This window comes from Nicotiana sylvestris, chromosome 4, assembly GCF_000393655.2.
Source record: "Nicotiana sylvestris chromosome 4, ASM39365v2, whole genome shotgun sequence".
Lineage (NCBI taxonomy): Eukaryota > Viridiplantae > Streptophyta > Magnoliopsida > Solanales > Solanaceae > Nicotiana > Nicotiana sylvestris.
The window spans coordinates 29,996,802-30,068,890 of record NC_091060.1 but is presented as its reverse complement, the minus strand read 5'-3'; the positions used below and the strand labels follow the sequence as shown (position 1 = coordinate 30,068,890).

Genomic DNA, 72,089 nt, shown 5'->3' with positions numbered 1-72,089 from the left:
TCCTTCTGATCAATCGACAAAGCGGTTCAAAATGGGAGGATGGAATTATTTGGGTCTGATACAACAAAATGAGAGGAATGAAATGAGAGAGCCTTATTGGTGAAAACCCACACGGGCACCGTAAGGCGACGGTAAGCAAAGGAAATCAAATGAGAGTCTTTTTAGTGAAAACCCACACAGGCACTATAAGGAGATGGTAAGAAATGAAATGAAAAATGCCCGCTCGTGAAAACCCACAAAGGGCGCCCATGATCGAAAATAAGATCCTCACAGCCATCGGCATCAACAGAGTCCTAGCAAGGTTCCTCGGTATTCAAGGCAAAGTTGTGATGAATTTTTGAGAGTCAGACGGTTTACACAGATCAGTCATCCAGTCCAAAAGGCATGTCATGTTAATTGAAGTCTGCATGTACTCCGGATAAGTCCTTCTCTCCTTTCCCCAAAAGGGACACTTCTAGTTTTAAACTCATTCTCTATTCAATTATTTGTTTCTCTTTGAACCCCTTTTAGTCTAACACTGTTCCAAAACCAAGATAAAGAAAGGATGGCAAGACTGATTTACAGGGCTTTCATTTGATACACACTAATGTGCAAAAGGCACCCAGCCTCAGCAGGGGCATCAAGACGACCTCGACTGGCCATGGCAGCCTATAAAGGCAATTGAAGTTGAAAGGGTTGAGTTTCACATGGTTAATCGCCTCAGCGAAGTTGAAGAAACCAAGGTACCCCCAAATTCTCTAAAATTGAAGTTGGAAGAAAGAAGACAGAAAAGAAAGGCCCACAAAGGTAAAATAAAGTTGGAAAGATTAAGTCCCACGCGATTAGCCACTGCAGTATAGGTTTGAGGATCAAAAAATCCCTGACACACACAAAAAAAAAAACCGACAAATCCTCACAGGGTCTCCCTTTGTACAGATCCCCACAGGGTCTCCCTTTGTAAAAATCCCCACAGAGTCTCCCCTTGTACAATCCCCCAAAGAGTCTGCCCCAGCAAATCCCCAACGAGTCTGCCTTGTACAAATCCCCATAGAGTCTCCCCAATAAAAATCCCCACTGAGTTGGCCTCGTAAAGAATCCCCAAGCAGAATGGGATGAAAGAACCAAAGCCTTACACGAACAAATCATCACAAATCCGGAAATGCGAGTCTGATCAGTTTAAAACGGGTCGCCTGTAAATCCAATCAATGACAAAGTTTCTCAACAGGAATTAGTCCAAGACCAAGCAATTGGAACGATCAAGGCCACCGAATCAACCACCGTTTTCAAACTGACAATTTTTCTTTGCTTAGGAAAATTGAGACAGGTGCAATCCAAAGCAACCATGCAAGAAGCAGGTTAGCCCAAAAGAAATGAAGCGCGTGAGTGTCGAAACAGCTTTGCAGCAGGAAAACGACCAAAAGTAAGTTTCCCCAGAATTCTTTCATGCATTTTTTTTAAAAATAAAAAAATAAAATAAAAAAATAAAAATAAAAATAAATATATATATATATATATATAAAGGAAAACCAAAGAAAAGAAAGAAGACAAGAAAGAAAAATGAAAATCCCCAGAAGAAAAACAAATCATGGTAACATAGGACCTCATTCCTCAACTATCCCGGTATAAACCACGGATCTCCCTGGCATCACCCAAGGAGCTTTTTCTATCCAAATCCCCGGCATAACCCGAGGACTCTTACCTTTTCCCGGCATAACCCGATGAATCTTTCCGGTATAACCCGTGAACCTTTTCCAGCATAACCCGATGAATCTTTCCGGCATAACCCGATGACTTCCCCGGCATAACCCGATGAATCTTCCCGGCATGACCCGATGAATCTTCCCGGCATAACCCGTGGACCTTTTCCGGCATAACCCGATGACTTCCCCGGCATAACCCGATGAATCTTCCCGGCATGACCCGATGAATCTTCCCGGCATAACCCGATGAATCTTCCCGGTATAACCTGTGGACCCTTTCCAGCATAACCTGGCAATCCTCCTAATTTAGGGCTCCGATCCCTAAGTTGAGCAAGTTTCTATTTAGCCAGCATTAGGGCTCAAATCCCTGAACTGAGCATTTTTTATTTAGCCAGCATTAGGGCTCCAATCCCTGAACTGAGCATTTTTTCTGTTAGCCGACATTAGGGCTCCAATCCCTGAGTTGAGCAACCTTCCTTTAGCCGACATTAGGGCTCCAATCCCTGAGTTGTGCATTTTTACCTTTTGTGACATTAGGGCTCCAATCCCTGAGTTGCGCTTTGTAGACTAGGGTTTTTTCCAATCACCTCATCAGTGCTGTAAATCTTCATGACAATTAACTCACGAAATTTTCCTAGTGAAACTGGGGCAGAAAATTTCGTTGGTTTTTTTTGTTGTCTCAGCAGGTCTGACCCTGAGGTGCATGGATCGAGACGACCTACGGGATGAGTCTCAATCTAGAATAAAGAAAAGAAAAAAAGAACAAAAGAAAAAAAAAAGATGTTCCCACATATTGGAACAAACAAAGGGGCAGGTCGCTCAAAAATTGGATCAAATTCCCGAGCTCCGCCAATCCCGTTTCATTCAATACTGCAAAAATAAACAAGCGCCTACAACTTGCAAGCATCAAGATTTGGATCGAAGTCTACAAGCAGAATCAGCTAAGACCCAAGATCAAGTTGCAAAAGAATTATAGATACGAATCTTGTAACTAGCGGTTGACATGCATAAGTAGTTAGTTCAGTTTCAATTTCCTTTGGTTGTAATAAGGAGGTCAGTAAAGCGGTAGTGGCCACAGCAACAGCAGTAACAGCAAACATTGCAATCCCATGGTAGTCCCCGCTACCAAAATTTCCCGAACTACATTGACCTGATTCCTGTTTAGCCCAGGATATGTAGGAAACCTTTGAAGCAAAGGTTCGGTTAAATCTTTTTCAAAAAAATGCTTCACACGGAGTACTCGGGTGGGCAAAGATCGCTCGCTTTATCTTTGCACGAAAACCATTCGTGTCTTCGGGCAAAGAGGGGCAGCTGTAAGCACGTGATTTTTGCCCTATATGAGAATTACTCCCAAAAAATTCAAAAATAAAATGATTTTTTCTTTGGTGTGCAATTTGGTGATATTTTGTGATATTTTTGAATACTTATTTGTATTTTGTCTGTGCATGTTTATTTGTTAAATTATTAAAAATACAAAAATATGTCGCATTTTGCATGTAGGATTTAATTATACAATTGTTAGTAATTATGTTTGTTTTACAAAAAATAAAAAAATTACAAAAATAGGCATCGTTTGCATTTTTAGCATTTAATGTCCAAATATACAATTTTATGCTTAATTATTACTTAATTGTGCGTTAATTGTTATTGGGAGTTAATTTGCGCTTTTATAACTTAATTTAGTTCTTAATAATAGTTTAAGTATTTTTATAATTTAGTTTTAGAAAAATAAAAGAAGAAAAGAGAGCAAAAAATAAAGAAAGTCGGAATTGGGCCTCTTCTTCAAATTCAAGCCACAAGCCCAAAAATACCCAATCTTCCAAAACGACCCAGTCCATTTCGAACTGGGTCGACCCAGTCCATAACCCAACATCCTATTATCTTACATTTTACAACAAAAAAAAGAGAAGAAAACCCTAGACACTACCCATCCGCCCCTCCTCTCTTTTCTTCATCTTCCCAAAGCTCCAAACCTTCCAACCATGGCTGCCCAACGTCGACAAAACCAGCAGCTCCAACGAACTCCATCTTCTCCAAACAAAACGCCAAGCAAGCTGCCTTCTTCTACGTCGTCGAGATCTATGTTTGTCGACCACCATGAACGTTCCCTTTGTTTCTACTTCATCCCATCATCGTCCCCATCTAGGCAGCCATGAACGACCCCCTCCAGCTTCATGTTCTTCGCGACGCACCCAGCAGCTCCCAGCCTCTATCATCGTCGTCGTCAAACCCGAACCAGCGGCGACCAAACCTGCCCGCGCCACCACTGCTGTTGCCGCTCCAGCTGCTCCAGCTTCTGCCTCGTCGAGCTGTTGCTGCTCGGCGTCGACCAGCTGTTGCTGCTTCACGCCGCGTCCAGCTCCCCGTCTTCCTCCCTGACGCTGCTGCAACTGATGCTTCATCGTCCAAAAAGACCCTAACTGCTGTTGCTGCTCATCGCGGCATTTTCTTCTGCTTCACGGTGCTTCATTTTCTTCGTCTCGTCAAAGTTCGAAGGTCTTTCGTTGAGTCGAGGCCCGGACAGATTTGTTTACAATCGAGTTCATCATTGATTCATCTCCGAAATTTATCTTGAACTTGGAGGTGCATGATGTCAGAGACAAACGTAAGGCCTTGAAGACGGTCTCTGCTCTTCCAGGAATTGATGAGATCTCAATGGATATGAAAGGTAGGAAATTAACTATCATCGGGATGGTTGATCCAGTAAGTGTAGTGAGCAAATTGAGGAAGTTTTGGCCAGTGCACATAATCTCAGTAGGACCAGCAAAAGAGCCAGAGAAGAAAGAGGAACCAAAGAAAGAAGAAGGGAAGAAAGAAGAGGCTAAGAAGGAGGGCGAGGGCAAGAAAGAAGACGCTCCGGAGGAGGAAGGAAAGAAAGAGGAGGACTTGAACGTAAAAGAGAGAAAAGTAAGACTTGAGAGAGGAACACATTCTGAAAATCTGGAGAGAGTGCGATAGAGTTTAAAAAGAGAAAACAAAAACAAAGTGAGAAACGAGTTTAGTTTCGGGTTTTAATAAACGCGTGGGTTGTTGCTGTTTAGTTGGTTTACAAACTTTGGGTTTGTTCTATTTGAGTTGTTCGGTTTTTCTTCAAAGTTTTCTGGGACTTGAATCTGATTCGAATTGCTGCTGTTGGGTTGATGTTGTTGCTGTGTATTTACACTACTGCTGCTTCTACTGATCTTCATCTTCTTTCCTTGCTTTCCAAATAGCAGGTACACAAACTGATACCCTGGTTCATCTTGTAAGCCACTCGAAGCATGAATGCAAAAATGAGAAAGATTTGAAGTTGTAATTTAATGTAGCCTTTTCTTTCTTTTCTGTCTGTATGTAGAATATTCTATGCGTTGTCATGCAAACCCTTTAAACAACTCACTTTTGGAACTTAACCATAATAACTCGAAAGTATGTAAATAAAGTAGGACCTTATCTTCATTTATTTTAGAAAACAAAAAACAGAAAATGTAGTCGTGCTAAGATTATCCTTTTAAAAATTATGAGACGAGTCTCGCCAAATAAAAATGCAAATTGCGGGGCCCTCAATAATTGATCGTAATAAATACTTAGAATTTGGGATGGACTGTTTAGTGAATTTCACTGCCTTCCCCAAAGATAATAACGCGTTAGACTCTTTAGGCGCGACTTAAAAAATTACATTCTTAAATTCGGGTGCGCATTTATGTGACCCAAATTCAAATCTCAACGGAGTCGAAATGTGTTAACAACTATGGGTGCATTGATTGTGATGTGGTTCGAGATGCATTTTCATGACGTTGCAATTCTATAAAAAATAAATGATAATAATAAAAGCGGTTTTAAACTTAATAAAAGCACATAGGTCATAACATGTATTTAAATCAGATATTTAGCCATAATAACAATTTAAGCGACCGTGCTGGAACCACGGGATTCGAGAGTGCCTAACACCTTCCCTCGGGTCAACAGAATTCCTTACTTAGAATTTCTGGTTCGCAGACTTCATTTGGAAAGTCGAAAATTTCCTCGATTTGGGATTCAAGATAAACCGGTGACTTGGGACACCAAAAGCCAAAACTTTCCCAAGTGGCGACTCTGAATTAAATAAATAATCCCATTTCGAATATTGTCACTTAAATTGGAAAAACTCTCTCGCGTATCTTACCCTTCGGGGCGGGCGCGCAAAAAGGAGGTGTGACACCACGTAAGGTGAATTACATTGGGATGCTATAAAATACGATTATTAAAGTACAATATCGCCCCTAATTGGATCAGGAAAATCAATTCAAATATTCCATGATGGAACGTAAGCCCTAGTGGCAATATATTACGTAAGAAATTTCAAGTTATCAATGGTTGATGATAGATCAACATTGAGGTGAATCAACAATGGATGGGTAAAAGTTGCAAAGTACGAGATGAGATTAGGCCATCAGTCTTAAGATGAACAGTAATCAAGAAGCGTTAAAGGATTTAGATTTATGCATATATGATAAGCAATGAGAGTAACTTGGAGTTTGGTAGCAGACCTCAGTAACGATAAATCGAAGTAAGAATTTTGGTATAGTATGGCCTACTTAGATGTATAAAGCTAATGAAGTCCAGATGGATAGCTTGACATAATTTTGTATATGTTCACAAAGTGAAGCCTAGAGATTGGCTAAAAGCTGGAGGAAAGAGAAGAGAGGAGTCAGGCGCACATACAAAGTTAGAGTCATAAAGGCTGCATGATAGAAGGTAGCAACAATTACAAGATTAGAAGGATTCCGACTACAAGTCGTGGTGTGAGAAAGAGTCTTAAAGGGGGGATGCCCTGGCCTTTGGGATTCATTCACAGAACAGTCACCTAGATGGCAAGAGGAATACTAAAGTATTCGCAAGAGCTATGGGTTGTGAGAATGATAAGTGCATCAGTCAACATTCGAGGATGAATGTTCCAAATGGGGAAATGATGTTACACCCCATGTTTTTGTACGTGAAAGTACGCCACAAGCAAATTGATATCAGATCGTAAGTGAGATATTACGTCCCGCATTTTTGTACATTGAAGTTTCATCGTAAGTTAATCGACGTAAGTTCGGGAATGAGATTTATTTTGGGATTTTAAGTATTACGCTATTTCAAATAAGCGATAAGTTAATTCGTTAAGGTGAGGGGGTAAGCAAATTGAAGAAAATGAATTTCGTCGAAGTTTGTTATTCTGGGATACAATACGGCCCGAGCTAAAATATCCAGTATTTATGGACTAGTGCCATACAAGGTACCACACGACCATGATAGTGAAGTATATGAGGTATGTTACAAGTGAGTAGTATTTTAAGTAATTTGAGATAATTCTTAACTATGTGGACATTTGGTTAATTATTGATTTGAGTAGGAAGTTAACAGATTAATTAAAAGTTTGGGATAATTATCTTGGAAAAATATTAAGGGGCAAGCCACGTGAGATTATGGAATATGGCAGCCAAACATTTCTTGAATTATGACTCATAAACTACACTTTAAGGTGGCAAAGTCTTGGGAATTAATGGCTTAGTCACCTTGCCAAAGTGGGATCCACACCTATAACAAAAATGTCTCCAAAAATCACTTAAGGAGATGGATTAAGAGATTTAGTAAAAGATGGGATTTGGATTCTCAAACGATTCCATATGAAGCTTAGTAATGTGACATGTTCTGATTCAACAAGAATTCAATCAAGAATTCAAGAATTCAAGAATTCAAGCTCACAGCAACGTGATATTTTTTTTGCAATTCTAAATAAGCCGGTATAATTTTTCTCAAAAATATCATACGGATTTTTCTCTACTCCGATCTTGTCGTCATGAATTTTGTCACAATTATCGTGTGTTAGAAGGGTTGTCCAGAGAACCGGCTCAGGTATGTTAAGGCTATCCTTTTTTTCCTTTTGGCATGATCTATACGACACAAACAAAACGAGCAAATGCACAACTCCCATAAATGACTCTATTCATAGAAATACTAGAGATTCCTATGTTCTTGATTCCCCATGTGTCATATTATTCTATAATCTGTTCATGGATCTCAGAAAATACGTAAGTTGATAAAGTTTATTTCATGATATTAATCAAAGGCATAATGGTCTTATGACACTCCAAAAGATTGTATTGACATACTTCTCATGCATTGCATTCATTTACATTGACCCATAACCAGATGGCATTATATATATATATATATATATATATATATATATATATATATATATATATATATATATTTATATATGTATATGGGATATGAGAAAAGGTTACGACGTTATATACACACCACCACCTGATCAGTTGGTATTCGTTGATGATTTGCCCATAGTGGCCGAGATGATATGATGGTATGCCCTCAAATACTTGATGATGTTATGAACACATGTACCTATGCACGACATGACATACATACGCATATGCATGACATTATGAGTATTTTATTATTTACAGAGTTATTCAAACTTACATGTCGAGTCTTTTACTCTACGTTTCTCTCATTTCTATTATTTATTGATTTTTATTCCTTACATACTCGACACATTATTTGTACTGGCATCCCTTTTGCCGAGGGACGCTGCATTTCATGCCCGCAGGTCCTGATAGACAGGTCAAGAGTCCTCAAAGTAGGCTATCAGCTCAGCGGAATATGTTGATGCACTCCATTGCTCCGGGATTGCTTATTTGGTCAGTATGATTAGGACATGTATTGATTAGTATGGTTGTGCCCTAACCCGACCTTTATGACATTTATGTACACTTAGAGGCTTGTAGACATATGTCGTGTACGTGATAGATTGTATGACCTTGTCGGCCTATGTTTAGTGTGCAAGTGATCATTTTGGTCTTATAGGCTAGTATGTCGAATATATAAGTTTGTATTCTCTCATGTTTTACTCTGGTTCATTTACCTATGATAGAATGATAAGAAAGATGCGTTATATTGGTACTCAGTTAAGTAAAATATCGGGTGTCCATCGCGGCCGTTCGGTTTGGGTTGTGACAGTTATATCCTTTATTTCATTTTATTTGCTTTATTAGTATTCACTTTTCTAGAGCTGAGGATCTATCGTAAATAACCTATCTTCATTCATAAGGTAGGGGTAAGGTCTGCGTACACATTACCCTCCCCAGACCCCCACTATATGGAATTGCATTGGGTTTTGTTGTTGTTGTTGTTATTGTTGTAGTAATATTCACTTAATAATTCAGATTGCATGTCATACATATTTCTGTTAGAATTGATGTATTATTTTTTCCGTAAAATATTTGAGTAATGTTATGGCATTATATTTATAATTATTAATTATTTTATAAAGCATGAAGTCCATGATGTTCTTATAAAATATATACTTTTAGTTTTTATAATTAAAGTAATATATTATTAATTTAAAAAATATATATCAATGATTTTACAATATTAGTGACAAATGTATGATTAGTAATTAATATATTTTCAAGAAACAATATGTATCTTAAATATCAAATTTAATATTATTTATAAAGGCATATATTTGTTAAATCCTAACTTCTAATTTTTGATAATTATTTTATTTTAAAATTTAATCTAATTGTGCAATCAAACAGTACACTTGTAATTACACTTCAATTACATTATGACAAACAAATAAGTCGTCGTAACTATATTATTGTGTAATTATTAGTTTGTGTAATTATTTTTTTAATAATTACACCAATTCCAATTACATTATATCTTTCCGAACAAACCCTTAAAGTGGACAGGAGGGAGTAGATCATTTCTTTCTCTTTAACCAGTCCTCATCGGCTTGCGCTTCATCATGAGCGTTACGAACAATTTACAATTCAATTTTTATAACAACTTAAAAATTGAAGGAGTTGTTAAGTGTTTCCTATTTCTTTCGATATTTTGAATTAACAAAGTGGAGGAAACAGGTAGAAGGATGAACCCACTAAATCTATATTTTAAATCAATGGTTCATAACAAGCTGAAGAATGTGGTGGAAAAACAGACCATGTTCAGTTGTTACATCATTTCCCATTATTTGAAGTACTTCTGAACCAGACAAGTCTCTTTTTTGTTTTTGTTTTTTTGCTTTATTAAAATACTTAACAGATTCTTTCGGTTGTCTTTTGGCATTTTCTTATAATTAATTCACTTTCTTTTAGTGGAAACATCAGTTTCATCATACTTTTTTTGTGTGGCTAGTAACGTCTGTTTCATCATTGAATCATACCCATATATCCTTTGTCCCAAATACTTCAGACAATAAAAAATAAAAAAATTGTTCATTTCTAGCATTATCTGCCTTTGACAGATAGTTCTATTGTCAAACTGCGAATGAAATTTTTGGATCGAGTTTGAATTATTTTGAACCAGAAAAGCCTTGCTTTTTGTACTACTTTTAGACATGTTTGAACTTTTATTTATATGAAACCTAGAAAAGAAAATGTTAACTTAGTGTGTATTTGTACTAGTAAAACACCTTATTCTAATGTAATATAGTGAACTTACGTACGCTTTTAAGGTTTCTTGCTAGTTTATGGAGAAAGTAGCTTCTTCAAGTCACTCTCTTTCTCTTTTATATGCTACAAGTTATAAAAATATCTCTTTGCCCTATTTTAAGTGAAGAGATTTGGAGTACGAGGGTTAAAGTACCGAAAGTTTAGTGTCGAAGATAGATGCTTCAATTTTTTTTTAGAATAAAATTTATATATATCTAGTAACTACATGATTTTTAGTATAAGCTAGTATAGTTCCTAATTCAAAGTATTGTCTCTTTAATTAATAGTAGTGTAATTATGTGAAGATGAAGTAACTATTACAAAACAAAGCTAGAGAGAAACCTTTTAATATAAGTGCTCGTTAATACTTCAAAAGTCAAAGACATCTTCACATTTTAACCTTATTTGCTCTACAAGGTAGAATTTAGTAGGCGTATGGCCATAAATTCGTGATTTTGTGAAGAAAAAAAAATAGTATTTGAAATTAAGTTGAAAAATGGTGTTTGGAGTTGAAATTATATTTAGATATGCATCTCACTTGAAAAAATATTGTAGATTTGTGAGTGGGGAAGAAAAAACCCGGAAAACTTAAAAAAGTAGTTTTGGTTTTTGAAAAACTTATTTTCGGAAAATCTCTAAAAACTTATAAAGTTTCCAGAACAAACACATTTTAAAAAAAAATCCGGAAAAAGGAAAAAAAAAAATGGACAAACGAGGCCTTTGTTTTTCGTTACAAGAAAAAGTAGAATCTTTCATCTTTGTTTTTAGTTTATGAAATGTTTTCAACTTTTATTTGGTTCAATCTTTTAGCACCAATTTACATCTCAAGTGAAAATAACAAAATGATCCTTTATGTTTGAACGTATGTTTAAAATAGTCTCTTATACTCTTGAGCAGTTTTGATTCCTTTTTTCAGTATTGGTCCTTTAAGTTTGTAAAAGTAAGTTTTTTTGGTGTCCTTCAGATACCCAATAAACTTTGACCGTTAATTTGGCGAAAACTGTAAAAAAATAAATTGAAACACGTGGAATGCCCATCAAATCCCAAAAACTGCAATACGAAAAGCTGCACCAGACTCCCAAAAATATACCAAAAATAAAAAAAATACACCCCAAAAAATTACACCAAACATTATAAATAGACCAAAAAAGCAAAAACTAGAAAAGTTACACCTCTAAATATGAGTTATAGTTAAATATTTTCTTTTTTCACAGTTCTTGATAAATCTAGCAACCAGAATTTATTAAATATTTTGACGGCAAACATAAGTGCTTATTCTTGCCAAATTTAAAGGACTAAAACTGCTCAAAGGTACATTTAAGGTACTATTTATACCCACCCCAAACACAAGGGACCGTTTTCGTCATTTTCTTAATTCTCAACAAATATGTAAATTAGGTTAGCCTGCGTTACCGCAATAGAGTTTGAGGCCCATAAGATTATTTCACTCCCTATTTACACCGCAACTACTCCTATTCAAAGGAGAAAAATTCAAAAATAACCAGATTTACAAATGATGATTGAAAAATAGACACAGTTTTAAAAGTAATCGGAATTTAGGCACTTTAATGTAAAAGATAAATTTGAACAAAAATAATATTCAAAATCCGAAAAATATTCCAGTATAATATGCTGAAGTTCGAATTTTTTATATGTGAATGTCCAGCATAATATGCTCTAATTTTATAATGTGCTGGAGTTCCAACATAATATGCTGGAAGTCCATACACAGATGCTCCAATCTCCAATATATTATGCTGGAACTTTCCATGTGCTAGAGTTCCAACATAATATGCTAGAAGTTCATACACATGTGCTTCAATCTCTAGTATATTTATGTTGGAACTTTTCGTGTGCTGGAGTTCCAACATAATATACTGGAAGTTTATACACACCTGATCCAATCTCCAATATATTATGTTGGAACTTTTCGTATTGAAGCAAAATAGTGGCTATTTTTCAATGACTTTGCAAACACGGGCTATTTTTTAATTACTAGTCTAAAAACTGGCTAGCCCGTGCTATTTTGACATTTAAAAAGAAAGAACTATTTCTTCTCAATGACACACCCTATTTTTTCAAACTTACTAACCCTCTTAAATTAATAAAAAGATTTGTAAAGCTTGAAAAGGGTTTTCCAATTAGAACGTGACAAAAATTATGTTCAAAAGGAAATAACTCACACCTGACATTAGTTTCGGTGTGTCAGGTCACCGTTTTTAAAAATAATTTTTCTTTTAAAACATTTCGGACTCCAAATTAAGTCTGCACCAAAGATTTGGGTAAGGGGTTCATTTGACTAGGGGAGAAGGTGTTAGACACTTCCCAAATTCCGTAACTAGTACGGTTGCATACTTGATCTAGTCGGCTTTTAAAATATTCGAATTGAGGTAATAATAACACAGAAAAGCAAAATAAACACGCACGAGGTTCGAGGTCGTCCCCACCTAATAAGAAAAATAAAAATAAAATAAAAATACTACGAGTTCTATTATCGACCTCCAACTTTGGGGCATACCCCGGAATAAATATATACAAATCCTTCGAGGCATTCCCCGGATAAATTTAACTAAAGAAACGACATATCGCCTCGAGACCAACAAAAATCCTAAGGCTTCGCTACCCAAATGTGGTCGGCCTAAACATGCTCCTAACGAACAATATCATCAATAAAGAAAATAAAAGGACCTAAATAATAGAACTAAGTAAAAGAACAATTCAATTCATGCTTATGTTTTGTTTTTAACTTTTTATTTTTATTAGGCCGAGCCCGATACCTAAATCATGGAATGTGCTTTGGCCTTTCTACCACTCCCCACGATCCAATAATCCAAATAAATGCAGCAAAACCAGACAAAATAGGCAATCAAACATACTACGAGACAATAAGTTAAGGGGGGGAAAGAAAAATCAAGTGACACTAACAACTTTGTTTCAATTGAACACTCAAGCCAAACCTATTGAACTAAATCACACCAGAAGGTTGCAGAATATTGATTCCTTTGGTTTGCTCTCACCTAATTTAGCCTCTATGCTCATGAATCTCAATCAGAAAGAAAATAAATACCTACTGATTCCATATCCATTTCCTACTCTGCAATTTTACAATTTATACTAAGTTTGATTAAGGATTCCCTAGAATCAAGTTGACAGATGCACACCTATTCAAATTAGCAGCTGTAAGCTAGCATGCTTGAAAATTTGACATTGCAGGTTACAGCTAATGGAATATAAAGCTAGAATGCTTCTAATGAAAAATTAAACTAAGCATGATGATGAGAAAGCTCACTGATCAACAGAATGCTTCAACATGTTTTAGATTACTTGCAAAGAAAACAGAATATCAGATGAATATGAGCCTTACGCAAAATCACAAGAAGCAAATGTCAAGAATGCAAGGTCGGCATCTATATATCAAGATTTCGACTCATAAAACACACATTCATTGTTGTCACACTTCTCATCACTAACAAGGTTCATCAAGTTCTACACATCCCAATATCTCTAATGCAGAAGATCAACTAAGTGTCGAGCGTCAGTTTAAACATAAAAGTCAGAGAACATGACAATGAACATAATTTCGAACTACAAACTCAAACCGGTGGAACCTTTATGTTTATCTTTTGAAATCCTTAAAGATGAAAGCCACAACCAACTCAAACCATATCAAAGAGGCACAAATAGATCTTTATCGACAAGTTAATTAGGAAAGTCAGTCAGAATTCAAGCAAGATAATTAAGGGATACACTGCATATTCATGTGAAACTCGACGCAATTCGACATTAATTCACTGATCACAAAAGTAAATCATATAGCAATCCAATATGTCCAAACAGAACAGACTTGAAACCACAGACATTTAAGCACAAAAATAAAATAGAACACTAGTAACGGAGGGAGATCAAATCTAACTCAAATCAAACGCGACAGGGGAGACAGAAATGAACCTCGATGTTCAGAATTTTAATTAATTCCAGAAGTGAGAACAAGAAATTCCAGCGACGAGGAACTGAAGTGAATCGCAAATAAGAACAAGAACAAGAACAGGAACCCGAACGGCAAATGAACTTCAACTCCGACGAACTTAAACCAACCTCAATCAAAGTCCATATTTGAAGCAAAATCCAGAAAAAAATAAATTAAGATCTTTAATATGTTTCTGATTTTCTGAGTGGGAAATAAAACTTGAAAGAAACTCAAACTATTTTTTTTTGAATTTTTGAAAGAAGAAAATTGGAAAGTCCAAAAAAAACTCCCAAAGAAAGAACCCTAGTTTTTTTGATCTCTTCTCCAAATCCGAAATTTCTGTCCAAAATCCCCCTAAATTCTTCTGATTTCTCTCTTTTATAGTTCGAAATCGAACAAATGGAGGGTCTAGATTGACAGTAATTCAATCTATAGCCTCTATTTATTTGATTCCAACTTAGAGAGCAAGAAAACGCGTCAACAATGATGAGATTCGTTGGGGTTTTGCTACGTGGAAGATGAAACAAAGGGAAGAGGGGACTATAGGGGACCAGTTATGGCGTGGAAGGGATTTTTTGGTGGGTCTGGAGGTGTTGTAATGGTGGCATAGGCGGGAGATGACGGGTGGCGCCATTTGGGTGGTTTCTTGGTTTATTAGGGTTAGGTTTTAGTGTAAGATTAGGTATATATATATGGGCTGGGGAAGGGATTGTGGCTGTTAGATCAAGTAAGGATAAATGGATGAGATTGAGTGTGGAAAGTGGGGAGGGTCGTGGGTTGAAAGCGGGTCAGGGGTATTGGGTTGGTTTGGGTTGTTTGGGGCGGGTTTGGAGGAGTGGGTTGCTAATTTGGGCTACCACATGGGCTAAAATTGTCTTTAAAAACGGCCATTTGGTTTTACAAGGCTAAAGATGTTGATTTCTTTTCTAAAACAATATACTATAAAATTGTAAAATTATTACTAATTAATCAAAACAAACTATATTATGACATGAAGCTATTTTTGGTATTTTTAAAATTATACTAAAATAAAAATAAATATAAATAGATTAAAATTCTGGTAGAGTTAAAGTAATATATTATAATAATACTAAAATCCTTAAATAAAAATAATTATAATACTGGTAATACTAATAGAAATGTATAACAATACGAATATTAAAAGTACCTATATATATATATATATGTATATATATATATATGTATATGTATATATATATATGTATATGTATATATATATATATATATATATATATATATATATATATATATATATATGTATATGTATGTATATATATGTATATATATATATATATGTATATGTATGTATATATATGTATATGTATGTATAAACTCAAATATATATGTATAAAATATTGGAATATCTTGAACAATCGACGGGTCAAATTTACATGTCTATAGCTGCCCCTCTTTGGCTGGAAACACGAAGAGTTTTTAGACAAAGAACAACAAGACATGTTTTTGACCCGACCCTTATTTAGAGAGACAAAAACTAAAAGAAAAAAAATGTGACCGAGCCCTGGTATCTGAGCCGCCTACATATCCTTGGTTATAAAGGAATCAGGCCACGTGTAGTTCGGAGTGAGAAGAGCGATGGAGTATACTGAGGTGGAGAGCCGAGTGAAGTGTCGTCGAGGTTCCGGTCCACGGTTCCTGCCATTACATCGAAAATAAAAGGAAAAATTACAGCGTAAGTAAAAGAAAAATACAATATCCTATCTACTTCTTGTCTTGAATCTTCCTTGAATCTCTACTTGATCTTCAACATGAAACTGAAAAATGGACCCTATTCTTCAGGCGGGCTCCTGATGCTTCTTGAATTTGCGAATTTAAAGTAACTCTGAAATGAATTCCCTTGTTCTCCAGGTGGGCGCCTGATTGCCAAAACTTGAATTGAATTCCCTTGTTCTCCAGGTGGGCACCTGATTGCCAAAACTTGAATTTTATTCCCTTGTTATCTAGGTTGACGCCTGATTGCCAAAACTTAAAATGTGTTCCCTTGTTCTCCAGGTGGGTGCCTGATTGCCAAAACTTGAATTGTATTCCCTCGTTCTCTAGGTGAGCGCCTGATTTCCAAAACACGAATTGTATTCCCTTGTTATCCAGGTGGGCGCTTGATTTCCAAAACTTGAATTGTATTCCCTTGTTAGCCAAGTGGGCACCTAATTTCCAAAACTTGAAATATATTCCCTTAAACTCCAGGTGGGCGCCTGATTTCCAAAACTTGAATTGTATTCTCTTATTATCCAGGTGGGCGCCTGATTTCCAAAACTTGAACTGTATTCCCTTGTTCTCCAGGTGGGCACCTTCCATTACAACAAAACAGACAAAACAAAAGAAATTTTTCTGTCCCAGTTTGGAATCTGGGCACATCTTTGAGTGTTAATCGAATCATGTTACCTAAAGAGCTCTAAGAATTTAAAATCTAAATCCTATTATCTAGGAGGATCCTGAAAATTTCAAATTAAATCTTATCTTAAGAGTGACTACTTTAAAGCTAAGTTATATTTCCTAAAGGTAGAACTTACGCTAAATCTTGTTATCTATGAAGGTCTTGAAATTTAACTAGGTCCCATTATCTAGGAGGGTCCTGAGAACTTTTAAAATTAAATCCTATTATCCAGGAGGGCCCTGAAAATTTAAAATTAAATCCCATTATCCAGGAGGGTCCTGAAAATTTAAAACTAAATCCCATTATCCAGGAGAGTCCTGAAAACTTAAAGCTAAATCTCATTATCCAAGATGATCCTGAAAACTTAAAACCTAAATCTCATTATCCAGGAGGGTCTTGAAAACTTAAAATTAAATCCCATTATCCAGGAGGGTCCTGAAAACTTAAAATTAAATCTCATTATCTAGGAGGGTCCTGAAAACTTAAAACCTAAGTCTCATTATCCAGGAGGGTCCTAAGAACTTGAAAAATAATCTCATTATCCAAGAGGGTCCTGAAGACTTGAAAACTAAATCCCATTATCCAAACTTGAACACTAAATCTCATTATCTAGGAGGGTCCTGAAAAGACGAGAATGAACTTACTTGAGCCATACTCTCTTCTTAGAGGATTCTGAATAGAATTTCTTGCCCATGAACCATGCCTTCTTCATGGGAGGGTCCCTGTGGATTAAAAAAATTTCTTTCCCCTGTTTCAGACAAATAAAATTTTGTTAGTTTGAAAACATAGTGGTTAGTTTGTGGCATCATTGCTCAGTGTCTTCTTCTGCCACTACCATTGCCATGCTTCATTTTGATTAGCTGCTTCGGGTCAGCAAGGAGTTGTTTGACCTTTTGATTGGAACTGGACCACAAAACCTCTGAATGGCCCGAATCTCTTACATCACTTGTTGCATTGTGTTTTATTTCTGAAAGTTTCTAAATCCTTGTATTTTCTCAAAATTAAAGATTCACTTGATTGCCTGAACCTCAGTTATCACCATACTGCTTATTTTAAATCATGTCAATTGTGATGTGCCTAGCCGAACTCCGCTTTGTACAATTTAGAAGCTGGTAGTAGGCTTGGAATCCTTTCTTGCTTGTTCAACAAGGGCTAACTCGAAAGAGAATCATAAAGATAGACTCAAAGAGCAAAGTGAAATAATTTTTGTCAAAAGGAACAAAGGAAAATTTTGAACACAGATGACTATGTGAAGAAAAATGGGAAAAATAAGACTTATCTGAGTGAAGCAGCTAGCTCCAATGATCATGACATACATTTCGAACTGATCAGCCTAATCCGTCCAACCAATTATATTTTCAGTTCATGTCATATATTCATACTTCAAAAACCAGGCTTTCACTGATCCAATTTCTCTGTAAAGTCATGAGCCTGATTCGACTTGTAGTGCCCCGAAGGGTTTTCACCAACAAGCCTCTCTCATTTGTTCATCTATCAACTAACCATCGCCTTACGATGACCACGAGGGTTTTCACCAATAAGACTCTCTCATTTTAAATTTTCTCTCAGCTCACCATCGCCTTACGGTGCCCGTGAGGGTTTTCACCAATAAGACTCTCTCATCTTAAATTTTCTCTCTTGTGCCCATGAACAAAGTGCTACCCATGATGTAAATCATACTCTATCTCGCTTGACTTGGCATCTTCAAAGATTGATCGGAAGGTCTTTCTTTGGACTGTAATGTAGGCTTTTGGATAGGGTTAGAAAGATAGGGTGGCGTGAAGGCTCAAAATAATTTAAGATAAAAGGGGTTCAAAATTACAACTTTTGAAATTATATCTTTTGCAAAACCAAAACTTTTGCCCCAGTTTCTTTAGTTCTGGGGAATTTTGGATTGTTATTTTGATGGGACGGAACCGTGTAAGGCTGCCTACGTATCCTTAAAAGGAATCAGGTCGAACGTAGTTCAAACAAAAGTTGTTTGTTTTGTTGCTTTTATTTCTTCCTTTTTCCTTTTTCCTTTTTCATTTTCTTCTTCTTCTTCTTCTTCTTCTTCTTCTTTTTCTTCTCTTTTTTTTCTTTCTTTCTTCTTTTTCCTTTCTTTTGTTCCTTTTTTTTCATTTTTTTTCTTTTTCTTTTTCTTTTTTTTTCTTCATCATTTTTTCATCATTTTTTTTTCATTCTCTAATTCTGCTTCTGATTCCAAAAAAGGGGTATGAAAGTAAATAAATAAGGCTCAAATAGGATAACAAACGATAAAAGTATTTGGGTAGCGGAATAAAATACCTTCGTCATTTCAACTTTGAACATGCCAAGTACAAAATGCGACTGAAAATAAGCAAAGAACTCAAACATAGTACCTCTTGACTGCATCAGAATTGATAGACATATCTACACATTTGTCTTCTATGTCTGTTAAATACAAAGCACCATTGGGCAACACTCTTGTCACCATGAACGGCCTCTGCCAGTTTGGGGCGAACTTGCCTTTAGCTTCAGCCTGATGAGGAAGGACGCGTATCAATACCAGTTGGCCCACTTCGAATTTTCGAGGATGCACCTTCTTGTTGTATGCTCTTGCCATTCTCTTCTGATACAATTGACCATGACATACTGCGCCAATCTTTTCTCATCAATCAAACTCAACTGCTCTAGCCGGGTTTTGACCCACTCATCATCATCAATTTCAGCTTCTACAACGATCCAAAGGGATGGAATCTCAACCTCCGCAGGTATAACTGCCTCAATTCCATATACCAGCAAATAAGGAGTTGCACCTACTGAAGTGCGAACAGTAGTGCGATAACCCAGTAAGGCAAAAGGCAACTTTTCATTGCATTGCCTAGAACCTTGCACCATCTTACGAAGTATCTTCTTTATGTTCTTGTTAGCATCCTCAACAGCTCCATTTTCCTTGGGGTGATACGGAGTGGAGTTCCGATGCATGATCTTGAACTATTGGCATACCTCTTTCATCAAATGACTGTTGAGATTAACAACATTGTTTGTGATGATTACCTTGGGAATTCTGAATTGACAAATGATATTTGAATGAACAAAATTCGCCATTGCCTTCTTGGTCACGGACTTGAAAGTTACGGCTTCAACCCACTTGGTAAAGTAATCAATGACCACCAGAATAAACCTATGCCCGTTCGATGCTGCCAGCTCTATTGGTCCAATGACATCCATGCCCCAAGCAACAAAGGGACAAGGTGCTGACATTTTGTGTAACTCAGATGGGAGAGAATGAATCAAATCACCGTGTACTTGGCATTGATGACATTTGCGAACAAAACTGATACAATCTCGTTCCATGGTGAGCCAATAATAACCTACTCAAAGTATCTTTTTTGCCAAGACATACCCATTCATATGCGGCCCGCAAACTCCAGAATGTACTTCGGCCATGATAATTGAAGCTTCTTTAGCATCTATGCACCTCAGCAGTCCCAAATCTGAAGTCCTCTTGTACAAGATTCCCCCACTCAAGAAAAATCCACTAGCCAGACGCCGGATGGTTCTCTTTTGATCACGGGTGGCATGTACTGGATATGCCCCTGACTTTATGTATTCCTTGATATCTTGGAACCACGGTTCGCCATCGATTTCCTCTTCAACCACATTACAATAAGCATGTTGATCACGAACTTGGATATGTACGGGGTCGACATAAGCCTTGTCCGGATGATGTAACATCGATGACAGAGTAGCCAAAGCATCGATAATCTCATTATGAATCCTGGGAATATGTCTAAATTCTACCGACCTGAATCGTTGACAAAGATCATGCAGACATTATCGGTACGGTATGAGCTTCAAGTCCCGAGTCTCCCATTCTCCTTGAATCTGGTGAACCAATAAATTTGAATCTCCAAGAACAAGTATTTGTTGGACTCCCATGTCTATAGCTAACCTCAAACCTAGAATGCATGCTTCGTACTCAGCCATATTGTTGGTGCAATAAAATCGAAGCTAGGTTGTCACAAGGTAGTGTTGCCCTATTTCAGAGATGAGTACAACCCCTATTCCGACACCTTTCATGTTAGCGGCTCTATCAAAGAAGAGTTTCCAACCTAGCTTTTCATCACGGTCAACCTTATCAACATACATGACCTCTTCATCAGGAAAATAAGTCTTCAGTGGCTCATATTCATCATCACCTAATTCTCGTCCAAGTGGTCGGCTAAGGCTTGGGCTTTCATCGCGGTCCGAGTCACATAGATAATGTCAAACTATGTAAGTAAAATCTGCCACTTTGCAAGTCTTCCCGTGGGCATAGGCTTCTGAAAGATATACTTTAGAGGATCCATGCGAGAAATGAGGTAAGTAGTGTCAGACGATAGATAATGCTTCAATTTTTTGTGCCACCCAAGTCAGGGCGCAACATGTCCTCTCAAGCAAAGTGTACTTAACCTTATAGGGAGTGAACTTCTTACTGAGATAATAGATTGCTTGCTCCTTCTTTCTCTTGATGTCATGTTGACCCAATATACAGCCAAAAGAATTATCAGGACTATCAAATAGAGAATTAAAGGTCTCCCAGACTCTGGCGGGACCAACACAGGTGGGTTCGACAGGTACCTCTTAATCTTATCAAATGCTTATTTACACTCGTCAGTCCACTTGACTGTAGCATTCTTCTTCATCATCTTAAAGATGGGCTCACAGGTTGTCGTGAGGTGAGCAATAAACCCGCTAATGTAATTTAACCTTTCAAGCAGGCTCATCACCTCTGTTTTTTTCTTGGTCGGTGGTAGCTCTTGAATGGATTTGATCTTCGATGGATCCAACTCAATACCGCGTCGACTGACCACGAATCCCAGCAGTTTCCCAGATGGGACACCAAATACATATTTTGCTGGATTGAGCTTGAGGTTATACCTGCGGAGCCTTTGGAAAAATTTCCTTAAATCCTCGACATGGTCAGACTGCTTCTTTGACTTTATGATCACATCATCTACATAAACCTCAATCTCTTTGTGTATCATGTCATGAAATATGGTGGTCATCGCCCTCATATAAGTTGTCACAACATTCTTCAGACCAAATGGCATTACCCGGTAGCAACATGTTCCCCATGGCGTGATGAACGCTATCTTTTCTACATCTTCCTCATCCATCAAGATCTGGTGATATCCCGCGTAACAATCCACAAAAGACCCAATCTCGTGCTTGGCACAATTATCGATCAGAATGTGAATGTTCGGCAATAGAAAATTATCCTTTTGGCTTGCTTTGTTAAGATCGCGATAATCAACACATACCCTGGTCTTACCATCCTTCTTTGGTACTGGCACAACATTGACTAACCAAGTGGGATATCGAGTGACCCGAATGACCTTTGCACCAAGCTACTTTGTGATTTCTTCTTTGATCTTCACACTCATGTTAGTCTTGAACTTTCTTAGCTTTTGCTTGACAGGAGGGAATGCTAGATCAATTGGCAATTTATGAACTACTAGATCAGTGCTCAGGCCCGGCATATCGTCATATGACCATGCAAAGACATCTTTGTACTCTAACAATATTTTGATTATTTCCTCATTAACTTGAGGTTCTAGATTCACACTTATCTTGGTTTCCCTAACATTATCCTGGTCCCCTAAATTGATTGCTTCAGTTTCACTCAGACTAGGCTTTGGTTTTTCTTCAAATTATTTTAGCTCTTTACTGATTTTCTCAAATGCTGGTTCTTCATCATATTCTATTTCATCATCATATTCTACTTCTTGGATTATTATTTCAGAACTATATTGGCTTTTAAGACTTGACTGAAAATTCCTCATGCATGTCATGTCATTGCAACCAGCATAAAAAGAACTATACAAAAGAAAAACAAAATGAAACACTATTAGAAATACTGGAAAACGGGAAATTGCATTTCATTGAAAATAGAAGGATAGAAGGGTTTGAACATCAAAATAAGCAAAAACTAAAAATCTATATTACAACCCTAGAATAACCCATATAACAGAAAGAAAAACAAAGCAGACTACCAAAACTCCTTCCTTGTGGGGAGAGGAATAGATTCCCAATTGCTAAGCTTCACGTTTGGCCCAACGAGCTGCACATTGCTTTTCTAGAACCTTCACTAACTTCTACCATATTGACCTCATCGAACAGACTCTGGAACCTCTTGAGCAGCTCTTCATCAACATCGACCACAGGTTTTGGGATTGACGAGGTTGGAGGTTTTTCGGTCCCTAGCTTGATAAAAGACTTAGAGATGTGTGGGATAGGCTTGGGGAGTGACCATACTTTCTATTTCAGGTTTTTAACCCTTTTCACGTCCTTCTTTGTGGGCATGAATCCCAAACCAAACATAGCAGGATTCCCACTGGGGCACACTGGATGCACAATGCCCTGTAGAGATGAGCCCAGACCTTTGCCCGGCACAAAACCATTCTTCAACATTTCATTCACTACCATGATAGACGCGGAGGATAAGTTAGGATCCGGAATGTATTTTCCTTCAAGAATCTTCTCAACAGACACTGTTTTGAAAGTTTGATAGACCCAAGGTCCCTTATCATCTTTAGCTTCGATAAACAGAACAATTGTGTCATTACAAGCTGACAAGTCCTCATCACCGTGCACTGACTATTTCTTGCCTGTCCCATTCGAACTTCACCATTTGGTGGAGAGAAGACGGGACTGCCTTAGCAGCATGTATCCAAAGCCTTCCCAACAACAAATTATAGGAGACATCCACATCTAACACTTGGAATTCCATGGTGAACTCAACTGGCCCTATCGACAATTTGAGCATTATATCTCCAACAGAATCTTTACCTCCCCCATCAAAGCCTCGAACACACACACTGTTCATGTGGATTCATTCGGTGACGATCTTCAATTTTTGCAGAGTAGACAGGCGGCAAATATTCGCACTAGAGCCATTGTCAACAAAAACTCTTGAGATGACAGAATCTTCACATTTCATAGTGAGATAAAGATCTCGGTCGTGTTCTGTACCCTCCATAAGAAGTTCATCATCTGAGAAAGTGATCCTATTTACTTCAAAGATCTTGCTAGCAATATTTTCCAAGTGGTTCACTGTGATTTTGTCAGGAACATGTGCCTCATTCAAAATCTTCATCAAGACCCTGCGATGTTCATCTGAATGTATCAGCAAAGACAAAAGAGAAATCCGAGCTGGTGTTTTCCTTAACTGCTACACAATGGAATAATCCTGCACTTTCATCTTTTTCAGGAACTCCTCAGCATCTTCTTCGGTGACCGATTTCTTTACTGGCATTTGGTTATCCTTGAATGACTTGGCTTTCATTAGTTCTACTGGGGTGAAAGCTCTCCCAGAACGAGCCAATCCTCCAGTTTCATTAACTTCTTCCTCTATTTCTTTTCCTTTGTATGTCACTATCACTTGTTAGTAATTCCACGGAACAGCTTTGGTATCAACCACTGGCAGCTGGGTCACTGGTTTAATAATGATAGGGGTAATAGGAGCCCCCCTTCACAACTATGACAGGCTTACTTGGAATCCCTGGAACTACCACTTTTGAACCTTCCGGACTTGCCCCAATATCTTTCGAAGGCCATTTCACGACTAACACTGGTGGCTTCAAATTGAGCGAGCTCAGCTTTTATGTCGCCCCTTCAACTGTCAAGGGCATTGCTTTGGTAGAGTTTGGAGCTCTAACCAAATTACTTTCATTGGCCCGAATCATCATGACGGACTTAGAAGACTTCTTGGTCTCCCCATCCTTGTGAACTATTTCAACCATATGCGTTTCATCATGGGCCGGTAATGGGTTTTGATTGATGTTGGGTGCTTCTGGAGTTTGGACCACAATCTGATTTGTGTCGATGAGCTCTTGGATAGCATTTTTCAAATGTCAAAACTTTTTCGTATTGTGCCCCGGATCACCAGAACAATATGCACAGCTAAGGTATTAATCTAGATTCTTTAGAGGAGGGTTTAGCAATTTTGACTTGATTGGCCTCAACACATCCATGTGCCTTAATCTCTGGAATAGACTGGTATAAGACTCCCCAAGCGGGGTGAAAGTTTTCTTCTGCTACAGCCTTTCATTTTTGAATACTGGCTTGGGCCAAAAGCCTGAACCGGCAGGGTTTCGGTATGTTTGTGGAGGTGGGTAGGCCTTTTGTGGAGCTGGGTAGGTATTCTGTGGGGTTGGGGTACGTCATTTTGGGTAAGAAGGAGGTTGAGTGTATGACTAGGCATGGTGGACATGTTATTGAGGTGGCTTGACAGAATACTGAGGGTCTGGTGAAGGAAAGCAATGTTGAGGTGGATTATATAGGGTTCGGGTGTAGGTTTAGGGATAGGGTCGAGGCTGGGTGTAATGGTGTGGTGTACCTCTCGGACCATGCCACGATCTGGAGACAACCATTGCAACATCTTCTTTCTTCTTCTTTCCTATTACTCCGTCAGTACCATTCTGAATTGCTTGGGTAGTTGCTTTGATAGATGAGTAGCTCATGATCTTGCTCGATTTAAGCCCTTCTTCTACCATACTTCCCATCTTCACTACCTCGTTGAAAGACTTACCTATGACCAAAGTAAGTAGGCTCCAAAGCCTGAAGAAAGTACTCTACCATTTCACTTTCCTCCATCAGAGGGTTGACTCGTGCTGCCTATTCCCTCCAACGAAAACCATATTCCCTAAAAATCTCACCAGGCTTCTTCTCTATCTTAGTCAAAGACAAACAATCTGGAACAATTTCTATGTTGTATTGGAAATGCCGGGCGAATGCTTGAGCCAAATCATCCCAGGTATACCATCTGCTGTAATCCTGACGAGTGTACTACTCTAGTGTCGCGCCACTCAGACTCTGGCTAAAGTATGCCATTAACAGCTTATCTTTCCCAACGGCTCCTCTCATTTTGCTACAAAATCCCCTTAAGTGGTCCACGGTGTCTCTGTGCCCGTCATACAAGTCAAATTTGGGCATTTTGAACCCAAAAGGTAATTGGACATCAGGGAACAGACACAGATCTTTGTAGGCTACACTCACTTGGCTTCCCAACCCCTGTATATTTCTGAGAGACTATTCCAGGCTTCTCACCTTCCTGAACATCTCCTCATGTTCCGCGTTCTTGGGTGGTTTCTCAGTTTCAACATGAGGCTCAAAGTAAGGAGTATAGGAGTACAGATCTGGAATTTTGAAAGTGGGTTCCGGGGCATAGTATTGGGTATTTGGGGCTTGGAATGCGGGTTCACTAGAGGATCGGTGGAGGGTAGGATGTGGAGGGGGTACAAAAATATGAGCAGATGTCGGAGCAGGGTACGAGGTTGTTTTGGCCGGTGGAGCATGAGCCGAAGTGCCAGGATAGTTGTGGTAAGTGGTAAAGCTCGGTGCGTGTTGTGGGGAAAGGTCAACGGCATTAGGCATCTGGGATTGGGAGAGTAGTGCAACGGAATCAGGGTTTTCTGTGTAGTTGGTAGGGAACAAGGGTGGAGGGTATCCCTTAATCCAGGCTTGATACATTTCCACCATCTAATGCTTCAACCTTCGGACCTCCTCTTGCAGTTCCGATTCCGACTCAACAATCTCCCTTGGTGGGTCTATAACTCCTATGTCTATTTTTTTGCTAGCCATGATTGTTTGGCACTTTGACCTGGTATTGTATGGATGACTTGCCAGGATGCCAACAAACTAAAAACCTTCCTAAAATTAAATAAAAATTACGGAGAAAAACAACACAAACCACCATGTTAGCGTTAGGGCATTTATCATATGATAATATCACGTTACGTGCAATGCACCTGCAACAATTAGCGGTTTTAATGGCTTTGAGGATCGCAGGGTCATACGGCATCATCCCAATTTGCTCATTTCAATCCTTCCTTCACATATCATTTTCTTCCCACTCTTTTCTTTTGGCTTATCACTCCCTTCTTTTTCTTTTCTTTTTTACTAAAAATGATTTGATCGAACCCGATGTAGGTTTCCTACGTATCATGTCCCTCATGAATCAGACCAAGCGTAGTTCTGGAAAAGTGACGAAAAATAAACTAGAAATAAAATCTTTTTGGGATTTTCATTTAAAAAACTTTTCGATATTAAATACAATGGTAAGTACGATAATGAAAGACCTAACAGACTCAACTACACTACGACAGACTTTGACACTACCTAAATGACTCGGCACTCCTAGACAAGACACGAAAGTAAAAGACAACATATGGCAATCTCAAAACACATAAATAGAATGACTCCTCAAGCTGCTCCTGAATGTGATGGTCCTGGCTGAGATTGGTCTGATAAAGATTTAGGTGGCCCCATCAGTCCTGTCGAATCTAAACTCTTTATTATACCCTACAAGGACACCTCAAAACTAGGAATGAGAATCCTAGAATGCAAGCCTGTATCTGGAAGGCTTACTCTAGTAAGGTACTCACAGTGCTGTCCCATGTTCTCTACTAACCCTGCCAACTGTGATCTCAATGAATAAAGTGTAGCTCGAACCCCAACCCTCTCTGCTGCATAGGCCTCTTCTGCCTGGGTAAATCGATCCATCAACTGTCTAAGTAATATCTGTGAGGTGGCCTCCTCATCAAATACTCCTCTAACACGTCGGGGCAATGGCCTACTAACCCCCCGCTGAGTAGACTGTAGCCATATTAAATACTCATGGGTATACCCAGGTGAATGTGGGTCAGCTGCTAAAGTATCTCTACCTATCTTTATTGCATGACGCCAATAGGTCTGTATATCGACCTCCCTGTGAGGCATAATGTCAAACTCCCTAATGAAGTTACGAGATTCAGGAATGTAGGGGACTTCTTGTCGCCTTCCTAACTGATGCATCACTCTAGCAGGGGTATATGGTCTAGTACACCAAAGTCCATTCAGTACCAAGAAGTATTGCACGCGAGATCCTTCTAAGATCACGTCCAAATGAATCCAAAGGTATGACCACAAAATCTTCTCTTCAGTCAAGGATCCTAAGTAATCAATCCAAGCCTGAACTTCGAGTGGTAAGGCAAACTTATCGAATGTCATTCTATGCTTGATGCACTTCACTCGATCTCTTAGACAACGGTGAATCACATCTTTCTCAAACATGGTGGTGGGATGTAAATGTTCCATCATCCACAGCTCCAGCAACAAGTTGTTTCCCTCAAAGAACCTCTCACCTTCTCGAATCCTGGTCAAAGCACGGTAGATTTCTGCCAAAATTGTCGGAACCAAGGTGACCTTGATACTATGTTTATCATGGAAAAGTGCAAAGGCTATTGACCCCAGACGCGTGCTAATATGTCTACCCTCCAAAGGAAATACCAGGAGACCCAACAATGCAATAGCGAAGACCATAGGACGCCTCTTTTTCCAAGAGTCATATGATATGGGAAATTCATCTACGAAGGTCTCATACCTGGTAGGACGAGCAAACCTCTCGAACAAAAAGGCCAAGGGTACCCAAGATTGATCCAAACATCCCATGTGATTTTCTAAATCCATCCCTATGATCTTAAGGAACTTGGTGCTTGAATGGTCCCTTGTGTAAATCAAATCCTTGTTTAGGTATGACAGGCGAGTTAACCCGGCTATCTCAGCTAAGGAGGGTGTCATCTCAAGATCCCCAAACTTGAAGACCATTCCATGTGGGTCCCAAAATGTCAACATTGCTTCTACAATGTCGGGACAGGGGGTGATGTCCACCAAAGAAATAAGAGTCCCTAATTTACCCATCAGAAAACATTGCTCAAGTAATGTGAACATGTTCCACCATTTTACTAGCCTTCTAGGGACTTTGACCACCATTGATACTTTAGCGTTGGTAAGTGGATCCATACCTGAATGGGGAAAACATGGTTAATGACTCAAGATATTATGTGACACCACAACATTTCCTAGGGGACGGTTGGGTTATTTTTTCAAAATGGCCTGAGAGGCCGAAAGTGGCTAAAAGTGGAAACTCAACAACGGTGACCTCAAAGACATGGAAATACCTCACTAAAGCTTGTATGGATTCAAACTCCCAATACTCATGGCTCAAAATTAATTTGCAGAAATGACTCATTTTGCAAAAACGACCGATATGGCCAGAAGTGGCTAAAGATGCAAACTCGAAAAGGACGGACCTTAAAGTAATATGACAAGTTGTGGACTCGAGATCCTAAGACATGGGTCACTGAAGTACCTTTGCAAAAATGACCACATTTTGCAGGAATGGCCGATGTGGCCAGAGGCGGCTAGACATGCAAGATTTGGCTAAGACCCCGCGAAACCTAGAACCTAAGACTCACTAGGAAGACCAGACACTATGTGGGTTGCCTACGTATCCCACCCCGAAAGACGAGAATCAGATATGCGTAGTTCGGGAAGATCGGACATGGGAGAAAGCTTTTAAAAAAATGCAACTAATTTGGAAAAACTATATTTTTGTCTTTTTGAAAAATGACGGAAAATGTAAAATCTTTTTGAATTTTTCATTTTCATTTTTTTTTTATTTTTGGAAAACTATGAAAGAAAATGTGAGTGGGTCCTACTTGCTTCATTTTATATTTCACCCTCAAATATCATTGGTCCACCAAATGGCCCTTATACCCCTAAAGAAATGCAGCATGTAGCACATAAGGATGATTAAATATCTTTTTGGGCCATAAGCCCATTTTGACATAATTTGGATAGGCCTCCTACAACGGGACATGGTGCCTGGGACCGAACCCTGCTAGGTTTAAATGGTTTGATGCAAATAAGCATGACCTAAAGGCTGACCTACGTTTGGAGTTCACTAGACAAGACAATTCGGGGCGGCACATGGTCGATAGCGGCTGCTCTGGCTGTCTGCCCACTCCACGCTCTCACGCCACCCCCTAAAGACACGGGTGACTCACAAAAAGCCCGTGTACGCTCAAACGTACTCCGGAAGACTTGTTCTAGAAAGAAGACCCGGGGTTATGCAAATGATGACAATTTATAAAGCAATAACACATAAAGGAAATATTGTAAACAAATAAGCAACTAGCAAATAAAATGACATAAATAAAATCAAATAAAGCAAACAAAACACATAAAAACCTCAGCCGAATATCCTAAAAATCCAACAAGATCAAGTGCTAGCTCGAACCTGCAATTCCCCAGCGGAGTTGCCAGAGCTGTCACACCCTTTTTTTTCAAACTCACTAACCCTCTTAAATTAATAAAATGATTTGTAAAGCTTGAAAAGGGTTTTCCAATTAGAACGTGACAAAAATTGTGTTCAAAAGGAAATAACTCAGAGTCGCCACCTGACATTAGTTTCGGTGTGCCAGGTCACCATTTTTAAAAATAATTTTTCTATTAAAACACTTTGGACTCCAAATTAAGTCTGCACCAAAGATTTGGGTAAGGGGGTTCATTTGACTCGGGGAGAAGGTGTTAGGCACTCCCCAAATCCCGTAACTAGTACGGTTGCATACTTGAGCTAGTCGGCTTTTAAAATATTCGAATAAAGGTAATAATAACACAGAAAAGCAAAATAAACATGCACGAGGCTCAAGGTCGTCCACACATAATAAGAAAAATGAAAATAAAATAAAAATACTACGAGTTCTGCTATCGACCTCCAAATACAAGTACTTCGGGGCATACCCCCGGAATAAATATATACAAATCCTTCGAGGCATTCCCCGGATAAATTTAACTAAGGGAACGACCTCTCGCCTCGAGACCAACAAAAATCTTAAGGCTTGCCTACTCAAATGTGGTCGGCCTAAACATGCTCCTAACGAACAATATCATCAATAAAGAAAATAAAAGTAACTAAATAAAAGAACAATTCAATTCATGCTCATGTTTTATTTTTAACTTTTCATTTTTATTAGGCCGTGCCCGATACCTAAAGCATGGAACAAATTAATTGCTAATGGGCTTTGGCCTTTCTACCACTCCCCACGACCCAACAATCCAAATAAATGCAGCAAAACCAGACAAAATAGGCAATCAAACAAACTACGAGACAACAAGTTAAGGGAGGGAAAGAAAAATCAAGTGACACTAACAACTTTGTTTCAATTGAACACTCAGGCCAAACCTACTGAACTAAATCACACCAGAAGGTTGCAGAATATTGATTCCTTTGGTTTGCTATCACCTAATTTAGCCTCTATGCTCACGAATCTCAATCAGAAAGCAAATAAATACCTACTGATTCCATATCCATTTCCTACTCTGCAATTTCACAATTTATACTAAGTTTGATTAAGGATTCCCTAGAATCAAGTTGACAGATGCACACCTATTCAAATTAGCAGCAGTAAGCTAGCATGCTTGAAAATTTGACATTGCAGGTTACTGCTAATGGAATATAAAGCTAGAATGCTTCTAATGAAAAATTAAACTAAGCATGATGATGAGAAAACTCACTGATCAATAGAATGCTTCAACATGTTTTAGATTACTTGCAAAGAAAATAGAATATCAGATAAATATGAGCCTTACGCAAAATCACAAGAAGCAAATGTCAAGAATGCAAAGTCGACATCTGTACATCAAGATTTCGACTCATAAAACACACTTTCAGTGTCGTCACATTTCTCATCACTAACAAGGTTCATCAAGCTCTACACATCCCAGTATCTCTAATGGTAGAAGATCAACTAAGTGTCGAGCGTCAGTTTAAACATAAAATTTAGAGAACATGACAATGAACATAATTTCGAACTACAAACTCAAACCGGCAGAACCTTTATGCTTATCTTTTCAAATCCTTAAAGATGAAAGCCACAACCAACTCAAACCATATCAAAGAGGCACAAATAGATCTTTATCGACAAGTGAATTAGGAAAGTCAGTCAAAATTCAAGCAAGATAACTAAGGGATACACTGCATATTCATGTGAAACTCGTCACAATTCGATACTAATTCACTGATCACGAAAGTAAATCATATAGCAATCCAATATGTCCAAACAGAACAGACTTGAAACCACAGACATTTAAACACGAAAATGAAATAAAATACCAGTAATGGAGGGAGATCAAATCTAACTTAAATCAAACGCGACAGGGGAGACAGAAATTAACCTGGATGTTCAGAATTTTAATTAATTCTAGAAGCGAGAACAAGAAATTCCAGCGACGAGGAACTGAAGTGAATCGCAAACAAGAACAAGAACAAGAACAGGAACCCGAACGGCAAATGAACTTCAACTCCGACGAACTTAAACCAACCTCAATCAAAGTCTATATTTGAAGCAAAATCGAGAAAAAAATGAATTAAGATCTTTAATATGTTTCTGATTTTCTGAGTGGGAAATAAAACTTGAAAGAAACTCAAACTCTTTTTTTTTGAATTTTTGAAAGAAGAAAACTGGAAAGTCCAAAAAAAAAAACTCCCAAAGAAAGAACCCTAGTTTTTTCGATCTCTTCTCCAAATCCGAAATTTCTGTCCAAACTCCCCCCAAATTCTTCTGATTTCTCTCTTTTATAGTTCGAAATCGAACAAATGGAGGGTCTAGATTCACAGTGATTCAATCTACGGCCTCCACTTATTTGATTCCAACTTAAAGAGCAAGAAAATGCGTCAACGATGATGAGATTCGTTGGGATTTTGCTACGTGGAAGATGAAACGAAGGGAAGGGGGACCATAGGGGGCTAGTGATTACGTGGATGGGATTTTCCGGTGGGTCTGGAGGTGTTGTAGCGGTGGCAGAGGCGGGAGATGGGGGTGGCGCCGTTTGGGTGGTCTCTTGATTTATTAGGGTTAGGTTTTAGTGTAAGATTATGTATATATATGCTCTAGGGAAGGGATTGTGGCTGTTGGATCAAGTAAGGATAAATGGCTGAGATTGAGTGTGGAAAGTGGGGTGGGTCGTGGGTTGAAAGCGGGTTAGGGGTATTGGGTTGGTCTGGGTTGTTTGGGGCGGGTTTGGAGGAGTGGACTGCTAATTTGGGCTACCACTTGGGCTAAAATTATCTTTAAAAAATGGCCCTTTGGTTTTACATGGCTAAAGATGTTGATTTCTTTTCTAAAACAATATACTATAAAATTGTAAAATCATTACTAATTAATCAAAACAAACTATATTATGACATGAAGCTATTTTTGGTATTTTTAAAATTATACTAAAATAAAAATGAATATAAATAGATTAAAATCCTAGTAGAGTTAAAGTAATATATTATAATAATACTAAAATCCTTAAACAAAAATAATTATAATACTGGTAATACTAATAGAAATGTATAACAATACGAATATTAAAAGTACCTATATATGTATGTGTATATATATATATATATATATATATATATATATATATAAAATTTAATATAAACTCAAATATATGTGTATAAAATATTGGAATAGCTTGAACAATCGACGGGTCAAAAATTAGATGTCTAAACTCAATGAACTATATAATATGTGATCTATATTAATTTGTTACTCAGTTTATAAATATATCTCATTCTCCATAAGTTTTATGTAAACAAGTCAATATTCAGGTAAACTCCAACTTGGCTAACGAACTGTGAATCATGTTAGAAATAAAACCATGTTAGAAATATCTTAATAAAGAACATTGAAGAAATCCCTGTTTATACAGATGAGCATAAGAGTTACTACCTTTCTCTGTTTTATCTTCAGAAGGATACATTTAATATAAAGGAACAAAATTTACACCATCATATTAAAGCACCTTTACAAATAGCATCTTAAGAAAGCACCTTTTGGAAACAGTTGCATTAGCCAAAAACCAGGAAACTTATAAATAAATTACAATAAAGAAAACATATACAGATGTGTTCTGAATGAAGTTCAAGATCAAGAGCCAGCAAAATCAACAATTAAACACAAAGGGAAAACGCGTAGCTGCTTATAAGCCTATAAGAACAACCACGTCAATCACAAACAAGTTGGAATCAGCTATATGAATTCTCATTGTACAGGTCGCTCCATTTTATTAACCCCATCCCAGTCCAATGTTATGAAAATGCTTCTAGACCTATGGCTCGCCAAAATTGCAAACAACACTTCTTGCTTAGGACATGGATTTGTAACAAAACTGAACTCCACAGAGCTAAGGCCTCACTCAAACTGTATGATACACTCATTTTCACGGTGACATATCCGCTAGTAATTTGGCCCCAAAAGATCCAGTAGGAAGGTCCGATAATCGCCAGAAGTCTCCGAATAAACAGCATCATTCAGACATTTCTTGTATTTCTTTCGGTACTCTGCTTTTATATACTGCATATCAATCTCAGCTCGTGTTATTATTATTCTAATAAGCGTTGCATCATTTGTTCCCAAGCCCTTCATAGCCTTGTGCAATTGCTGAATGCAGTAAACATAGTTTATGTTATATAAAGTAGTGCTTTGAGCATATATTCTCCAATTGAACATGTATAAGATCAAGTCAATACTGGTTTTACTACGTTAAACACAATATAGAACTACTAATCCAAAAACTGAGTTCACAAAAATCAATATCATGATAGGCACTACTACCTTTGCTTTTGTGAATTTCGTGAGGACATTAGAGAATTAGACAATACCTTTGCAAAGTATCTTGCTGGATTCTTAGCACATCGCAAGATAGTCAAGAGTGCAAATCTAAAGAGCCCTGAGGTTTCACTTTTTACAGCCTGCAATATCAGGTATATATCCAATAGTTAACTAACTATCATAAAGGTTAATTAAGTCGATAAGAGATTTACCTTTTTCAATTTGTTCTTATACTTGCTTTGATAAGCATAACTAACAGCAGCCAAATGTGCACTGCTGCTTTCACAAAAGATGCGTATAAAAGTCTTCTCATCAGTTCCCCATCTCTTCTCCCCAGCTTTATAAAGAGCTTTAGCATCACGTTCTGCCAAAACACTGTCAACTTCTGGTCCTTCGTAGCGTATTGTACGTACATATGATAGAAGCAACTATAAATATAAAGAAAAGATACCAATATATCAATTTCTTCTTTTGAGAAATCCCAGCATTATGGATTGATGACTTAGTTTAAATTGTAGACAACAAAAGGAGGTAGATCCACAACTACTACGTCTCATTCCCAAATTAACTGTTGCACTCTACTTAGATTTTAAGCCCACTGGTCCAATATTCAATAATCCGTCTCACAATACAAATTAGCATTTCCTAAAGTGGGAGATTCGCTAAATTATATACCTGCACCGACATATAAATCTGTAACCAGCCTAAAAAAGGCTCCTGGCAACACCTAATCTAATGCAAGTGTACCAACAATTACTTCCATCATAGCGTCAAAGGCACAAGGAAAATTTATCAGGGCAATCTCCAGTGTTAAGCAAACATTCACATCTTCAAAAGATATCAGAGTAGGAATTCCCAGCCTTAATATTAGCTAATAAGATCACACAGGCATTTCAACTTAAGGCTAGATGTTTATGGACAGAAAGGAATCAAAGATGCTTTGATGGTATTTCAACTGCCAGATGTCAACTTAAGGCTGGATGTTTAGTTTTCATTTTTAGTTGGGTTAACCATACCCCTGTCTATAATCCTGACCTCTTTTTGGAATTTATCAGCTCCATAATCCTCTGAGCTCCCAACCAAGAGGTTGTGAGTTCGAGTTTCCCCAAGAGAAAGGTGAGAAGTTCTTGGAGGGAAGAATGCCGGGGGTCTATTTGGAAATAGCCTCTCTACCCCAGGGTAGGGGTAAGGTCTGTGTACACACTACCCTCTCCAGACCCCACTAAGTGGGATTATACTGGGTTGTTGTTGTTGTTGAATAATCCTCTGATTGTTTTTGTCTACATTATGAGCTGATACTTTTCCTATTTTGTAATTCTGCATCCGCTGGATACTTTTGTTATTAATATAACAATTACTTCATCAAAGAAAAGATCACACAGGCATCTTGAATATGTCAGAGCAATAAGAGGTGAAGGAAAGAACATAACTGGAGAAACTGACTCTTTCTATATTCTTCTCTAATGCATAATGGATGGTGTACACCACTAAGAAAATACAAGATAAAGGAAAATACACACAGGAACAACTGAAATATCCAAAACGGATACGACAAGAAAGGATGTTCTGCAGCCCACACATTGACCTCAATTCCCAAGTGACAGCACCGGTGACTACAGGTGCCCTAAAACAAAAGGCCGCAGGGGTGGAGCTACATGGTCCGAAAGGCTTCAATTGAATACCTTTCTCCGAAAATTATACTGCACAAATAGGGTAAAAAGAAATTTTTCTCTACGTGTATAAATTGTTAGATCCGATTTACATAAGTAAAGCTTCTAGTGCTGTGAGAAAGGTGGCTCAAATATGCTTTAGGTTGCAGGTTTGAAACTCAGGGGTGCCATTGTCGCATTTTTATACCCCCTTATTAAAAATCTTGGATTCACCTATGTTGCTCGGAATCTCCGAAAATGTGGCTGGGTGCGTGTCGGATCCTCCAAAAGTAGTGCATTTTTGAAGGATTGGACATGGGTGCGGCAACATTTTGGAGAGTCCACGCAACATAGGGATTCACTATTACTGAAAGGTGTAGGATATAATTATATGAGTCAGTTAAGAATCCCCTGATCTCTAGGATAATGCCCTCTCGAAAACTTTTATTGCCCATACAGAATCATATGCATGTTTTGGACTTCAGAAGCTTGTAATTGTAGAATAGCAAATTTACGCTTCCGCATTAATTTTCTCTTTTATTCATCAACTCCAAAGTTGTTACCAGACAAAGTTGTCTACTTTTAGATGACCCAAAATCTTTCTCTTTCATGTATTCGTCATTGTTTAACAAGGAACAAAGAAGAACTTAGAGCGAGAATTATCTTGTGCATCTTCAAATGCAAAGGAAAATCAGTATACCTTTTTGTGATCATCAGATGCCCATGACTCGATATCTTTCTCAAGGTAGACACCGTACATGGTATAATAGATTTGTTTGAAATATTGTATCTGGGAAGGAGTCCGGGAGCATATTACTTCGGTAGCAGCTCTGAGATCACCACTCAAAGCCTTCCTGACAATAGTGGCATCCCTTCCTGCTGGATCATGCATCCATAGCAAGAATGCTCTCTGAAATCATTAATCCAAATGATACAGTAAATCAAAATACAAGACAACTTGACAGAGAAATTTAGTGTAAAAAATTTTCACACTATCAGTGTATTACTGTATTTAACATGTAGCAGGTATTCACCATATTTTTCAGGCCCACTATTATGGACGATTACATGTAGTTATCTTGTAAGTGACCTGTAAAATTTCTTTTACACTATCAGTGTATAGAAGTTAAACTTGATGTCAATACCTTGGTGTCACCACTAAGCTCTTTGGATAAGCGATTATTAAGCTCTTCGGAATAAATAACTCTGTATTCCTGTTGAATGAGAGCACGTTGAGTTGCATCACGATGAGCAAGGATGTTAATGACTGATCCAGTATCTCACCCAAATCCTGGTATTAAAAAAAAAAAGAAATAGTTCCTTGAGGTACAAATGAATTAGCAGTACAGATCAGTTAATGAGTACTACTACTAATCCACATATTCTAATCAACTAAAACTCGGCAGGTGAATAATTTTTATCTATTATCATGGTTAGTTTGTTAAAGCAGTACAACGTCGTATAAGCAAATACTATATTGGGATTCATCAAAGTCTAATAAGCAATATGCTGTATAATATATTTGTCTGAGCCGATATAGATAAGTTCATTCGAAGTCCATCCATGTGATACCAGAACCTCAGTATGATTTCCTCTCATGAACTCATAGGACTAGTCTGAAGCCACAGATGAAATTCTTATCACTACGTGACCAGGTCTCCAGCATGAAATAGACACTCAAAAAGAAAATTGTATAGAGCAGTGAAGTTGAGGGTAGTAGAAAAATTAACAAAGAAATGAAGCTCTACAGAAAGGTGAGTGGTTTAATTGTGTCACAGTGTCAAGATTCACTTGCCAATATATAGTTTAACCTCAAGGCTCAATGCAATGGAAGACCAATGGTTCCATCGACACAAAGTTTCTCACAACACCCAATAGAAGGTTCTTTTTTTTACCATGAAATCAGTAAACTTTTTTGGGTGTTTAAATTGAAAAATAAGTAGTTCCCACCAAGACAAGAATGATAATTAAAATGGCATCAAGAGCTTGATGAAGCCAAGAATCATACTAGCTCAACTTCCACTGGTGATGGAAATTCCTTCTTGAAAAACAGTAGGACTTCCTTGGGCGTATTATGGTTTTCCACAGAGGGGGTGGATCGAACCTAGCTTTGAAAGACAACTCTTTCGTTGGAACTCGGCTAGATAGCATGGCGTAAAGTGTACTCTTTCTAGTTGGGGGTGGAATGTGCCTGAACTCCAATCGTGATTCCAGCCCAGAATCACTTCACTCTTTATTCTTGCAAATAATAATGAAAAGAAGAGGTCCCTTTTGGTGGTTCAAGACAGAAATGTGAGCGGGGATATTTAGCTATTTAGCTATATGAGTTGAGCTTAAAGAAAAAAATGATCATTTTACCGCGCACCCCAACTTGTTTAGGACTAAGGCATAGTTGTTGTGTTGTAGCCTTAGAAGGGGGAATTTGCCCAAAAATTGGATGCAGCTCAAGACATTGTTGGCTACCGGCAGCTGATTCAAGTGCCTCCCCGAACCGTGCGACCCTTTGTGGAGAAGGCAAAATACATTAGCTACCATACGCCTGCATCGGAATTCAGAGATACCTGGATTCAGAAGGCCTACTTCATGCTAATGCTTGTCTGTTTGGACTCTTTGACAGCCATTGCTGACATTCATGATGCTCTGTCTGACTAATGCCTACAACTCTAAGCAGGACAAGCACAGTAATGAATGAGAAGTCTCTCACATTCAGATTGTAACAGGAATAGGACATAACTTGAGCTGTACACAGATGGAGTACAAGCGATCCATTCTGACTGCTGAAATCATGTCTACCTCGAAATGTCATTATGAAGCATCTTGAAATTTAACGAACAGCAATTGCAAGTCCACATTGATCAACACAATGTGCTCAGCTCTTCTTCTAAGAATATAGTAGCTGATAGTTTAGTTAATTCTTTGATCAAACATCCTAAAATAATATAGATGGCCTCATTGTCCGAGTGAGATCTGTCACCAGAGATAAAGGTATGGACAGTGTCTCCTACATATAACCAACTGCAACCAGCAGTTTTCTTGACCTCTTTTCCTCTCATCATTTTCATTACCCTTCCCATCTCATTCCATTTCCCCTCCGAGGCATAGATACCAGCCAACTGCGCATATCTAGACCCATTCTCTCCTTCAATTTGCAATAGCTTATCCTCTGCAGCTTTTGCAAGTTCAGCACTTCTGTTCATTTTGCAAGCATTTAGAAATGCACCCAGAATTACAACATCTGGTTCTACAGGCAACTTTTCCATTAATCTTACAGCCTTCTCAAGTTGATTTGCCCTTCCATACAAGTCGATCATACTCGCATAGTGGTCAGTTTCAGGTGATATTTTGTAATCTCTGGTCATGGAAAAGAAATAATTTTCTCCCATTTTTACTAATCCACGGTGCCGGCAAACTGATAGAAGGGCAAGGAAAGTGACTGCATCAGGTTGGAAACCTCGCTCTGTCATCTGACTAAAAAGCTGAATAGCTTCATTTTCATACCCATGGAGAGCATAACCAGCTATCATGCTATTGTAAAGCATAGAATCTCTATCAACAGCCAATTGAAAAACCCTCTGTGCATATGTTGCATTACCACATTTTGAGTACATATCAACCAAAGAATTTGCCAACTTAGCATCCATTTCAGTCCCAGTTCTCAGTATACAGGCATGTATTTGCTTCCCATAATTAAAGGTCGCATGTACGGTGCATGCACCAAGCAGGTTTATAAAAATCAGTTCATCAGGAACAGTTTCCCCCTCTGTCATTAACTCTCTGAAAAGCTGAAAAGCATCTTCACATTGATGAGCTTTCACGTATCCAGATATTATAGCAGTCCATACAACATGATTCTTCTCAGGCAATGAGTCAAAAAGCCTTCTTGCTTCTATAATTTTACCGATTCCTGAATATCCTAAAATCAATGGTGTGACGGCGAAAGGGTTCTCTTTCTGAGTAGTTGTACAAACAGAATATGCATAATTCAAGAGACCACACTTACAATAAAGATTAATAATACTACTGCTAATAAATGGATGCAAACTCATTCCTTCCTTCAAAATCCAAGCATGAATCTCCTTCCCAAGTTTCAAATTCTTCACGCCAGAACAAGCACTTATAACACTTGAAAAACTGTGTTCATTCCATACAAACCCCTCCTCCATCATGCTCCTGAACAACTTGATGGCTTCCTCTTCATACCCATTTTGTGCAAAACCCGAAATCATTGTGTTCCAAGAAACTTCATCATTCAATTCCAGCCTACACGAAAACACTTCCCGGGCCATTTCCAACTCACCTTCTCTAAAGCAAGCTGCCACCATTGCATTCTTGGAAACCGTGTCAACGGCCCCAACGTCAGATCCATCAAAGATCCTCCAAGCATCTCTGAAACACCCACATTTTGAATACATAACAATCAAAGAACTCAGTGCATACCTACTTAAACTATTCCCACTCTTCAACATATACGAATGCAATAGCCTACCATATGACAAAAGATTCAACTTTGTTACCAAACCAAGCATGGTAGTCAAGGCATATTCAGATAATTTGTCCTCATATTGCATTTCGACAAATAATCGAACTGCTTGATCCTGAAATCCTTCACAATTCACATAACCAGACAGCATTGTATTGTACGTGACACAATCCTTAAAGGGAGCAGCTCTAAAAAGTGTTCTCGCTTGAGTAAAGTTTTGATCTTTAACAAAAGCATTTATAATAGCATTCCAGGTGAAAACGTTTCTTTCAGGCATATCATCGAACACCTTTTGGACTTCTTGAATAAGAGAATGCTTTGAGTACATGTGAATAAGGTAGTTTGCGTCAATGATTCTTGGGGTTAGACCGGATTTAATGATAAGGGTTTGAAACTTGGCGCAGTCGAGGAGTGATTTCATTGTGACCTTTTGACTGTTGTTGGAGTATATACATTTAGCAGGCTACTATATTGATACAGTAATGAGTTGGGTCATGTTTCAGACTCCTATTCTATTCTATTCTATTCTATTACTATGGAGTATGGACATTGATCTCATAGATTTTGAGCTCGTATTGCAATACGAGCGCGGATGCTTGAGGAAAAGCCCAACATTACGAGACATCGTAAAAATAGCACGGTATAGCCAGTTTTCAGACTGGTCATTCAAAAATAACCGGCGTTTACGAACAATAACAACAACATCTCAGTATAATCTCACAAGTGGGGTCTGGGGAGGCTAATATGTACACAGACCTTACCCCTACCCCGAGGGGCAGAGAGGCTGTTTCCAGGAGACCCTCGGCTCAAGAGAGCAACAAGAGACGATATATTAGTACTATCAATACACTCATAATAAAATAACATAAAATACATAACATAAAATAACAGCAATATAAGAAATATAGGAAATACGAAAAGGATGGAAAGTATACTAATATCCAACAGATAAAACCCTGCATCAGTAGCTGATCAGTAGCATCCTAAGACTAACTCCTAACTGGCTAGTCTCACTCTAGTGCGTTGTAGAAATATTCACAACTTCCCCCTAACCTACAACCTTAATGCTCGACCTCCATAATTCTCTGTCAAGGGTCATGTCCTCAGTAATCCTAAGTCGTGTCATGTCCTGCCTGATCACCTCTCCTCAATACTTCTTAAGTCTCCCTCTACCTCTCCTCGTGCCCACCACAGTCAGTCGCTCACACCTCCTCACTGGTGCATCAGTGCTCCTCCTCTGAATGTGCCCGAACCGTCTGAGTCTTGCTTCCCGCATCTTGTCCTCTATGGGGGCCACGCCCACCTTATCTCGAATATCTTCATTCATAATCCTATCCATCCTTGTATGCCCGCACATCCATCTCAGCATCCTGATTTCTGCTACTTTCATCTTCTGGATGTGTGAGTTCTTAACCGGCCAACACTCGGTCTCATACAACATAGCAGGCCTAACCACTGCTCTATAAAACTTATCTTTTAGTAACGGTGGAACTTTCTTATCACACAAGACTCCCGTCGCTAACCTCCACGTCATCCACCCCACCCTTATACGGTGTGTGACATCCTCGTCGATCTCCCCGATCCCCTGAATAACTGACCCAAGGTACTTGAAACTACCCCTCTTAGGGATGACTTGAGAGTCAAGCCTCACTTCCATTCCTGCTTCCGTCGCTCGGCCCCAAATTTGCACTCGAGGTATTCCGTCTTCGTCCTGCTCAACTTGAAACCTTTAGACTCAAGGGCATGTCTCCAACCCTCTAGCCTTTCGTTGACGTCGCGTCGTGTCTCGTCAATTAGGACTATATCATCAGCAAATAGCATGCACCATGGTTTGGGGTCGAGCCAGCGTTTACGAAGTCAATGAAAAATAGCCACTATTTTGCTGCAACAGAGACCCGGTCCAGCATAATATACTGGAGTTCGGTGCACATGTGTATGAACTCCAACATATTATGCTGGACCGGTATACTTTGCTGACTCCAGTATAATATACTGGAGACTGGAGCACCGGTGCTCCAAACTCCAGTATATTATACTGGACAATTATACTTGCTGGAACTCCAGTATATTATGCTGGAACTCCATCATATTATGCTGGAGTTCCAACATACTTATCCTGGAACTCCAGTATAATATGCTGGAGTTCAAGCATACTTTTGCTGGAACTCCAGTATAATATACTGGCGTATTTTTCGGGTTTTGAATAGTGTTTTTGCTCAGATTTATCTTTACATGAAAAGTGATTAAATTTTGATTACTTTTGAAACTGTGCTATTTTTGAACGACCAGTTGTAAATTTGGCTATTTTTGAATTTCACCCCGAGACATCTGATGTAGTGTCAAGTTATTGCTCTTAGCCCGTTTTGAAGTGGGATTTCTTTTTTAAAAAAAAAAAACAAGTGGGATTTAAGCAATATATTAATAAGTAATTTGTTTTAGCTCATCAGTGTAATTTAATTTTTTATATCATGTTATTTACTAGTATTTGTTTTAGGCTACTAATTAATATAATTAAATGACCTTTTAAGTCTGATTGTATAAATACTTTTTATACTGTCAGTAAACAAAACATAAATTTCTTTGAAATGTACCATTAAATAGGGGCGGAGGCACTGTTATAGTTATGCGTTTGGCAATTGACATAATCCAATAGCTTTGATAATTGTATTTATGTTAGTAAATTTATTTAATATGTATAGATAATCTATTCAAAACATAATAAGCAAAATGGATTATAGTCTAGCTAGAACTGAGACAGAACTATGATTTAAAATTTATGGTCGGAATGTTCACTGAATTCATAATTAGTTTTAGTTACTAGATTTATAATTAAATATTTATATATATTTAATAAAATTTTTAATTCAAATACTATGTCTAAGCAAAAGTTACTGGGTTCATCCAAACCCGTAAATTATACTCTAGCTCCGTTTCTCATCCAAAACTCATAAATTAAAATTTTAAATCTAAGCAAAAGCAACTAGTTCATCTGAATCCGTAAATTATACTCTTAACTTGCCATTAAACTTCTTGCTTAGGATAAAACAAATGCCCCGTAACAGGTATGGCAACCAAAATAATAAAAACTCTTTCATTATAATATATCAGTACAACCAAATTCAAAAAACTCTTGAGATTATGTTAATATCTAAATTTTCTAGCTACCTCTAATCTCCTCCCCTATACCCCTAAACATTCCTATAGTAATTCACGCAAGAAATAAATTAAATACGTAAGAACTATATATATAGGCTTGGCTATGTAATTCTTTAACTAGCAACTGGTGTTTCCTTTATTAGCAATGTAATATGTATGAGTCAAAATCTGACCATAAGTGATCGTCCTCAAGAGGAATGATAAGGGGTCGGCCCGGCCGTAATCATGCCCACGGGGCGAGATAGCAAAAGGCACCTCGGCCATCGCCAGGGTCGAACCATCACAAAGTATTCATCCCAGAACAAGTACCGTGTTCGAGTAGATGACGAAGAGTACATTCGTAAGAAAGCACGCCAGTCAAAGACCATTGGATAAAAGGGAAAGGAACTATATATACGAGGGGAATTCCTTAGAAAGGGGGGAGAACAGAAAAGGAGATAAGAAGAATCCCTTGTTTGTCGACAACTATCTCGCTTCCCCTTCTTTGCTCCCTTGTTCATGGTGCATCTCTACTCTGGATGTAAGCTCATCTCTCATGTTTGATGTATGATTGTCACATTAATAAATCTTATACATGCTTACTTCTTTATTTCGCACTTTATACGTTTGGATCTGAAATTAATTATGTTTGGCTAAGATTTACCTCCTTTATTATCGATAATTAGTTTGACAAAAGGATTTTAAACTTTTTGCCCAAATAATTTGGCGCCGTCTGTGGGGATTTCTTAACCAAATTTCTTAGTTTCCTTCAGATCTAAAACCAGCGAAATGTAACCACCCACTCGAAAGAGTGATAAATAAACCTCACATGCTAATCTAGATCAGGCTGCTACGTAAAAATAGAAGTTATAACCAACATCCCCACTTGATACATTCACCTTGTATATTAACACTCCTCTCAATGTGTTCCCACCCTTTGTGAGAGGACGACAACTTGTTGTGCGGTCCTTTGAAAGAATGGGCACATCCTGCCCTACTTTCACATTCCCTCACACATCGGATGGTCCTTGAACGAAGTATGACATGTCTCTCATGTTGTAGGTGCAAATTGAATAAGACTGGACCGGGACTCGATCTCAACACTGCAGCAAGTGAGGTGGGCCCAACCCGTGCAAAGCTTAGACGCTGCTAGAAAAAAGGAGCGGAACACGGTCGCCAAATCTAAAACCAACATTCCATCAGCCATTCAAACACCAGGCAGAGCAAACAACGCTACAACGCCACCCCCTTTTGCCGACCCGTTGGATCGAGATATGGAAAATTTCATTTTGGTTTACCCTCCGTTGTTGGTTTAAACAAGAACACGAGCGCCCACACGAGCAAGCGAGCAAAGGAGCATTCCAACTAGAAATAATGGAAGGAAAACTATTACCAAATAATTGAAATGCCGCCCGCCTCAAATATCTCAACTCATGAAAGAGGACACGCCTCAGGTCATACTCTTTTTCCCTCACCGGGATTTCGCCCCAATCGGGTCATCGGGGAAATTTCTAATGGGGCGACAAGGGGGACGTCTCGAAGTTCAAAGTATAATTCATCGCCCCGCCTACCGATGACCTCTCCAGGCCAAACGATGAAGGGACTAGATACATGGAAACTTCTCTCCCTCTCTCTCTCTCTCTCTCTATATATATATATATATATATATATATATATATATATATATATATATATATATATATATATGAAACGAACATGTACGACACTCTCCAGTGAGCGAAACATTGACATTTTATACTCCCAGGCATTGGGTTCCACAATGCAAGAAAAATTAAATGAACTGGGACTTACCCAGAAAATGCATCGTATTCTCCAACGCAAGCAAAACTAAGAAAACTGGGACTCACCCAGGAAACACAGAAGTTAAGCAAAATTGGGACTCCCCCGGAGAATGCCCAAAAATTCTCCAAAAAAAAAAACAAAACCGAGAACGCCAGGATCCACTCCGACATATTCATAGATAATATGATGACAAGTGGTTCTCCAAATGCTGACAATGAAACAATGGGTTAACATTTCGACCTTAGCTCGAAATAACACCCCTACGGCCAAGGGCCATCGCCAAAAAAATAATTCGACCTCGCTCGAATCACAACGGGTTTAACATTTCGACCTTAGCTCGAAATAACAACCCTACGGCCAAGGACCATCACCAAAAGAATAATTCGACCTCGCTTGAATCATAATGGGTTAACATTTCGACCTTAGCTCGAAATAACACCCCTACAACCAAGCGCCATCGCCAAAGAATAATTTGACCTCGCTCGAATCACAACGAGTTTAACATTTCGACATTAGCTCGAAATAATACCCACGCGGCCAAGGGCCATCGCCAAAAGAATAATTTGACCTCGCTCGAATCACAACAGGTTAACATTTTGACCTTAGCTCGAAATAACACCCATACGACCAAGGGCCATCGCCAAAAGAAAAAATTCAACCTCGATCAAATTACACGGATTAGCATTTCGGTTTTACCCAAAATAACGCCTCTGCGGCAATCGATCGTCATCAAGCAAAAACTTTTTATCTTCTCTCGAACGTGTCTGAATGAGTCAGAAATCAATTTCGCTCCAAGTACCAAGTTCGACCTCGTTCGAATACACATGAAAGGGTCGACTCACCTAAATCAACAACAGTTCAATTCCCCTCGAATGATTCAAGTCGAAACTGACTTCGTCCAAAATGACGAATTCGAATTCAGTCGCGTTTAAACCAAAGATGGTTCCGCCTAAGGCAACAAATCAAAAGTCGATCTCGCCCAAATATGCAAATCCAAAGAAACTCCATTCGGACTCACACGACGAGACCCTACTCGGTTCGATTAAAATCGGATTCCCTAGACGAGAAATCAGGGATTCTCCATACAAAAATCCGAAGGTCTAAGCTAAAATAAAAAATGTAAAGCAAGGGGAAGGGAGAGAAGTACAAAGGACGTACAACGACGAAACAACTTTTTTATTTATCTACCAGCACAACGACCGCACCTTACATATGGCTAAAACTAGCCCAATACGAAAAACAACAAAATATATATATATATATATAAGCAAAACAAAAAACATAGACTAAGGTAACAACTTTTCACTCGGTGCCATCGCCTCCATCCTCCCCATCATGTTCTCCACGAAACTCCCCCTCAGCATCGTCTTCGCCAGCCTCTGGTATCGCAAGGTCGTAGCCGCAGTTGACGTGGGCCTCTCGTGCCTTAGCCCAGGCTCCTTCATAAACAAATTCAGAAATATTGTCCGCCTCCCACAAACTCTTGTATATGTCTCATTGGGCCTTGGCATGAACCCAAAGCTCATGTAAGTGGCAAGGAACATCGGCAGAGGCAGATTCAACTTGGGCCAACAATTGCGCCTTTTCAGCCTCGAGAACAATGACCCGATCTCCCAAGTTCGAAGTTTCCCGGTCAATTTCGCCAATGCTCTCTTCGAGCCGAGCTTCCCTTAGCGTGGTCGTTGCCCTCTCAGATTCCTGTTCGGACTGGAGGATGTGGATAGTGTCCTCCAACGTCGTCGCCCTTGCCACAGCCGACGCCCGAGCATTCTCGGCACTCTCCAACTCAGACATTTTCCTCTCCAGCTCGGCCAATTTCCCCATCCACTCGGCACCCAAATCCTTCACTCTGGCGGCATTTTGATCAAGTTCAAACTGCAATGACAATACCTTCGCCTGAAGATGTTCACATTTTACAGCGACCCCCTTTCCCAACTCGAGTTCCCCATCATTCGCCTCAAGCTCACTATTCCTGTGAATGGACTGCATTAGCTCTTGATCCCTTTTCTCCATCTCCTCCCCGAGAGATTGATTAACGACGCCTGCCCTGAGCCGCTCATGCATCTCATGGCACTTGTTGCGGTAGTTCCCTCAGCCCTGGTAGCACTTTCGATCTCCAGCATGTAAGACTGAAAAGCCAAAAAAGTGAAGAGAAAAGAGTCGATACAGGCCAAGGCCGCCAAAACAAAAGGAACACGAAAAAGAAACAAAGAGGAGAAACTTACCCTCAGGCCCATAGCGGCCACTTCATGCATCAATTTGACGTCACTGATGTCCCGAAGAGCCTCACACTCAGCCTCGGAGCATTAAAGGTCAAATTGCAGCACCAAACCCTCCATGTCCCACAAAAGATTGAGCTTCGATGGAATCTCAAGTATACGGGAAGAAGCTCCCACTCTTACCACAGTACGGTTAAAGCCCTCTTCGAACATCCTGACATCATCAGGATCAAGATCGGATTCAGACTCGTAATCGTCAAGCACAACGCCTTTTCCCCTCTCCGCGGTCGAAGCCGTGGCAAGAGTTGACCTGGATGACGAAGGGCCGCCCACGACAGCAACGACAGCCTCAGAGCTCCGTCTCTCCGCCACAATATCATGTTGATCACTTACAATGGGAACAACCTCTGCCACCGGATTGACCTTTGTAACCGAGTTAGCACCATCACCGATTTTAGATACCGCCGCGGGCGAGGGGGGGTCGCCTCCCGAAGATGCCTCAACTGGAGGAGCCAATTCTAACTCCACTCGACATCTCTTCGACGGGCCTTTTTCATTGTCATCACGGGAAGATTCACCCGTTGAACAGATGGTAGAAGCCGGAGTCTCAGGTTGAGGAGTTTTCTCCGTGCGCATAACCCCGACCATAGGAACAGATTGTGTAGCAGATCTCGGTGCAGGCCGAGTAGCGGTCCTCAGAGCGGGTCATGCAGGAGGCACAGGTTGACGAAATGCAAGCGGAAGAGCCCTCGCCCTTCGCACTCTCCCTGCCAGCAAAGAAAGACGTTCATACAACGACGAGATCAAACCATAGAGCATGAAAATATATAGCATTTGCAGCGGGTCGACTCACCAGTAAGAGGCTTATGCCCATATCTCTCATAGAGGGCCACCCATTTACGAACCCCCATTATGGATAAGAATGGCATTCACCCACTCACAGATGTCATCGACTAGGGGGGAGACAATCTCTCGGTTGCGAAAGCAAAAGCATGTTAGCATCACCATCTAAAAATAAAATAATCGACCACCGCCTCAAGGGAAGATAAAATAAATAATAGAAAACTTACGGGCGAAGTTCCACGTCTCGGGGAACCCTGTTGGGTCCGCCACAAGGTGTTCGGTCCGCACGTAAAAGTAGTTTTCCCAGGAATGGCAATTAGCCTTATCGTCCATCTTGACCACCAAATTCTTTGTCCCTCGGGTGCGCATATGGATCATCGTGCCTCGAATTAGTTGGGGGGCAAACATATTGAGCATATGCCCCAAATTGACCCATCGGCCAGCGAGCTCTGCGTACTTGAGCAGCATGAGGAAGAGTTTGCACACGTAGGGCGAAAGTTGAGCTGGGCACACTTCGTAAAAACGGAAGAAGTCTATCACTAGAGAGAGGAGAGGAAGCGTATACCCGACAACAAAGGGGTACGCGTAGAATGCGCAATACCCCGGGCGATAAAAGTGAACATTATCCCTTCCCATCACCGGCACCATTTCAATATGGTTCGAAATTCCCAACCTGGCCTTGAGCGCCGCTATCGCCGCTTCATCCATGGTAGAGGGTGCAGGATCAGGTTCTTCTCTGGCAGGGCTGTTGAAATCGGTCTATAATTTCCCCGGACGAGGCAGTATCTCAGCCGTTGTTGGAACTCCCCCATCTACCGCCGGCTTCGCTCCCTTTTCAAGAACAGGCACGTCATTTTCCGGCACCGGAGCTTCGGCGGGCCTGTCATTCTTGGAAGAGGAACCAACCATTTACCTAAATTTGATCGGAATAAACCAGAGTGATGATGGAAAAGATAGGATGCTCACATCGAAACTCCGACGGAAGCAGAAATGTGAAGCCGAGAGTATGAAGTATTGAAGATGGAGATTTGCAAAATTCTCAGGTGAGTTGAAAAGTGTAACGATCAAGTGGTGGCTTCCCCTATTTATAGAGACACAAATGTTCTGAGCGGGAAACCCAAGAGCCGCCAATTAAAAAAAAAACTGAAAAGGCACGGGAAACGATATGGTGCCTGGGAAATGTGTGCCATAATGATGCACGATGGGAATTCACGACGTTTCGGATCGATGCAACGATTCGGTTCCGAACTGACGTAACGGTTCGATGACGCCACTGAAGCGTCACGTTATCACCATGCCTTAAGGGCCTCGTTCGACTCGTAATGTTTAGATTTTTCCTAACTTTTGAATCGATAAAATCCGTCCATTTAACTCGCCGAGAGGCGACCCCAACAGACGGAGGGACTAACTGTATGAGTCAAAATCTGACCATAAGTGGTCATCCTCAAGAGGGATGATAAGGGGTCGACGCGACCGTAATCATGCCCACGGGGCGAGATAGCAAAAAGCACTTCGGCCATCGCCGGAGTCGAACCATCAGAAAGCATTCATCCCAGATTCGAGTAGACGATGAAGGGTACATTCGTAAGAAAGCATGCTGGTCAAAGACCATTGGATAAAAGGGAAAGGAACTATATATATGGGGGGAATTCCTTAGAAAGAGGGGAGAATAGAAAAGGAGATAAGAAGAATCCCTTGTTTGTCGACAGCTATCTCGCTTCCCCTTCTTTGCTCCCTTGTTCATGGTGCATCTCTGCTCTGGATGTAAGCACATCTCTCATGTTTGATGTACGATTGCCATATTAATAAATCTTATACATGCTTACTCTTCTTTATTTCGCGCTTTATAAGTTTGGATATGAAATTAATTATATATGTTTGGCAAAGATTTACCTCCTTTATTATTGATAATTAGTTTGACAAAAGGATTTTAAACTTTGTGCCCAAACATAATAGTCTTGGCTTCTTTGAGGTAACAAATTGATTGAATACGTTCCCCTTACATTTTATGTATTTGACCCTATGCTCTCCTTCACAAAACATGCCCGATCAACATTTTCATATACATTCAAGCAGCAAATTATTTTGTGTCGTGTTTTTGCTTATGAATTGCATTAAAATATTATGGATATGTGGTGCATAATATAAACATATACTTAATCAATCAAAACACTCAAAACTAACTAATCACAAAATAATAAGGTGAAAAATCAATAAATTAATTACCCTTGAACGCTTTGTAAAGTTGCATGGCATCGTCACGAGGCGATGTTAAAACTGGAGGTATAATCAATGTAGCCATATGTATCTGTTAATTCTGTGCTACCGATCTCCCGTGAAGAAAACCAATACAGAATGGTTTCGCCTATTCAAAATTAATTAAGAAGAGATCGATGCCGCCTACTACTAAAATCTTGGTTTCTCTCTCTTTTTTTCTCTCCCTTCTTTTAGATATTTTTGATAGTAAATCAAAAAGAGAGAGAAAGGTATAACAGAGAGAAACATTGATCAGTAGAATATTGGAGACATGCAATGTAACGTAAGTGATCATTCAGAATAGAGTTAGAAAACTTTGCATGAATTAATTGTGCATGATTATGAATGGTACAACTACAAATGCGTGTGAGAAGTGGACGCTTTTGACGGTCGCTCACTCATCAAATGTTTTTGCATTGTGGCCTCTCTTCCATAATAAAAGATTGATGTCTTTTTTGGTGAAGTAGTAAATATTTTTTTTTCCTTAATAATAAATTTTAACTTCGAGCATTTTTACGCGAAACTTTTCAACGCAAATTCAAATTAATCTAACCACAAAATATGTATTGAATGGAGGAAAAAAAAAAGGCGATGTGGTTTACACCTAAAAAAGAAAATGTGCGATAGGAAATGTCGCAGTCCCATGTCTACCCTTAACATTAATATCTACCCTTCGGATACTGATCCATTTCGGTTTATATATCTTTAAAATTTTGTGTGTTCGGTTAAGCTTGTTATGAAAATATCTACTAAAAAATAGGACGGACAAATTTTGTAGTTAAACAGAAAAATTTATCGCTAATTCTATTTAGCGATGGATAGTAACAAATTATTAAAAAAATTTATTAGCTACGAGTGATTTAACGATGAAGTTAGTAACTAATCTCAATTTTTTTTGTATATATTATTGATAAATTTATAAACATATTTTCGGGTTTCTGTCATTTTGTATCTAAGGTTAACCAACTGACGCTCTGGTATAGGTTGGATCAATTATTTTATTAGAGAAAGAAAGAAAAGTTTTGGCAAGCAGACTTATAGCCTGTTTGGCCAAGCTTTTAAAATCTGCTTCTAAGTGTATTTTTCTTAAAAATATTTTTCAGAAAAGTGTTTTTAAGGAGAAGCTATATTTTTCTGCTTCTCAAAAACCGATTCTGTTTCTCCTTAAAAATACTTTTTTCCTTTTAAAAGTTTGGTCAAACATCTTAATTATTGGCCAAAAACACTTTTGGGCCAAAAAAAAAGCTTTGCCAAACATGCTATAAGGTTAGTAGTACTTAAATTTAATCTTTAAGAACCCATAATAATATTAGAAAGTCGTGGAGTGCATGCATAAACCTCTTGGCTAATTATCTAAAATAAGATATTTGCTTTTTTAATTTCATGAATAATTACTGAACTTTTTTCGATATAACAATAAAGCCACAAATATTTATTTTTATCATACTAGTTTTTGGCTACGCGCGTTGCACATGTACCCTGATAAATGAATATATAAAAATCCTAAATATATAAGATACAAAAATAATTTTTTATATTGTAAAATTAATTATTAAAAAAGAAAAACTATGGACATATTAACTTAGTTTAATTTGCATGGTGGTTCTGAGCAGTTAATTGTCTTAACCTAGATCATATGCTATAGTATATATTAACTCTGAGTAGTCTTTAATTTTTGGAGATTTTATAGTTGTGTATCTTGAAATTTGTTTGATCATCAATCCTTAAATATATTGCTCATGCACCGAGAGTCTATCTTATCATGAAACCATGTTCTTCTTCAAGTTTTGGTATCCACTATGTGAATAATTCTCTGAACATGTTTTAGTCATATCAAATTAGGTTTTTTCCCTCGCTTCAAATTCACGCAAGTGTGAATTCATCTTTCACAGAAGTCACTTCATAATTTTTATAATTTGTGAAAATCAAGATATTCAAATAAACTATATAAGTTAAATTTAAACTCCTCCACATCTAGATCAAATAAGCAACAATTTAATTTAATGAGTAAAATTTAAGTTGATTTTATAGTCCTAAAATTTATGAAAGTTACTTACAGTACGATTTTATCCAGTAATAAATATATTTTGGAAGGGTAAAAAAAGCGAACGACATATCGGTAAGGGCCTTCATACTTTTAATATAGTATAAATATAGATATAGATTAAAATAGTACCAAAACCTCAAGGTGACAAGTCATTTACTTTTAACTTTAATATAAAATTATTCAAAAGAAATGAAAAGATTGTCCTCAAACTCAGACAGACATCCAAAAAGTGATATTTCCCAATATTATATACTGTAGCACATAAAGTCTGATTTCTTAAAAAGAAGGCACGTGGGGTGCACTGATTAATTTAGAGGAAAAAAATAGTTACAAATACAGTTGCAAAGATCTATTACTGATCCAGATCTCTTCTCAACCTCTCTCTCTCAGCTTCAAACAAGTCAGCAAACATCCAGGTAACATCCTCGTTTTCAAATCCCATCTCCCAGGTTTGATATGTTGTTTAAAGTTTGTTATTTATGTTTGCCATTTTAGCTGATTGTGCTAAGGTTCTTGAAAATTTCAGATGTTGCGAGTAAAATGATGAATATGGTGCTTGTTTATGAGATTGATCAAGAATTTACTTGATTTGATGAATTGGGTTGTTTGGAACTGTCATAAATATGTTTGATTTTCTTTTAGATGTGTTTAATTTAATTCACCTACCAAGATTATTTGGATTATTGTCTGTCCCCACAGGTTAACAAATTAGCAGTCTTTAGAAGCACAAAGCATCCCGCGTTCATGCAGGTTCCGGGGAAAGGTCGCACCCCAAGGGGTGTGATGTAGGCACGCTACCCGTGGCTGATTCCACGGTTCAAACTTGTGACCTACAGGCAATAGTGGATCCACCTTTGGAGATATGGGTGCTGAAGCACCCATTGGCTTTGGCCTAATTATGTAATATATTCATAAATAATACCTAAAAATTTCAATAAATGACCATGAGCATCTACTATAATCATGTTTGGCCATCTAGAACTTAAACTAAAATCAGTGAAGCACCCACGACCTATAAATACTGGATCCGCCACTGCCTATAGGTCATACGAGACAACTTGATTGTTGCTTCATTGACTTAGACATTACTTCGGTGCTTTTAATCCTTCCAAATTAGCAGTCTTTATTTAACCAAAATTTGGGGTGAGGACTTGACAACAAGGGTGTATATACCATAACCATAATTAGTATGTTGTGCTTGATTTGGTGATTTTATTTTAGTTCTACCCTTGTTAATAAAGCTTTACCCTGCTACCATTAGTTAATGATCAAAGTCATTCTCATTTGTTTTTAGCTTCCAGAATCCTTTTCCCCACCCTACTCCCTTCAAAAGTTACCTAGAATAGAAAGCCTCGAGCGCGGCTACTGCTTTCTTCTCTCTAGTGATTAAGTGACAAACAAAGACTAGTTTCCAGCCATGTTGTTTTCTGATGATGTGCTATCTTGTGTATTCCGACATTTATTTCTTAAAAACTCTTTGCTGCTTGCAAGCACAATAGTATTTGTACAATGACCACTTTAAGACCAATTGAGTTATGTAATATGTTATCGCAAGGCAATCGTTGCAAGGGGGAACTCAAGTTCAGGGACTGTTATGTGTGGCATGAAACATTCTATCATGAACCCTTTACTTACCCCTGTAACACCCGTTGGTTCTTCTATTGTTTCAGCAATCTAACATGCTATTATCGATATTCATAAATCCCTTAATATTTCTGGAATTAATCCATGGGAAATTAAGAGTTCGTTCCCATTACCCATATGGGAGATTCGAGAGATCTGTAGCTTAAGATGATAGAAATAAATCCTGTCGTCTTTTTAAGTTAAAAATGGGGGCAGCCCGATGCACGAAGCATCCTGCATGAAGGTCCGGGATAGGAGTATGATATAGGTAACCTACATTTCCAAATAGCAACCCGAATCTGACGAGTTTCGTCTTACGTTCTGCATCTAGTGTGGCATAAAATAAATGGAAACCCAACATATAACAATAACATGGTGGCCGTGGTGAGGTACTTTCTCAACTATGCTAATTTGGATGTTTCGTAAATTTAGGACCCTGTACAGTGCATATCCATATTGGTTTCTTTTGCTACGTTCTCGTATGTCAAGTTAATTATTTTGGGCGTCCCCTGTTAAGCAGTGAACTCTTCAATATCTAAGCGTTAGATAAAATGCATAAAAGTTTCATTTTTTCTCTTACTCTAGCATTTTTTCAGCTCATACTTGTTTTCAATATTAATAAAAATGATCCTATAAGTGATGCAGAACAAAAGAAATCTGGTAGCTTTTCTTACGAGTAATACAAAATCTATCCTTTATTCCCTGCAGGTGTTTTACATAGGATGGCCTTGGTTACCACTGCTGAAGTTTGTGATGCAAACCCACAACTTATTGTGAGTGGTGAACTACGGGCACTGCAGCCAATCTTCAAAATATACGGCAGGCGCCAAGTCTTCTCTGGACCTGTTGTCACTTTGAAAGTATTTGAAGACAATGTTTTGGTTCGTGAGTTTCTCGAGGAGAAAGGTAATGGAAGAGTTCTTGTCGTTGACGGTGGTGGTAGTTTGAGATGTGCAATTTTGGGCGGCAACCCTGTGGTACAAGCTCAAAACAACGGATGGGCTGGAATCATAGTAAATGGATGTGTAAGAGATGTGGACGAAATCAATGGTTGTGATATCGGAGTAAGAGCTCTGGCGTCACATCCAATGAAAGCCAATAAGAAGGGTATTGGAGAGAAGCATGTTCCTATAATCATCGCCGGGACTAGAATCTGTGATGGTGAGTGGCTTTACGCAGATACTGATGGTATTTTGATTTCAAAAATGGAGCTATCTGTTTGAGAATGTCCCGATGCTAAATTAAGTATACATCAGTTGTGAAATTCTATTTCTATATAGCTTATGATGGGACCAGTGCTATATATGTATTGCAATTATGAGCTCTGTTAATCTTTTATCTTCTGTAAGTCAAACTCATTAGCACTGGAACACATTTAACTTAATTTTTCTCTTTTTTCCCTTAGACACTGTCTTTGCTAGTTGAACTGCAAATCTTGGAAAACTTGGCACTGAATAGTAGTCGATGAGTAGTTTCATAAGGAATCGTTAAAGTGATTTCTTCAAGGTAAAGATATTCTTAGCTTTGAGCTCAACGTGAAGTTGAACTTTAGTGGAGCAGGCGCGCGCAACGCTTAAGCTTGTACCTTTGTCCTGTTCTGTTTTCCTGGACTTAAGATTGAAACTTGGGACATCTCATGAGGTTATTTGGATGATGCTCTTCAGTGGCGAAGCCACATGGTCACAAGGCTTCGTCAAAAAATTGCACTGTGTATATTGGTAAAATATTACGTTTTAGAGGTATATAACACATATTGAACACCTTTTGTCGGGAATTTTTTTTTTCACTTCTTTCAAATTTGAATACCCTTGAGAAAATTCCTAGCTTCGCCACTGATGCCATTAGCATGTCATACTTGGCCTTGCATATATGTAATTATGATCTCTTGTGTGTGCTGGACTGCTGGTTAGTGGCATTTTATTCTTAAGATAGAGAATTTCTGCATTAACTGATAATTACTCTCAAGAACTGTTTAGAAAGTAGCAGAAGTTGTCAAATGCCAAATGCATTTCTTGGTTGACCTTATGATCATGATAATGGTTGAATGGTTGATGGAAAAAACCCGGCTGTCAGGGGCAGTTTGGTTTCTAGGCTCAAGTAACTCTGCCAACCGACCTGCATGTTCTCTTTGATGAACTAAATTTACCTAGAACCTATGTTGTTCAGACTTTCCAAAAATATCTCTGGGTAAATGTCGAATCCTCCAAAAGTCATACATTTTTGGAGGATCCAACACGAGGACGGTAGCATTTTTGAAAGTTCGCGCAACATAACCTAGACCCTAGAACTCCAGTAGATATGCAGGCATGCTGCAATTGATGACCTCTGACTTGTGCTATCTTCAGGTCAGCCTGAGCGACTCGTTTCATAATTTTTCCAATCTAATTAGGCAGAAAGCTATGGGCTTCTCGACAGTCCTGTTATGAGGAGAACTTCGGCCTCGTGCAATATAAGGGTCAATATATTTTGGAGAAACTACCAACTATGTTCATTTACAGGGATAAATTCAAAAATAGCTAGATTTATAACTGGTCATTCAAAAATAGCTCAGTTTCAAAAGTTAGTCACTTTTCATGTAAAGATAAATCTGAGTGAAAGCACTATTCAAAACCCGGAAAATACGCCAGTATATTATACTGAAGTTCCAGCATAAGTATGCTTGAACTCCAACATATTATACTGGAGTTCCAGGATAAGTATGCTGGAACTCCAGCATAATATGATGGAGTTACTGGAGTTTCAGCATAAGTACACTAGAACTCCAGCATAATATACTGGAGTTCCAGCAAGTATAATTGTCCAGTATAATATACTGGAGTCAACAAAGTATAGCCGGTCTAACATAATATACTGGAGTTCATACAAAGGTGCACCGAACTCCAGTATATTATGCTGGATCGGTCTCTGTTGCAGCAAAATAGTGACCATTTTTCATTGACTTCGTAAACGCTGGCTATTTTTGAATGACCAGTCTGAAAACTGGCTATACCGTGCTATTTTTACTCATTTATAGGGAGAAATTCAAAAATAGTCAGATTTACAACTAGTCGTTCAAAAATAGCTTAGTTTCAAAAGTAATCGAAATTTAGCCACTTTTCACGTAAAGATAAATCTGAGCGAAAACACTGTTCAAAACCCGAAAACTACGCCAGTATATTATGCTGGAGTTCCAGCATAAATATACTTGAACTCCAGCATATTATACTGGAGTTCCAGGATAAGTATGCTGGAACTCCAGCATAATATGATGGAGTTCCAGCATAAGTACACTAGAACTCCAGCATAATATATTGGAGTTCCAGCAAGTATACCAATCCAGCATAATATACTGGAGTTTGGAGCACCGGTGCTCCAGTCTCCAATATATTATACTAGAGCCATCAAAGTATACCGGTCCAGCATAATATGCTGGAGTTCATACACAGGTGCACCGAACTCCAATACATTATGCTGGACCGATCATTGTTGCAGATTGACTTGGTAAACACTGGCTATTTTTGAATAACCAGTATAAAAACTGGCTATACCGTGCTATTTTTACTCATTTATAAGTAGTTTATTACAAAAATTGGTCAATTCATAAAATATTAGTAATATTAGCCAATTAGCTATTTGTAGCCAAAAAAGATCAATTTTTTGTTTTCTTGGTGTTATTATAATAAATTGGATAAATCTTAAAGAGTTTGAATCTCAGTTTTGGGATGATTTGGTGGAGTTTTGAGGCGGTTTGAATTGAAAATTCGAAGTAGAAGATGAACATGAAGAAAAATGAGTCACACTGTGTATCATTTGTATATCACATGTGTATCATATTTGTATCAAATGTGTATCACATACCTACATGCGTGATACATGTGTAGCAGAAGAATTTTTTAAACTCGATTTTAACTACGAATTTTAATACCAAATCAATCGAAATTTCCTCCAATCTTCTTAAAATTGTGTATATTGACTCATCATCTTGCATCTAATGTTATTCACGCTTAAAAATATGGAAGGAGATCCTTTGCATGTGATTCTTTGAGAGATAACCTTATTTATTGAGGTTTTCAATTTTTATATGTGCTTGGCTAATTTTGGTAAGTCAATAATTAATGATTAGAGGTTGGTAAGTCAGGATTTACATGTGATATTTATGTAAGATTCCTTATATTTTGGTGTGAGCTCCAACATAGATTCCTTAATAATTAAAGCAAAATTTTCATAATTGAAACATTATTCCCCGAGTATAGATATAAAAGTCACATAATGTTTTAAAGTTAAAAGCATCTTAAAACTATTTGAAAATATTATATTAAAAAAAATCATAATAATAATCTTCTATATTATATTAAAAGGAGAGTAGTGAAGCATGAGGTTAAGCCAAGTGGCAAGCTAAAAAAAAGCCACTTAGCAATTTTTAAGACAACATTAAAAATTTGAATTATAAATGGAAACATAATTAATGGAAGTAATAGTTCAATAAGAATTATTTTTTAATTATGATATAAATCTCTATTAGTAGTATAATATAGTTAACATTTTTTTGTATAATTATGGTAGGGGCGAATTTTAATTAATTGATCAAGCTTTGTAACTGACCTTATTTTGGTACAATATACATTACTGTAGGCATCTTTAATTAAAATTTTATGTATAATTTAGATATGGTAGGTATCCCTTTTTGAGAAAGAATCAATTAAATTTTTATCTTGTATCTTACACATTAATTTTAAGTTGAAATAGTAATTCTTTATTTAGTACAAGCTTTGTATCTGACCTTATTTGGGTGTAATATACATTACTATAGGTATCTTTTATTAAAATTTTGTGTATAATTCAATTATGGCCGGTATCTTTTTTTGAGAAAGAATTAATTAAATTTTTATTTTATATATTACACATTAATTTTAAGTTGGAATAATAATTTTTTATTTAATATAATCTTTGTATCTGACCGTATTTGTGAACAATATATATTACTATATGTATCTTTAATTAAATTTTGTCTATAATTCAGTTATGGTAGGAACAATAATTAAATAGTAATATATATAATATACATTACTATAGGTATCTGACCTCATTATATAAAGTAATGAGGTTATATTAATGTTTACAATTCAGACAAATAAATATTTTATACATAAATAAATATTTCTTAAAATAATAGTAAAAATATTGCTGCAACAATTAGAGTTTTTACGATTAATATTTGAATTGAGTATTGCTAGGTTAAGTTTGAAAGTATAAGACGATTTTTGAAAATGTGGTCCAATGGAGAAAATAGAAGAATAAGATATATTTGAATTTGAGATGGGACTTTTTTTTAATATGATAAGAAAAATCGTATTTAAATATATGAGCAATAGATTCAAAGTGACTATTGAAATAATTTTTATTTATTATTTATATTATATTAAAATGAATGTGATAAAAGTGGATATTAAATTCAAGTAAACTAATAAAAAGCACATGACAACGTTAATAATATTAAATATTGAATATACAATAGTAAAATAAGAAATAAACAGGAAAAAAAAAATCAAAATTTCTATCATAAAGAACAAAAAGGATAAAACTTATTTAATTTGATATAAAAAAGTTTTTTAAGTATGATAAAAAAGGTCATGATGTGGACAAGGCCACATAACTGAAGTTTAACAGATGAAAACAATTAAAAAATATCAAAATATTAATAAATTAAAGATAATGTGAGGTTATTTATACTAAGAATTAGTTTAAAAAATAAATTAAATATATAATGCTTAAAAATATTATTAATGAATTTAAACTATTTAATAATTTTCAGTATTAATTTTAAATAAAATAAATATTTTTTTCAATATTAAAAAATCATACATCGATTTATATGATAATATTAAAGGATATAAATAGATTATAATATTAAATGAAGAGGCATGTTAATGAAAGCCACATAAGAAAATAAAATACTACATATTAGGTAACTTAATAGCAATAATCAAAAATTTAAAAATATTTAATATTAGATATAGAAGGGAAAGATGATTTGAACTTGAGATTTAGATTAAAATTTTGGTGAAAACGCTCAAACTATGGATAGGACTACAAAATTAAAATTTTATTAGATAAAAAACTAAAAATTGGATAACAAATTAAAACTAAGGGAATACAAAATAAATATCTCATGTGGGTAATTTTATGAATGAAAATTAAAGTCTAATTTGTATTCTAACGTTAAAAGAGAAAGAAAATTTAATTACACGTGATACAAAAAATAATTATAAGAAAATTTAATAGATTTAAAATATAATAAGAAAAAACTTATCTATTAATATTTTAAACTAATTCAAAGTTATAACTTAAAATAAAATGTGATATTATATATTTTGTTTATTGGTAAAATATTAATGTAAAAAACTAATTAAAAATTCATAGTAGGGAAGAGGATGTATAAAGAGGAAAATAGAGATAGTGTGAGAATATTTATACTTTGAATTAATTAAGTATAAGAAAATTAAATAATTAAATAATACTAAAAAATATTATTGAAAGATTTAAATGAAAAAAGTGTTCCAAGTAATTAAGAGGATAAAAGAACAAAAATAAATTAGCTTTTAGGAATAAAAAAATTTATATTTATATATGTTTATCAAAAGGGCAATAAGCAAGATATCAAGTCAATTGGTAAGTTAATAAAAGATTACATGAATATAACATAATTAAGTAATAGATAATGCAATAACTAGAAGCAAAGATTAAAGAAAGAGTCGTTTTGGGTGAAAATGTAGAGGGATAAGACTTATCGAATTTGCGGTGAAACATAAAGTGGTAGTAAGAATTTTGTTAAATAATATGATCAAACAAGACAAGGAGTTGGATTGTTACAGATATAAAATAAAAATAAAAATAAAAAGAAATATATTATCTGGAAGTTTTAAATTTCAAGATAATTCCAATAACTCAAATTATAATTTGATATTTGTGTACGCGCATCACGCGGGTCCTAATACTAGTAATATATAAAATGGGCACCCAAGGGTATAACCTAGTAATCAATGAAGTAGGTTGAGAACCATGAGGTTTCAGGTTCAAATTCCAGCGAAGACAAAAAATACTAGGTGATTTCTTCTCATATGTTCAAGCCTTAGCGGACAGAATTATCTGGTGAAGATACCGGGTATTTTGTGGAATTAGCCAAAGGGTGCACAAATTTGTGGCCAGGACACCACGACTATAAAAAAAAAAATGGGACATATCTTTAGGGTGGCTGAAAACAATCCAGTTATCAGAGAACACTGCCTTGGAAAATAATTGTCCTTCAGATTGCCAAACTGCATCTTTAATGTGACTGCAGAGTGTACTTGGAAATGATTACTTCTACAATCAAGCCAAAAATAGTATAGATCCATTGAATTTAAGCAGAAGCCGAAACTTAAATAGTGCCAAAATTGGCACAAAATACGTTTCTACTGTTAAAAAAAAGTTACATAAATACATAAAATGCAGTATAATACTGTGTTTTACTTTAACGGAAAGTTAGCCGTTAAAGTTAAACGCAGTACTATACTGCGATTTATTAAAAAAAATTTTTTTTTTAAGGAAAACGCAGTACAATACTGCTTTTCCCTTAAACGCAGTATTGTACTGCGTTTCCCTATTAAAATTGGGTCCACTTCTGCAGGACTGCAGAGAATTAATTTTTAGGAAATGTATTATTATACTGCATGTTACTCTGATTTTTGGGCTCACCAATAAGTATTTTGCGGATAACTGACATAACAATAATTCAAATACATAAAACGTGGTATTGTACTGCATTTTACATAAAAAAATTCTGCACCTCAGGCTCGGACTTGCCTTATTTAAATGCGTTTCAATTTTATGAAAATCCATTCAATATTTTCTTCAAACTTCCGTTCATACTTCTCTCTTCTTCTTATCAATCATTTTTTTATAATGTCTGAAGAGCCAAAAATAAGGGTTCCATTATATTGGGGGAGGGGAGGGAGGGGGGTGAGGTTGTGCTGGAGTATAACTCCGTGAGAGATAGCTCACCTCCACAGTATCATGTTAAATTGTCGCTTACAATGGAGTACGATAAATTGGTATCGTTGTTACGTAAAAAGATGAGTGTGAGGAAGCGTTCGGTTAACCTTAAAGTAACCGGTAGATTTCTGTATTCAGTGACTCCGCAGGGGTTTGCTTATTATTCTGAGTTTAACATCGAAGATGATGAAACTCTTAGAGATTTTTTACGGATTTCGGATGAATACAGGGAATTTATTGTAATAAAATTATTGGAAATATACATCAAGATTGAAGACGTTCCCAATAATGAGGGCGTGCATAGTAGGGATAACCCCCAGTCATCGGGTGGTTATTCTGGAGCAGTTTTTGCCGGACAGATTGCTGATGAAAGAGCTTGCCTTGATTTAAACTTGTCACCACCGGCGAATGAGCAGCCACAAAATATTTTTTTGACTTTATATAATCCACAAGACGACTGGTAAACTTTAATTTTTCTATGCTTTAGCATTGTTTATTTTATGTTTTAATGGATTTGTATTAACACTCATATTTTTCATAGGGGGTACCGTCCGGATATGAGTTTTACAAGTTATGACCCCGCCCCTAGTTGGAATATGCGTAGTTCTGGCGTATTGGACCACGATGGTCCATCCGGGAGTCGTCACTAACAAGAAAATATCCATTATGAAACGTCAAGACAATACGACTTATAAGTAAAGTGATATAGCTATATGTAAAGTATTTATCTAGTTGGGTAACTTATCATTTTGTTCTTTTTGTGCAGTGAAAACGAGCTTCTTGATGTTCCTGACCTCACACAGTTGCCCATAGACGAAGTATTGACTCGTGATTTGGCAGATGCGCATAGTCAGGAAGATGATAGTGATTATGACAACAATGCAGATGAGTCTGGAGATGACACCCTTCCCTGATGAGGGTAATGATGAGGAGGAAGTGAATGTTGAACTTGAGCTGACGAGGGAGCATGTTCCTCCACCTCCCGCTAGCCAAAGAGTGTACGAGTCTCACGTGCCATTTCAAGAGCGGAATATTCCCTACCTTGATAATTTTCCAAGTATGCCGAACATGGATGCCCTCACAAGGGATGATGATGAAATTCGGTCAGCGATGTGGGATGAGTCTAGACCAGCGGTTCTGACAAAGGGCATGTATTTCCCCGATAAAGCTTGCCTAATTAGGGCTGTAAAAATCTACAGTGTAAGAGAGTGTCGTGAGATGATGGTAAGGGAGACAAGTACGGAGGTATACAAGGTTGTATGTCGTAGAGACTTTATGGGTTGTCACTGGATGTTGCGTGCCAGCAAGAAGAAATCAGGTTTGTGAAAAGTGGGTAAATTTATTAGCACCCACAGATGTGAAATGGACACATTCAATGAGAATCATTTCAACCTGGATATAGACTTGATTTCTCTTGTCTTGATTCCATATTTGGAAGTGTCCATTAGGTTCAAGATTAAAGAGTGTATTACAACCGTCCACCAGGAGTATGGTTGTACTATAACCAAAAGAAAGGCATATCTCGGTGACAAACATGCCTTTGAACTTATTTATGGTGACTGGGATAAGTCTTTTTCATCGCTGCCCAGGTACATGGCTGCACTGCAACACTTTAACCCCGGGACTGTTGTTGAATGGAGTCTTGAGCGGATTCCGGACAGATCGGAATATATTTTTAACTATGTGTTCTGGTCATTTAAACCAACAATTGATGGTTTTGTGCATTGTCGTCCTATAATTTCCATAGACGGTACACATGTATATGGAAAGTATGATATTAAGCTTTTGATTGCAGTTGTAGTAGATGCCAACTTACAAATATTTCCACTAGCTTTTGCCATTTGTGCCAACTAAAGCGAAGAGACGTGGACGCTTTTCTTGATCCACTTGAAGCAGCACGTTGTCAAACAGCGTTCAGGTATTTGTCTAATATCTGATTGACATGGTGGTATTTTAAGTTCTGTACGGCACTTGCCTGAATGGAAGGAACCCTATGCGTACCACCGTTACTGTGTGAGGCACCTGAAGACCAATTTTCAGAAGAAATATCCTGACAAGGCTTTGCATGACTTAATATGGATGGCTGCAACTGAGCACCAACAGTGCAAATTCATAAGGCGCATGGAAGCTATCCGACAGCTAGATCCACGAGCCTATACTTGGCTGATGGGACATGAGCTGCATATGTGGACATTGAATGCTGATGGCGGCAGAAGATGGGGAGTCCTAACTACAAATGTGTCAGAGTCATTCAACGGCTTGTTGAAGTTTGCCCGTGGATTGCCTGTCACTGCCTTGGTCCGCATGACATTCAAACAGAGTGCGAAGAGGTTAGTTGAAAGGCATGGAGCTGCATCGGCATTGATGGACAGGGGTGTTCAATTTATGCCAATACCCATGAGAAGATTTGAAAGGTACAGGAGGCGAGCACATTGGGATTCATTTCTACAGTACGATCATGACCGGGGTGTTTTTGAAGTTAAGAACGCTATCCGCGGACACCATGGGAATAATCTACAGACGGTGAATGAAGCCAAAAAGTTGTGTCATGTGGGAAATGAACCATCTACCACATGCCGTGCGCACATGCATTGAAGTGCTTTCAACAAGTTGATTTTGGGGCAACCAACTATATTGATAGGCAATACAGTGTTACTGCATACGTAGACACGTATAGTGGGTAGTTGCATCCATTAGGTGCTGAGCATTATTGGCCGCCAGAACCTTTTAAGATGGTATGTAACAAGGACTATTTGCGCAAGCTGCAAGTGCAAAAGAGAACGCGTATACGGAACCAAATGGATGTTGGTGACACCGTTTATGCGCGTAAATGTGGCATATGCTCACAAACAGGACACGACCGTCATAAATGTCCTTCAGGTGGTGTGCGTGGCGGTGGTAATCCAGCTCCTGGTGCAAGTTCGTCGAATGTGGGTATCAAGGATATCCCTAGTCTTTTGTTTTCGTATTATTTTATACCCCCAGTCTTTTGTTTTCGTATTATTTTTTGTAATATGTGTCTGTACTTGTGTATGTTGCAATATCTATCAAATAAAATTATGTTCCATAATCTTGGTACATCTTATTTTTTATCATGACCTTTTGATATAGTTGTTCAAATATTAAACTTATTGGTGTTTGTAAAAAATACAAAAAATTTAATATTAAAAAATAAATTTAATATGTAAAGCGCGATATAATACTACATTTTTGTGAGTTGTCTTGTCATTCTGAAAAAGTTGAAAACCATGTGAAAAAGCAGTTTTCTTGCAGAAAAATTTAATATGTAAAGCGCGGTATAATACTACATTTTATTGAGTTGACTTGTCGTTCTGAAAAAGCTGAAAACCATGTAAAAACAGTTTCGTTTCAGAGAAATTTAATATGTAAAGCGTGGTATAATACTACGTTTTATGTGAAATCTTGCCTATAAATAACGGGCGCATTCTAGTTATTTTTTGTGCTTAACAATAACCAATAGCAAATATTTCCATAAAATCTAAGTTTCTCTTTAAGAAATGTCTCAACAACCCCTTTATGTCCCAAGGTGCTATTGAGGAAAAAAATGTAGTTTGTACAATTGGTGGGAAAAAGGTGGACGCCGCTACTGGGCATATATGAAAAAGTTTGATAGGCAACCCGACGAGCCTACATGTAATTTTGAGGTATGGATGGATGAACCATGTGAGCAGAAATACTACAAAGAGAGAATTTATGATTTTCATAATTTGTGTACGAGGCAATGGGAAAGAGAGTGCCGAACCAACCAAGAAATTGAGGAGTTGAAGGCGAAACTTAAGGAGGTGGAAGAAGAAAAAAAAGCTGGAAGACCAACTCAAGTGGTTAGAGCAGAGAGTAGTAGCCAGTCGTGACTAAACAGTGGCTTGTACGTGTTGAGCGTAGTAGTGTATCTTTATGTTTTCCTTGTTAAGTATTTTCATTAGTTGCACTGTTTGTTTTCTGTTATGTGTATCTTTAGGTTTGCTATGTTTGTGTTGTCATGTTAAAATAAAATTGTTGTTCAAATTCTGCTACAATAAAAATGTTGTTAAAATAGAATTGTTGCCATTATTTACATAATGTAGTATTTTCTTCATAGAATTGTTCAAATATTCAATTTATTGGTGTTACTAAGGAAGACCAATCTAAACATTTTTAAAAAATTATATGTAAAGTGCGGTATAATACTACATTTTTTTGAGTTGTCTTGTCGTTTTGAAAAAACTGAAAACCATGTGAAAAAGCTGTTTTCTTGCAGAAAAAATTAATATGTAAAGCGTGGTATAATACTACGTTTTATGTGTATGTAAAGCGTGGTATAATACTACGTTTTATGTGAAATCTTGCCTATAAATAACGAGCGCATTCTAGTTATTTTCTGAGCTTAACAACAACGTATAACAAATATTTTCATAAAACCAAAGTTTCTCTTTAAGAAATGTCTCAACAATCCCTTTATTTCCCACGGTGCGACTGCGGAACCAAAAGCATGATGTACAATTGTTGGGAAGAAGCTGGACGCCGCTATTGGGCATGTATGAACAAGTTTTATAGGGAACCCGACGTACCTACATGCAATTTTAAGGTGTGGATTGATGAACCATGTGAGCAGGAATACTATAAAGACAAGTTGTATCATCTTCATAATGTGTGTACGGGGCAGTGGGACAGAGAGCGCCAATCCAAGCAAGAAATTGCGGAGTTGAAGGCGAAACTCAAGGAGGTGGAAGAAGAGAAAAAAAGCTGGAAGACCAGCTCAAGTGGTTGGAGCAGAGAATACTAGGCGGTAGTGACTAAACAATGACATGCACGTGTTGAGCGGTGTAGTGTATCTTTATGTTTCCTTTGTCAAGTGTTTTCATTAGTTCTACTATTTGTTTTTGTATTAGGTTTGCAAGGTTTGTGTTTGTGTTGTACTGTTAAAGTAAAATTGTTGTTCAAACGCAGTTAAAATAAAAAAATTTCTAAAACATAATTGTTACCATTATTTACATAATGTACTATTTACACAAAGTAAAAACATAAGTAAATCAATGTGTCCCGCAGCCTGTGTGCTTCAGTGCTGCTGCTGGCCTGAGTCGCATCCCTTGTCGCCTGAGTACACTATCTGGATCATCATCATCAAGCCGCCTCTTTATGTGAGGATGTGCAGCAGCATCGACACCACAACTGACAGGATCGGTAGAAGAGGTCGTCGGGCCGTCAGCAACCTACAAAACAAGTACTAAGCTTAGCATGTGAAAAATTATATTAGTATTGTATGTGTTAAGTCAAAAAACATTTTCTCACCGTGTTCTCATCGACCTCCTGAGTATATGCGTCCGTGGTATCCTCATCAAAGCATGTAGTGGCCTCAAAGATGGGTTGGGACGAAACATTCATAAGAAAGTTAAAAATTAATTAATGGCAGCTCATTAAGGAAAAGAAAACAAATTGAAATTTTACAGTAATACAAACATACCTGCGCCTGTGATAGATCCGCATCAACTACCGGGGATGAGGCATAACTCAAACTGCGCCTGCCATCCACGTCCCGGGTTGGCCGATCCTCAGCTGCGGTAGATGGGACTGCAAAGTACTAGTCTACATCCCTGTCGAATGTACCCGTGATCAACAATGCTCCTGACAGGGTGACCTGCGATGCTGGCAGAGATAGCTGAATGTTGTACGACGGCATGCTGCTGGAAGGCTCATCTACCTGAGGTATATAACCCGGCTTATCATCTCTAAGATCCTCATCTCCAAAATCCTCATCATGTCCCTCAACAGGTGGGTCGACAGGTGCCTCAACGCCCCCTTGCTGGGGACCACCTCCTCGCCGTCCCTCGCGACCCCGTGGGGCACCCCTCCATCATGACCTACCCCTACCTCGTGGGACAACCCTACCCCGATGGTAGTCCTCTGGTGCTGCATACTGAGCCTCGTGATCCAACCTCGCGCCATCTCTCGCTTGAAACAGGGTCCGACGAGCCAAATTTGCCACCCGCCGACCATACTCAACGAGTGCAGCATTGTCGTCATGCTGTTGCATCTCCTGTCCCAACTAGTAGACTAAGTGATGCCCAATAGCCTGTGAAACACTTAAGATATTAATTAAATAACGCTATATCACAAATATAGGATATTAATAAGCCACAAAAACATACTAGTGCCTCGTGCCTCCCGGCGTATGGTCTGTAGCGCTCGCCAAGTACATGAATGGGGTTCCCAATCATCAGTCAGGTGTGACGGCGGTACCATGACGTATACAGCTGAATAGTGTCCTCCTGGGTAAATGAAGGTGGTGGCGGAATACGGTCACCTCGCTGCTCCCAAATATGGACCTGCTGCTTTAGCTATCCCATAAATCTATCATCCACCCTGGTACGGTCATCCCGCTGATAGTGTGTAGGCACCCATGCAGACTCCGTCGGTATAGGCTGGGGACGGTGAAACTGGCGAAGCACACGCTCTGTGGCATGATACTCAACCATATCGAAGAAGATCATCGGGACAGAGGTGCTCCAAAGCAGTCGATCGACTGAGCAATAATCGGGTAGCTGAGCTAGCAACTCGTCGATGTATGACGTCCAAATGAACTACCAAATAATAACATAAAAGTGAGTATGCGCAACACAACTCAATTTATAACAAGTAAGTGTAGATACATATTTACCTGTCCGGCCACCAGCATATCTAACACATCCCTGACAAAGGGGAGATTATGATGAGCATCGGTCCCTCGGTAGTTCCCACGCCGGAGAACCCACCTAGAAGCTAGAGGGAGAAATGGATGAGCCTCACCGGGCTCTAGTGGTGGTAGAGGTAGCTGCAATGGCATGATCCGCTGCTAGGACCAAACCTAAGATAAAAGGTTGACGTAAAATTTAAGAGTCATTTCGACCATATAGAATTCGAAGTAATGAACAGAGTATTCGAAAATGTTGTCACCTGTAGAAGGGGCAGAAAACCACATATGTCCAACTGGCAAAGCATGCTCGCCCGGCACATGCTCCTATACAGGTATGCGAGAACAGCAGCACCCCAGCTGTACAGGGGTAAATCATCTAGCTGCTGCAGATGATGGAGAAAGCGCATACTCACTAGACTTACCGAAGTGTTCGGGAACAAGACACCCCCGAAAATCAGGAGCAGCGCCAACCTCGTGTACCGCTCAATATGGAGATCCTCCGTCTTGCCGGTAATGTCTGGGTGCAAAAATGCTATATGATCTCTGATGGCTGACAAAGCAACGCGACTGCCCCCTCTCTGTACAGTGTCACCCTGAGGTCTGTAACCAGTATACTGTCCCATCATATCCAAATACTGTCCACGCGTCATGGATCTAATGTACTGGGGCAGTGCAATGGCCCATCCATCTACGCGCAACCCGTACAAAACCTGAACATCCTCCAGTGTGATGGTGGCCTCTCTAGTGGGCAAGTAAAAAGTGTGTGTCTCCGGTCGCCACCGCTATACCAAGGCCGTGATGAGAGACCAATCAAGCTGCATCCGCCCAATCCGAAAAATCGTATAGAAGCCCGTAGCTTGTAGGCGCGCGACTACGCGAGCATGGAAATGATGCTGCGCCATGAAGTCCCACAAATCGTCAGGTCTCCTGGCGCGGAGACGCTGATCCGATAGATGTCCCTCCCATACAAAGGAGGACCTATGGTCGCCCTGCAACAATAATAGCTGATCCTCGGCTAGTCTAGGATGCGCAGGCGGAAAGTCCATGTCGTCTACTATAATTTAAAGAAAATTAATTGTGTGTGTTAGTTTAATAAATTAAATAATTATTTTTAATATTGGACTGAGTAATTATCTATGGGTTCCAGGCTCGATATTTGAGGCCCGGTAGCACCAAGTTATCCTTAATTATTATGTGTGTCAATTTCAATATTTTTAGAATTTTGTTAGTTTAAGGAATTAAATAATTATTTTTAAAATTGGACTGAGTAATTATGTATGGGTTCCAGGTATGGGTGTTTAACGGGCTAACCGGGCCGGTCCGGGCCTCCCTTTTTTAGACCCGTACGGGTTACGGTCTGGGCCGGTTCCGGGTTGGTTCTTAACGAGTTTAACGGGTTCGGGTTCAACCGGGTAAAAACTAAACCGTACGGGTTACGGGTTGAGAGGGCCGGGCCGGGTCGGGTTTAGTGTAATTTTTTTTTTTTTGGAATTTTGTATAAATATTGTAATAAGTGCAATAAGTGCATTACAAAGTACTAACATAAAGAATACAAGGAAGATGGGGAAAAAATGCACTTATTGCAAGTGCTACTTTTATTTCTTAATTCAAATTTCAAAGTTTCAAACTTACAAATTGAAAGGTTTACATTTTTTTCAACAAGTAAAATAGTAAATTCAAAGGTTTTGCATTGCCTTAGTAAGTTCATCATAATCAATATGAACTGATTGGCCTTCTTCTTGAGTGTTAAATTCGGATGGGTTTCCATGTGTTAATATATCTCCAAGTTCCTCGTCTTCTGGGCTATCAACATCTTCACGTCCTTGATTTCTTCATTCCGATCTAATCCAATCTCTGAAACATACTAAAACTTCCAAAGCATTGCTTCCCAATGAGTGGCGGGTGTCTCCAAGTTGTTGTCTTGCTTGGCTAAATGCACTCTCCGATGCAACAGTAGAAATTGGTACATTCAGCACGTCCCGAGCCATAGCGAAAAGAACAGGAAATTGCTTTCCATTCTCATGCCACCATCCCAACGGTGAAAATTCCTTTGTGCGAGGCTCTTTTTGCTTCTGCAAGTAGAATTGAAGTTCATCAATGTTCCTGCTACTGGTTTGAGTGTTAGAAAATGTAGAAAAAATATTAAAACTATCAAGGCCTTCTTCATCATCCACAGTAGCAGAAGTGGTACAATGCATAGTTGGATTAACATTGCCTACATTAAGAGCAGCATCATCAATTACATTTGCATAATAATTATATAATTGTTGTAAATATTCATTTAGCTTGTTCATACAAGTATATAAATCTGGGGTTTCAGTTGGTCCAATCTCCATATAAGTATATAAAGCATTCATTAATTGGTGACAATCAGACATCTTAATAGAAGGATTTAAAACAGCACCAATTAAGTAAATCGGAAGGAATTGGAAAGAAATATTTTTTGAATTTTGCTTGCATTTTTTCAACAACATCCCTATATTTTTCTTTCTTCTTAAATTCAAAGAGTAGAAAAGAAATTTCAGCTATATGTACTAAAGCCATAGTAACAGTAGGGTAATATGCTCCAGAAAACTCAACAGTAGCTATATAAAATTTATGTAAAAATTTAACAATATCATTAATGACCTCCCAAGTACCACTTGTTAGCATACGGTTTGGACCAGTACAATGCGCATTAGCAACTTCAGTTATTGGAAATCTATATTTGTAGCAACATTTTAAAAATATATATGTATAATTCCATCTAGTAACAATTTCGTCTGGCATGAATCTGGGTTTAAGGTTATACTGGACACACTTATTCTTAAATTCCTTTATTCTAGATTGTCTATTATTTCCTTGAATAACACCAACTGCTCTTCTAACATGAGTAATCTCAGTCGAAAATAAATCAAGGCCACTTTTAACAATTAAATTATAAACATGACATGCACACCTAACATGAAAAATTTCTTCAAGAGGCGGTTGCAAATGCAGTTTTAATATTGAAATTGCAGCATTATTGTTAGAAGCATTATCAAAAGACATACACAATACTTTTTGCTTGAGATTATAAAATTCAACAACTTCACAAATAGTACTACTTATAAACGTAGCAGTATGACTCTGATCTTCATCATATCTAAAAGTGATAATACGTTTTTGCATACAAGTAGTATCATCTATCCAATGACATGTAGTTGTCAAATAATCATTTTCATTAATAGCATGGCCAATATCAGAAGTTAGAGAAACTCTACAAGGAAGGTGGCTAAATAAATAACGTATGTATGTTTGATATTGTCCATGAAGTCTAAATATATCAGCTCTACAAGTACTTCTAGGGATACCTTTAAATAAAGGATTGTAAATCATTTGAATATACATAATAAGATATGATAAAGAAGCAAAAGAAAAAGGTA

General features: G+C 38.0%; 4 protein-coding genes across 6 annotated transcripts; 2 read left to right on the top strand and 2 right to left on the bottom strand.

Moving 5' to 3' along the window:
• The first annotated feature begins 4,246 nt into the window (after positions 1-4,246).
• LOC104231499 (heavy metal-associated isoprenylated plant protein 39-like) lies at positions 4,247-4,637 on the top strand. The gene has a single exon (XM_009784508.2). The coding sequence runs from the start codon at positions 4,335-4,337 to the stop codon at positions 4,635-4,637; it is 303 nt and encodes a 100-aa protein (XP_009782810.2). The 5' UTR covers positions 4,247-4,334.
• Positions 4,638-18,868: 14,231 nt separating this feature from the next.
• LOC138889383 (uncharacterized) lies at positions 18,869-19,746 on the bottom strand. Its single transcript, XM_070172685.1, has 3 exons — positions 19,540-19,746; positions 19,126-19,476; positions 18,869-19,021 (listed from the first exon to the last, which is right to left on the bottom strand). The coding sequence occupies exons 1-3, from the start codon at positions 19,744-19,746 to the stop codon at positions 18,869-18,871; spliced, it is 711 nt and encodes a 236-aa protein (XP_070028786.1).
• A 17,004-nt stretch (positions 19,747-36,750) lies between these two features.
• On the bottom strand, positions 36,751-40,833 carry LOC104231496 (putative pentatricopeptide repeat-containing protein At3g18840). Of its 3 annotated transcripts, none has more exons than XM_009784504.2 (2): positions 37,608-40,833; positions 36,751-36,890 (listed from the first exon to the last, which is right to left on the bottom strand). In XM_009784504.2, exon 1 carries the CDS (start codon positions 40,498-40,500, stop codon positions 38,455-38,457), a length of 2,046 nt encoding a protein of 681 aa, XP_009782806.1. In that variant the 5' UTR covers positions 40,501-40,833; the 3' UTR covers positions 36,751-36,890; positions 37,608-38,454. The 3 variants fall into 3 exon arrangements, with proteins under 3 accessions (XP_009782806.1, XP_070027978.1, XP_070027979.1); XM_070171877.1 differs by having other exon boundaries at positions 37,958-40,833; XM_070171878.1 differs by having other exon boundaries at positions 37,965-40,833.
• Positions 40,834-52,598: 11,765 nt separating this feature from the next.
• Positions 52,599-55,409, top strand: LOC104231498 (putative 4-hydroxy-4-methyl-2-oxoglutarate aldolase 2). Its single transcript, XM_009784505.2, has 2 exons — positions 52,599-52,798; positions 54,714-55,409. The coding sequence occupies exon 2, from the start codon at positions 54,728-54,730 to the stop codon at positions 55,226-55,228; it is 501 nt and encodes a 166-aa protein (XP_009782807.1). The 5' UTR covers positions 52,599-52,798; positions 54,714-54,727; the 3' UTR covers positions 55,229-55,409.
• Positions 55,410-72,089: the final 16,680 nt, after the last annotated feature.

What these genes read in the sequence shown, in the direction of transcription:
- LOC104231499 (XM_009784508.2), top strand. Translation starts at nt 4,335, where the DNA reads ATGGATATGAAAGGTAGGAAATTAACTATCATCGGGATGGTTGATCCA.
- LOC138889383 (XM_070172685.1), bottom strand. Translation starts at nt 19,746, where the DNA reads ATGTCAGCACCTTGTCCCTTTGTTGCTTGGGGCATGGATGTCATTGGA. An exon ending in GTCAATTCAGAATTCCCAAG is followed by an intron (nt 19,477 to 19,539) that starts GTAATCATCACA and finishes GTATGCCAATAG; the next exon opens with TTCAAGATCATGCATCGGAA. An exon ending in GATTGGCGCAGTATGTCATG is followed by an intron (nt 19,022 to 19,125) that starts GTCAATTGTATC and finishes CTTCCTCATCAG; the next exon opens with GCTGAAGCTAAAGGCAAGTT.
- LOC104231496 (XM_009784504.2), bottom strand. Translation starts at nt 40,500, where the DNA reads ATGAAATCACTCCTCGACTGCGCCAAGTTTCAAACCCTTATCATTAAA.
- LOC104231498 (XM_009784505.2), top strand. Translation starts at nt 54,728, where the DNA reads ATGGCCTTGGTTACCACTGCTGAAGTTTGTGATGCAAACCCACAACTT.